This window comes from Urocitellus parryii, chromosome 15 (genome assembly GCF_045843805.1).
Source record: "Urocitellus parryii isolate mUroPar1 chromosome 15, mUroPar1.hap1, whole genome shotgun sequence".
Lineage (NCBI taxonomy): Eukaryota > Metazoa > Chordata > Mammalia > Rodentia > Sciuridae > Urocitellus > Urocitellus parryii.
Genome location: NC_135545.1, coordinates 8477500 through 8549588, shown reverse-complemented (window position 1 = coordinate 8549588; position 72089 = coordinate 8477500). Strand labels below are relative to the sequence as shown.

General features: G+C 41.3%; 1 protein-coding gene and 1 pseudogene across 1 annotated transcript; one reads left to right on the top strand and one right to left on the bottom strand.

Annotated features, from left to right (window-relative positions):
• Positions 1-13783: 13783 nt before the first annotated feature.
• Positions 13784-29472, top strand: LOC113177973 (sulfotransferase 2A1-like; annotated as a pseudogene).
• A 5941-nt stretch (positions 29473-35413) lies between these two features.
• Positions 35414-50661, bottom strand: LOC113177974 (sulfotransferase 2A1-like). The gene is made up of 6 exons (XM_077793343.1): positions 50526-50661; positions 49258-49466; positions 47635-47761; positions 44854-44948; positions 44148-44325; positions 35414-35526 (listed from the first exon to the last, which is right to left on the bottom strand). The coding sequence occupies exons 1-6, from the start codon at positions 50659-50661 to the stop codon at positions 35414-35416; spliced, it is 858 nt and encodes a 285-aa protein (XP_077649469.1).
• Between the last annotated feature and the right edge of the window lie 21428 nt (positions 50662-72089).

Sequence of the window (72089 nt, the reverse complement as noted above, 5' to 3'; positions counted from 1 at the left end):
CGCCAGCCACGGAGGCGGCTGGGCTGGGCCCCGCAGGCCTGAGTCTGTGAACGGCCTCTAGCGGTTTGGCGCTAGGACTTTGGCAGCACTTAGGGCTGAGTTTCAGCTTTGAGACAGAGGAGAGAAGCAGTCCAGTTTGGTTCCAGACACTGGTCGGACCACAGAGGAGGACAGCAGCCGCCATTTCAGAGAGATGATGTAATCATCCCCATGTTCTACTGATCACAGCTCATTCAGCTACGGAAGAGGTGATTTCAGGCTAGTAAATTTCAAAAACACAACAGTTGCACCAAGCAGAAAGAAGTGCGTGCAGTATGAAAAGACAAGGAAATAAAGGATCACAAGCAATGCAGGTCAACTCAACTTTAGAAGAGGTAATAGCTGCAACAGATGGAATATCAGATAAAGAGTTCAGGATATATATGCTTCAGATGATCTGGAGTCTCAAGGAAGACATGAGACAGCAAAATCAGACAATGAAAGATCACATTGACAAACAAATCCAGGAAGTAAAAGATCAATTTCACAGGGAGATAGAGGTAATAAAAAACAAACAAATAGAAATACTAGAAATGCAGGAAACAATAAACCAACTTAAAAACTCAATTGAGAATACTACCAGCAGAGTGGATCACTTAGAAGATAGAACATCAGACAATGAAGACAGAGTATTTCAACTTGAAAAGAACATAGATAGCTCAGCAAGTCTACTAAGAAACCATGAGCAGAACATTCAAGAGCTATGGGATAATATCAAAAGACCAAACTTAAGAGTCATTGGGATACAGGAAGGCACAGAGCTCCAAACCAAAGGATTAAGCAATCTATTCAGTGAAATAATACAAGAAAACTTCCCAGACATGAAGAATGTGACAGAATCCCAAATCCTAGAAGCCTACAGGACGCCGATGGTGCAAAATCATAAGAGATCCACACCTAGACACATTATAATGAAGATGTCCAACATACAGAATAAGGAGAGAATTTTAAAAGCTGCAAGAGAAAGAAAGCAGATTACATTTAGGGGTAAACCAATCAGGATAATAGCTGATCTCTCAACACAGACTCTGAAAGCTAGAAGATCCTGGAATAACATATTTCAAACACTGAAAGAAAATGGGTTCCAACCAAGAATCTTGTATCCGGCGAAATTAAGCTTCAAGATAGAAGATGAAATTAAAACCTTCCATGATAAACAAAAGTTAAAAGAATTCGCAGCTAGAAAACCATCTCTTCAAAAAATCCTTGGCAAAACATTACAGGAAGAGGAAATGGAAAATAACATTGAAAACCAACAATGGGAGGTAGGACAGTAAAGGGGGGAAAGTAGTCAAAGAGGATAACAAATCAGGTTTAGTAACATCAATAAACAAATAGGGCTGGAAGAACAAGTCATATCTCAATAATAACCTTAAATGTTAATGGCTTAAACTCACCAATTAAGAGACACAGGCTAGTAGAATGGATCACAAAACAAGACCCAACAATATGCTGCCTACAGGAGACGCATCTGATAGGAAAAGATATTCATAGACTGAAGGTGAAAGGGTGGGAAAAATCATACCACTCATATGGACTGCGGAAACAAGCAGGAGTGTCCATACTCATATCTAATAAAATAGATTTCAAGCCAAAGCTAATCAAAAGGGATAAAGAAGGACACTTCATACTGCTCAAGGGAACCATACACCAACAAGACATAACAATCATAAATATATATGCCCCAAATAATGGTGCAGCTGTGTTCATCAAGCAAACGCTCCTCAAGTTCAAGAGTCTAATAGACCACCATACAATAATCATGGGAGACTTTAATACACCTCTCTCACCACTGGACAGATCTTCCAAACAAAAGTTAAATAAGGAAACTATAGAACTCAATAACATAATTAATAACCTAGACTTAATTGACATATATAGACTATACCACCCAACATCAAGTAATTACACTTTTTTCTCAGCAGCACATGGAACCTTCTCAAAAATAGACCATATATTATGTCACAGGGCAACTCTTAGACAATATAAAGGGGTAGAGATAATACCATGCATCTTATCTGATCATAATGGAATGAAACTGAAAATCAATGATAAAAGAAGGAAGGAAAAATCAAGCATCACCTGGAGAATGAACAATAGGTTGCTTAATGATCAATGGGTTCTAGAAGACATTAAGGAGGAAATTAAAAACTTCCTAGAGTCAAATGAAAACACAGACACAACATATCGGAATCTATGGGACACTTTGAAAGTAGTTCTAAGAGGAAAATTCATTGCTTGGAGTTCATTCCTCAAAAAAAGAAAAAACCAACAAATAAATGATCTCATACTTCATCTCAAAATCCTAGAAAAAGAAGAGCAAAACAACAGCAAAAGAAGTAGAAGGCAAGAAATAATTAAAATCAGAGCTGAAATTAATGAAATTGAAACAAAAGAAACAATTGAAAAAATTGACAAAACTAAAAGCTGGTTCTTTGAAGAAATAAATAAAAGTTGGTTTTTTGAAAAAATAAATAAAATTGACAGACCCTTAGCCATGCTAACGAAGAGAAGAAGAGAGAGAACCCAAATTACTAGCATACGGGATGAAAAAGGCAATATCACAACAGACACTTCAGAAATACAGATGATAATCAGAAATTATTTTGAATCCTTATACTCCAATAAAATAGAAGATAGTGAAGGCATAGATAAATTCCTTAAGTCTTATGATCTGCCCAGATTGAGTCAGGAGGATATAGACAAACTAAACAGACCAATAACAATAGAGGAAATAGAAGAAACCATCAAAAGATTACCAACTAAGAAAAGCCCAGGACCGGATGGGTATACAGCAGAGTTTTACAAAACCTTTAAAGAGGAACTAACACCAATAATTTTCAAGCTATTTCAGGAAATAGAAAAAGAGGGAGAACTTCCAAATTCGTTCTACGAGGCCAACATCACCCTGATTCCGAAACCAGACAAAGACACTTCAAAGAAAGAAAACTACAGACCAATATCTCTAATGAACCTTGACACAAAAATCCTCAACAAAATTCTGGCGAATCGGATTCAAATACATATCAAAAAAATTATACACCATGATCAAGTAGGATTCATCCATGGGAGGCAAGGCTGGTTCAATATACGGAAATCAATAAATGTTATTCACCACATCAATAGACTTAAAAATAAGAACCATATGATCATCTCGATAGATGCAGAAAAAGCATTCGACAAAGTACAGCATCCCTTTATGTTCAAAACTCTAGAAAAATTAGGGATAACTGGATCATACCTCAACATTGTAAAAGCCATTTATGATAAGCCACAGGCCAGCATCACTCTGAATGGAGAAAAATTGAAGACATTCCCACTAAGATCGGGTACAAGACAGGGATGCCCTCTCTCACCACTTCTGTTCAACATAGTCCTTGAAACACTGGCCAGAGCAATTAGACAGACGAAAGAAATTAAAGGCATAAAAATAGGAAAAGAAGAACTTAAATTATCACTGTTTGCAGATGATATGATTCTATACCTAGCAGACCCAAAAGGGTCTACAAAGAAGCTGTTACAGCTAATAAATGAATTCAGCAAAGTGGCAGGATATAAGATCAACACGCATAAATCAAAGACATTCCTGTATATCAGCGACAAATCCTCTGAAAGGGAAATGAGGACAACTATTCCATTCACAATATCCCCCCAAAAAATAAAATACTTGGGAATCAACCTAACAAAAGAGGTGAAAGATTTATACAATGAAAATTACAGAACCCTAAAGAAAGATATAGAAGAAGACCTTAGAAGATGGAAAAATATACCCTGCTCATGGATAGGCAGAACTAACATCATCAAAATGGCAATATTACCAAAAGTTCTCTATAAGTTCAATGCAATGCCAATCAAAATCCCAACAGCATTTCTTGCAGAAATAGAAAAGAGAATCATGAAATTCATATGGAATAATAAAAGACCCAGAATAGCAAAAACAATGCTAAGCAGGAAGTGTGAATCAGGCGGTATAGCGATACCAGTTTTCAAACTATACTACAGAGCAATAGTAACAAAAACAGCATGGTACTGGTACCAAAACAGGTGGGTGGACCAATGGTACAGAATAGAGGATACAGTAACCAATCCACAAAACTACAACTATCTTATATTTGATAAAGGGGCTAAAAGCATGCAATGGCGGAAGGATAGCATCTTCAACAAATGGTGCTGGGAAAACTGGAAATCCATTTGCATCAAAATGAATCTGAATCCCTATCTCTCACCATCCACAAAAGTTAACTCAAAATGGATCAAGGAGCTTGATATTAAATCAGAGACACGGCATCTGATAGAAGAAAAAGTTGGTTATGATCTACATACTGTGGGATCAGGCTCCAAATTCCTCAATAGGACACCCATAGCGCAAGAGTTAACAACTAGAATCAACAAATGGGACTTACTCAAACTAAAAAGTTTTTTCTCAGCAAAAGAAACAATAAGAGAGATAAACAGGGAGCCTACATCCTGGGAACAAATATTTACTCCGCACACTTCAGATAGAGCCCTAATAACCAGAATATACAAAGAACTCAAAAAATTAGACGATAAGATAACAAATAACCCAATCAATAAATGGGCCAAGGACCTGAACAGACACTTCTCAGAGGAGGACATACAATCAATCAATAAGTACATGAAAAAATGCTCACCATCACTAGCAGTCAGAGAAATGCAAATCAAAACTACCCTAAGATACCATCTCACTCCAGTAAGATTGGCAGCCATTAGGAAGTCAGACAACAATAAATGCTGGAGAGGATGCGGGGAAAAGGGCACTCTTGTTCATTGCTGGTGGGACTGCAAATTTGTGCAGCCAATTTGGAAAGCAGTATGGAGATTTCTTGGAAAGCTGGGAATGGATCCACCATTTGACCCAGCTATTCCCCTTCTCGGTCTATTCCCAAAAGACCTAAAAAGAGCATGCTACAGGGACACTGCTACATCGATGTTCATAGCAGCACAATTCACGATAGCAAGATTGTGGAATCAGCCTAGATGCCCTTCAATAGATGAGTGGATAAAATAAATGTGGCATTTATACACAATGGAGTATTATTCTGCAGTAAAAAATGACAAAATCATAGAATTTGGAGGGAAATGGATGGCATTAGAGCAGATTATGCTAAGTGAAGCCAGTCAATCTTTAAAAAACAAATACCAAATGACTCCTTTGATATAAGGGGAGTAAACAAGGACAGGGTAGGGACAAAGAGCTTGAGTAGAAGATGTACATTAAACAGGGACGAGAGGTGGGTGGGAAAGGGAGTGAGAAGGGAAATCGCATGGAAATAGAAGGCAATCCTCAGGGTTATACAAAATGACATATAAGAGGAAAGGAGGGGTAAGACAAGATAATACAAAGGGAAGAAATGATTTACAGTAGAAGGGGTAGAGAGAGAAAAGGGGAGGGGAGGGGAGGGGAGGGGAGGGGAGGGGAGGGGGGATAGTAGAGAATAGGACAGACAGCAGAATACATCAGACACGAGAAAGGCAATATGTCAATCAATGGAAGGGTAACTGATGTGATACAGCAATCTGTATACGGGGTAAAATTGGGAGTTCATAACCCACCTGAATCAAACTGTGAAATATGATGTATTAAGAACTATGTAATATTTTGAACGACCAATAATAATAAAAATAAATAAATAAATAAATAAATAAATAAATAAATATTGGTAATGAACTTTCAGCTTTGAAATTCAAGGAAAGAGTTAACTGTTGCACTAGCTATAGGTATGTGTGTGTTACTGCTGCCAAATACAATGCTTCCCAATGGATTGGGTAAAGGTTAAAAATCATTTATTGGGTACTCAGAAAAATGATAATAACACCTTGGATTTTTTTGGAGCTCCATCATCATATTCAAGATATACAAAAAAAGTAAGATTGATTTTTCGGATCCTACTTCTTTAGCTGATCAAATACATAAATAATCGAATGACATCAACCCTGGAAACATTCTTAAACATTCTACATGGTATATCCTTGTATTGTTCTCTTTGCTACGAATTCTCTCTTGTAATTGTAGCATGGCGAGCCTTCAAAACAAGGATTCTGGGACTTGAAATAGTGACCCATCACCTGCTTTTCAAAGAAAGAAAAGGGAGTATGTGGGGAGCCACTCTGAATGATTTGTGTTTCCCTCCCAGGGCGGAGAGGCTTTGATGGGCATTACATCTCATAGTGACTTGGACATTGCCCTGGTCCTAGAAGTTTGAGGACACGTCTTCAGATGTAGGTGTCACCCTACAGTCCTTGGGTGGAATTACACTCACATGTCCCTTGTAACTCCACCCCCTTCTTATCTTTTTTGGATGGAATATTCTAAGAATGAGGGTCCTCCCAATAAAAGCCCACTTCTGAACATGCTGACTCTCTCTCTCTCGCCAGCCTCTTGTGACTATCTCTCATTCTCCCATTTGGGGACCTTGAGGCCAAGAGTGGAGGAGCCATCCTGAAGCTTGTTTAAAGGTGAAGTGTGTGTCTATGTTTATTTGGTGTCCCTGGAAATTCACAGGAATGAACTTAAGTTCAGCTGGCCCCTCAGGCTGGGGGCAACAGTAGCCAGTGACTTTACCACTGAATTCAAGCTAGGCTAATCTGTGGAATGGTCCATATCCTTGCACTCATGTGAGGTCTGGCTACATCAACCTTATCTAATGTCTGAGAAACTCAGGTCTCACCCAACCTACCAATGAGCAGATACCCAGCAAGATCTGCAGGGATTATCTAGGCCTATGGAAGGGTAAAATGCATTGATCAAACATTAGGCACCGACCTTGATCTTAGAAGTGAATAAAGACTTGGGGAAGAGATGGAAAGGGAGGTGAGAAGCCAGGAGCTGTGGGCCCTCCCTGTCATTCAAAAATTTGTAAACCATATTTGTCTCTAACATTGGTGAGTGTTCCCAGATGGGCAAAGATCAAATCCACTTGGGATTTGCTTTAGAGTGAATCAGGCAGAGAATTTTAATCAGCCTGTAGTTTCCTAGATAAGGAAGAAAAAGTGATGGTCACTCATTTGAACTTACTTTTGAACAAAAAATTATGACAAAATATATAACACAAGATTTACCATTATACCCCTGTCAGCATACATTTGGGTGTTGCTAAGCTGTGTTGAGCATGTTCATATTTTTGCTCAGTCAATGTCCAGAACTTTTTCCTGTTAAAAAACTGAAATTCTCTGCTTATTAACAATAAATCCTACTGATTCCTTCATTCCGCCCCTGAAACTCTCCATGGAGCTTTCTATTTCTATGATCTTGACTACACTAGGTATTCTGCACCAATGAAATCATATACTATTTAGACTTTTGTCCCCAACAGACTGCATTTGGCATGATGTCCTCAAGATTGATCTATGTTGCAGAAGGTGTCAGACTATTTTCTTTGTTAAGGCTGAATCATACTCCATTGTATCAACATGCCACAGTTTGTTTATGCATCATCAGTCAATGGATTTGAGGTTGCTTCCACTACTTGGCTCTTTGCTGAGATGCTTTTAATATGTTCCCACTTCCCTTGACTCTCCAGTCCTATGCCCCTTCCAATGACATCGGCCTCAAGCTTTGCCCAGTTTGCAATGCTCCTGCCCCAAGTCCCTCTCCTGTAGAGGCATGATGCATGTTCTTTCAGTCCCTTGAATTGTCCAGGCTCCTTTCTGATTCCCAGCCATTGTCGATGCTGACTTTCCTTCTCTACAGTACACCTGTCCACCACGTGAACTCCCATTCAGACTTTTCATTTCCATTGAGCTGGTATTTCCCTAGGAGATCTTCACTCTTCCACCGCTTTCTCCCATGCCACCGTAAAAATGCCTGAATCTGCAAACCCCATTTTTTGGCACTACTGTTTCATGTAGAATATTTTATAATCAGGAGGAAAAACCCTTTTCACTTTTCCTGTTAATTCCTGGAAGTATTAATAGATGAAGCACTTGTTTATTAAACAAGGGACTGTTGACACTGAATGTAAATCTGATATAACCAGAAGCTGTTGTGTGCTTCTTGGGGAGAAAGACCAACAATTGGGGCTTGAGTATTATTCTGGCTGAAAGAAGAGTGGAATTGAATTAGGCAAAGTTTCAGGGGATACCTGTGCTCTGGACAGACAGAATACTATGCATATCAAGACAAAAAAAAACTATCATTTTTTTAAAAGGGGAAACTTTCATGAATTTTGTTTCATTCTCAGTATTGCCAAGTAATTCTAGAGAGTTATGGCAATCACAATGACCCTGTCATGTCCACTAATAATGCAGGGCTGACATGTTTCTACAGCATTCTGAACACTTCATACATGTCAACCATTACATCATCCACAAGTCCTATGAATTGAATGAGGAGGTCATGAACTCCACACACTCAACAGAGTAAAATGGTGAACTTTGTTATAGTTTAATAGTGCACTATGGTTATACATTATAGTTGGGTTCACTTCGACACAATCATACATGCATGGGATATAATTTGCTCCACTTCAGTCCCCAGTAACTGTGATTTTCCTACCCTACTTTTCCCTCCTTAACTGCTAGTATTTATTTATTTAACTGCTAGTATTTATTTATTTATGCTTTATAGATACGCATTAAGGAGGAATCCACTGTGGTCTATTTATATTGCACACAGCATAAATTTGTTAATTTCTTCTGCATTTCCTTACCTTTCCCATCCATCTCCCTACCCCCTGGGTCTCCTTCTAGTCCTCTGAGCTTACCTCTATCTTTATGATATCAGAACCCCCACCTGATTTTCCCTCTTACTTTACTCTAGATTCTGGATATAAGCAACAACATCTACCTGTATGCTTTCTGAGCCTGGTTTGTTTAAGTCAGCATGATGTTCACCAATTCCATAGTTTTACTGCCAAATGCCATAATTTTGTTCTTCCTTATAAATTAGTAACTGTCCACTGTGTATATACACCATGATTTTGAATCCATGCACCTATTGATGGATAGCTGTGCTATTTCCACATCTTTGTTCTTGTGAGTTATGCTATTATATTCATTGATGTGCTGCATCACTATAGTATTTGACTTTAGAGATGTGTAAATACCAAGAAGTGGGATAGCTGGGTCACATGGGGTTTTTATTTGAAGCTTTTGTGGGTACACTCATACCAATTTCCAGAGTGTTTGTACTAATTTGCATGTCCACCATGGATGAGTGTCCCCTTCCCCCCACATCCTCCCCAGCATGTACTATTTGTGTTCTTGATGATTGTCGTTCTGACTGGAGTGAAAGGAAATCTCTATGTAGTTTTGATTTGCATTTCTGTGATAACTACGAATGTTGTTGAACATTTTTTCATGTATTTCTTGGCCATTTGTATTTCTTCTTCTGAGAAGTATGTGTTCAGTTCTCCTGACAAAATTGTCAATTTTCTGGAATAAGTTCATGTGTCAGGATTGTGTTGACCCTTTGATATAAAGTGCCTTTGAAGCACACAATTGCCTAAACTTGTCCCCATTTGTGACCCAAGTTCAAGCTCTCTGCTTGATCACACAGTGTTGCCAGATTCCATAGACTCAACCTTAGTCCATGCCCTGTCCTTGGACAACTGTTACGTCTGAGTGACAGCAGAATCCAGGATCCACTGGACTACAGTGGTCCTGGGTGACTCCACTGGCTACAGTTATCCCTAGTGCCCCTCGAGTGCATGCTGCATACAGTCTGCAGTTATCCTTGGTTGATGTGTTAGATATGAAAATTCTCTCATCTCAGTCCCTAATTCCTAAAAGCATGAAACCCATTCCCATACGTTAATCAGAAGGAAAGGGAGACTGGACGCAGGAATCCAGTGACATTCTACTCCCTTATCTGCAACTCTAAAGCAGAGAGAGAGAGAGAAAATCTATTTTAAAAACACCAATAAACAGAAAATAACAGCTTTCTTCAGTCCCATGAATTGATCAGTGGCATTACTTTGCAGCACTTGCTATGGGGTCCTGCCCGTGAACTCATGCCCAGATCCTGATCCTCTTGTTCTCTGAGTGATTCCAAAATTGCTGAATACAAAGAAACTTTGGGTCACCAGTCACAATCTTCTTTTATAACCAGTTAATTTGTCAACAAAAAGAGTTAATGATTCTTTGAATCATCAATGATTCTTTTGACTTCCTTTACAGTAAGTGTGTTCAGTAACCTACTGGGATAAATGAAGCAGGCAGCTTGGGCAAGAGGCCACTCTGCTCCCTGTCACTCTGCCTCTGCACCTGCTTCTGTCTCCTTTTTATTTTCTTACAGGTATAAACATGGCTGTGCATGTATTGCTATTTATTATGCTGATTTGAATTCTTTTGAATAAGTACCAAGGGGTGTAAGAGTAGGGTCACATGGTGGCTCTGCTCCTAGTCTTTGAAGAACTTTCATTTGACATTTATTAATTGGAGTATTTGGTTATTTGGAAATAAGATTTTTTTAGTTCTTTTTACATTCTGTCAGAAGAGTTTCTGGCAAAGTTTTCTTCCCATTCCTTGCATCTTTCTTCACAGACTTGCTTCCATTGCTCTGCAGAACTGGTTTAATTTGGTGTCTTTCTATTTGTTGATTCATTATTTTATTTCCTAAATTTTAGGAGTCTTATTGAGGAAGTCAGTGCCGGGAACTATAAGTCAGAGAATTGACCCTATGTCTTCTATAACAGTTATAACGTTTCTGGTCTGATTCTAGGTCTTTGACCCATTTTGTGTTGACTTTTATATTAAGGAGAAATACAGGGATCTACTTCATCGATTTCTTGTAAAATCTCCCTGGGTGACATGTTTGGACCACCCTAGCAGAGGGACTAGTCAGGAAGGACAGATTGTAGCAGTACAGTCAGAGCCTCCTGTGCCACCAGGGATAACTGCAGACCGTACACAGCAGGCACTCGAGGGCACTGGGGATAACAGTGACCAGGGCAGCACTGACTCAGGGGTCACCAGCATTTCCATTTAGAGAACATGAACTTGGTTACCACTGGGAACAAGCATAGTGCAGCACAGAGCTGGACTGGTGTCACCCAGGGATCACTGTAGTCCCGTGGATGCTGGACTCTGCTGTCCCTCAGACATAACACTGGTCCACGACAGGACATGGACAGAAGTTCTGTACTGAGCATGGACTCTGGTGACACTGTGGGATCCAGCAGAGAGCATGAACTTGGGTCACATCTGGTGACAAATGTAGGCAGAGGGTGCTTCAGAGAAACTATATGTAAGTATCATCACACTCTTGACACATGGACGCTTTCCAATAAAGTAACCATTTTACCAAAACTGCTAAATGCACACTTCTCAGAAGAAGAAAGGCAAATGGCCAACAAATACATGAAAAAAACTGTTCAACATCCCTAGCAATCAGGGAAATGCAAATCAAAACGACATTGAGATTTCATCTCACTCCATCAGAATTACAATCATCAAGAACACAAATAATGAATGCTGTGGAGGATGGGGGGAAAGGGTACACTCAAACATCGTGGGTGGAACTGCAAATTAGCACAGCCACTCTGGAAAGTCCTATAGAGATTCCTCAAAAGACTAATGGAACCCCAAGGTGACCCAGCAATCCCACGCCTTGCCCTATCTCTAAAGTCAGAATACTAGAGTGACGCTGCTGCATCAGTGTGGATAACAGCATCACTCACAGGAGCCATGTTTTGGAAGTAGCCCAGAACACATCAACAGGGGAATGGATTAAGAAAATATGGCATTATATACACAGAGGAGAATTACTAAGTCATGACAAAAAATGAAATTTTGGACTTTGCTGATAAATGGATATAACTGGAGATTGTCCTGCTAAGTGAAATAAGCCAGACTCAGAAAGTGAAAGGTTAAATGTCTTGCCCATATGCAGAAGATAGAGCAAAGTAAGGGGGAACTCTGGGGTGGGGGCTTTGATATCATAAAGATAGAGGGAAGGTGAGTGGAGAAGAAGAAATAGACTGAGGGGGAAGGGAGAGGTGGAAGGGCAAGCAAGTGCAGAATGAAATGGATAAAATTATGCCATGAGCATGTATAAATACCCCACAGTGGGTTCACCTTCATGCATATTGATAACGCATGAATACATAAATAAATACTCGTAGGTAGAGGAGGAAAAGTGGGGACGGAGGGCAGAGTCACTGGGCACAGAATGGGAGGGAGTTAAATCCCATGTCTAGATGGTTATGTTAGAATGAACCCCACTGCAATGTTGAACCCCAGTGCACTAATAAGAGCATAGGAAAGTCAAGCATTTGACACTGTCGGGGGGTGGGTTCAGGACTCTCATTCGTTTCATAGGCTTGGTGGGATGCTGTAACGGGTCACAAGTATTAAGTGTTCAGAATGCTGCAGAGACGTGTCAGCCCTCCATTACTGTTGGACATTCACAGTGTCACAGGGTCACTGTGAATGTGACATATTTCTCTGAAATTATCTGACAATAGTAAGAATAAAACAAGATTCATGAAACAGTTTCCCCTTTTTAAAAAGGTCGCTCTTGTGGCTGGGCTTGTGACGCCGTGGAGGAGCACTTGTCTAATATGTGTAAGGCCTGGGTCCAATCCTGAGCACCACACAAAATAAATACACAAGTAAAAGAAAAGGTTTAAATATAAATCATTAAATTTTAAAAAGGTAGCTCCTTTTCTTCATGTGCATATTATTCTGTCAGAGAACAGGTCCCCCTCTGCAATGTTGCTTAACTGGATCCACTTTTCCTTCAGCCAGAATACTACTCATGCCCAATTGTTGGTCATTCTCCCCAAGATACACACAGCAGTCTGTGGCCACCTGAGATTTAGGGTCAGTATCACCAGCTCCTGGTATCATACACAGGCGCTCAGTCTATTGATTACCCAAGAATTAAGGGGAAAAGTGGCAATGTTTTTGCTCCTGGTTATCATACATTCTACATGAAACACTGTTGCCTTCAATGTGGGGCTTACATTCATTAGACGGTTTTCATTTTAGCTGACAGAAGACCATGGGGACTGACAAAGATGTAGGTGCATCCTGAAGCATTCCTGGAATCAGTAGGTGGCTATTTATGGGCCCCCTGGATGGGCGTGTTGCTTGAACATGTGGAGCTGTTGGTCCCCGAGTCCCCTGGGCACTGAGAGTGCTTGACCAAGGATGAGGCAGAGCTTCGATAGATCCTTGATGTGGTAGATATGAAGATTCTCTCATCTCAGCCCCTAAACACTGACAGCCTGCAGCCCACTCCCACAGGTTAATCAGAAGGAAAGGGAGGACTGGACCCTGGAGTCAGTGACAGTCCACCCTCCTATCTGCTGACTCTGAAGCATGCTCCTGCCCTTCAGCCTGAGAGTCTTCAGTCCACTGTCCCTCTGTCTGCTTCCAGGCTGTTATTTATACACTCTATCAGTCGGGTGCATGTGAAAAATCTACTTTGAAAACTCTTCAAATGCAAATAATTGAGAAAGAGTGGCTTTCTCAGGTCTCAGGAATTCATCAGTTGGATTATTTTGCAGCACTTGCCACTGCGTTGTGAGATCATGTTGAGGTCACGAGGCTCATGTTCTCTGAATGAGTCCAAAACTGATCAACACAGTGAAACTTTGGACTACCAGTCACTATTTGTATTTATACCAGTTAATTTGACACCAATAATGTTAATGATTCTCTTGAATCTTCAATGATTTTTTAATTTCGTTAAAATAAGACTGGACTCAAAGTCTAGTCTCTCAGTATCTCCCACAAGGTCCAATGCTGTGAACCTCAGCACAGCAGAGAAATCGTCATCATGACAGATGGCTACCTGTGGTTTGAAGGGTTACCTTTCCCCCATGTTGGTTGGAGCTGTGAAGGTCTAAAAGAAGCATGTACTGAATTTGTAATAAGGGAGGAAGATACAGTAATGGTGTCATACCCTAAGTCAGGTAAGGAAACTAGAAAGGAACTGTCCAGGAGAAAGGCAAGGGCTGTGTTCCTCACCTGCTCAGCAGATGGAGTTCATGACCTCTACAGCCAGTGAGCCCTGCTTGGGGGACGAAGGGGCAGTGCCCCAGGCCACCACCATTCAGACTAGGACACAGTGACATAAGTGCTCAGCAGGGATCAGCTAAGCTACTGCAGGAAGATACAGAAGTGAATCCTAATGACATCCAGGCATCTGTGTGGTGGCCTGGGAGAGGGGGTGCCAGAGAGTGACCAGCGAGCACTTAAGGGTGAAATACCAGCTCCATAGAAATGAAAGAGGGAGTGGGAGGCCACAGGGTGAAGAGGGGGATTTTAGAGCAGGAGGGTCAGCATGGACAATGGCTGGGAATCAGACAGGAGCCCGAGAAATTCAAGGGATTGAAAGGACATGCATCATAAATCTATGTGGTGGGCCTGGGGGCAGGGTCATTGCAAACAGAGTAAGGATTGAGGCCAATATCCTTGGAAGGGGCACTGTGCTGGGAAGTCAAGGGAAAGGGGGACATACAAAAAGTTTTTCAGCAAACAGCCAAGAGGTGGAAGAAACCTAAAATCCTTTCATAGATGAATGCATAACAAAATATGGCATGTTAATAAAATGGGATACGATTCAGCCATCACAAGGAAGAATAGTCTCACACCTTCTACAACATAGAGAAATCCTGAGGGAGTCATGCTAAATGCAATATTATGGGCATAAAAGGACAAGTACTAGGATTGCAATGGAGCAAAATACCTAGGGTTCAAACAAAAAGCATGGTGAGTTCCAGGGATGAAATATGGAATAGCTAGGGAAATGTTGTTAATTAGGCAAGAATTTGAGTTTTTGAAGACGAAAAGTATCTGGACATTGGAAGAGCAAAATCAGGAAGGTGTTTAACATGGTTAGCACTACCCCACTGCATGCTTCAAATGGGTATGATGGTAAAGTTTGTGTCATGCATTTTTACCATCATTTTTTTTGTTCACAAGTCATGTTGAAATGAGTGACCATCACTTTTACTTTCTTATCTAGGAACCCACTGGTTGATTGAAATTCTCTGCCTGATTCACTCCAAAGGCGATACCAAATGGATCCGATCTGTGTCCATCTGGGAACGTGCACCCTGGTTAGAGATAGATTCAGGATACAAATTGTTAAAGGAGAGAGAGGGCCCACGGCTTCTGGCCTTTCACCTCCCCTTCCATCTCTTCCCTAAGTCTTTTTTCACTTCCAAGGCCAAGGTCAGTACCAAATTTTGATCAGTGCTTTTTCCCTTCCATGTGCCCAGATAACACCTCCTGCAGATCTTGCTGGGGTGTGTGCTCCCTGGGTGGGTTAGGCGGGACCTGAGAGTCTCAGATACTAGTTTAGGTTGATGTAGCCACAACCAGACCACACTAAGGTGCAGGAATGTGAGCCATTGCACAGATTAGCCCAGGCTGAATTTGGGAGTGAAGTGACTGGCTAATCAACACCAGCCTCTTAATATGTACATATGTACACAGTTAGGCAACTATCCCCCAACCAGACTAGAACATTCCTGCTGTCCAGACAGTTCCCAGGCTCCTTGTACCCATCAGTGCCCACCACCTGAGGGAAACTGCCCCTGCACTTCAGCTGCAGATGGCTTTGGTGTATATCTGTATTTTGTATAAGGAATTCGTGCTGCATGGATGTCCTGTCTGTGAGCTTCCTCCATGGCCTTGAGTGTGAGAATGACTGTGTGTTGCTATGAAGGTGAATATACCATCATTGATCAATTCATTCTGCTGTTAGTGATCATTATGGCAAAGCACACGAGTGCCTCACCAACACCATCTAGAACTTTCCTGAAGGCTCCCATGTTGGGTAACCTAAAGTCCTAGAATGAAGAGGCAAGGTCTTCCTCTTCTATTCCTATAATGGGAAACTAAAATGTGTATTTGATGAACGAATGCTATAAATAATTAATTAAATGAATCCATTGATGTTCAGCAGATATTAAGTAGGAACTGCCTGGGTAAAGAGGAAAATCAAGGTGGGAAAGGACTGATTATTACTGTTTTTTTTTCTTTCTCTCTCTCATTTTCCTTCATTTAAGGTGATATATATCATGAGAAATCCCAAAGATGTCCTTGTGTCAGCTTACTATCATTAGTCCATGACAAAACTTCCTAAGAAACCAGAGTCACTGGATCAATCAGTGGTTCCTCCAAGGCCACGGTGAGTCTCTGACCTACAGATCTGCGTCCACACTGCTCTCCTAATTGTGTGGCATGACTTTTCTGCTCTTTTTCTGTGTACGTCCCATGTATGAGAGAAAACAGACAACCCTTGATGCTGTGAGCCTGGCTTCCTTCAATGAGCATGCTGGTCTCCAGTTCCATCCATTTTCCTGTGAATGACATAATTCAGTTTTTCCTTATGACCGAGGAAAACTCCATCACATGGATGTGCCACATTCTCTTTACCCCTTCCTCAGTCAGTGGACACCTAGTCTGACTCTGTAACTAAGCTGCTGGGAATTGAACTGGCATCAACATGGGTGTCACATATTGCTACAGTGGCTGACTTTAATTCTTTTAGATGAAAACCAAGGAGCCCTGTGACCGGGTTATATGGTGGTCCCACTCCTAGTCTTTTCAGAGGTGCTGAACTGATTTCCATGGAGGTTGTACTAATCTCCAATCTCTGGTGGGTAAGCATTTATTTTCATTCGTATCCTTGTCGCATTATCATTAATTGTGTTCTTGACGTTTGCCGTTCTAACTGGAGTGAGACGCAATCTCAGTGTAGCTTGGATTTGCTTTTCTCTAGTCATTAAAAATGTTGACTTTTATTTTCATTAAATTGTTGGCCATCATATTTTTCCTTTTGAGAAATGATTGTTCATTTACCCATCTATTGATTCGGTTATTTGGGTTTTGGTGTTAAGATTTTTGGGTTCTTTATACATTCTGGATATTAATCCTCTGTCAGAAGAGTAGCTGACAAAGATTTTCTCCCAATTTTTCAGCCCTATCTTGTCTCCTTACCATTGCTGTAAAAAAGCTTTTCAGATGGATGCCATTCCTTTATCAATTCTTGGTTTTCTTTCCTGAACACGAGGAGTCTTGTGGAGGAGGTTGTGCCTGCGCCTGTATGTTGTAGTGTAACCACGATGTTTTCTGCTAGTAGTTACAGTGATTAGGGTCAAATTCCTGTTTGCTGATTCACTTTGAGTGGAATTTGTTGCAGCATTTAGCTTCATTCTTCTACATGTTTTCTTAGTACCATTTATTAAACAGACTGTGTTCTCTCCAATATTAGCTTTTGGTGTCTTTGTTATGAATCAGATGATTGTACCTGGGTGATTTGTCTCTCTCTGTGTTTTCTATTCTAATAAATTGATCTTTACGTCTGTTTTATGCAGCACATTTTTTTTGTTATTGCACCACTTTAATATGATTTGAGACCATGAAGAATTTAAAATGGGATATCTTCAGCACTGTTCATTATGTGTGTGTGTGTGTGTGTGTGTGTGTGTGTGTGTTGGGATTAGACCCAGTGCTTTGCAACACCAGTCAAGTGCTTTACCACTGAGTATCATTCTCGGCCCTTGATCATTATTTTTATTGCTGAAAATGGCTTTGCATTTTTGTTTTTCATGAAAATTGTGGGACTATTTCTTCTATTTCAGTGAAGAATCTCATTGGTATTTGATGGAGATTGCACTGAATTTGTAGATTTCTTTTGGAAATGTGGCATTGTTTAAATTCTGGTTCTCCATGAACATGGAAGGGGTTTTCACATTCTAGTGTCTTCTTCAATTTCTTTCTTCAGTGTTCTATAATTTTCATTCTAAGAGGTGTATCTGCTCTTTGGGTCGAGTAGTATGCCAAGGGTTTGTTTGTTGTTGTTGTTGTTGTTTTTCTGTTTCTTTGAATTGATACCAGGTACTGATCTCAAACCAAATAATTACTGAGCAATATTTCTTTTCCATTTTTATATTTTATATATAAATAAGGTAGTCTCGCTGAGGTCCTTAACTCTGCTAAGTTGCACAGGCTGATTTGAACTTGCCATCCTCCTGCCTCAGCCTCCCTAGCTCCTGAGATTACAGGCGTGCCCCACCACACCTGTTTACCTAAGTATTTTTTGAGACCATTGTGAGTGGAATTGTATTTTTGGTTTCTTCCTCAGCAGATTCATTATTATTATGGATTTTTCTATGATGATCTTGTATCCTCCTACTCTGCTGAATGTGGTTATCAGTTCTACAAGGATTTGGGGGCAGCTTTAGGGGTCCTCAAACACAGCATCCTATCATGTGCAAACACTGATAATTTGGCTTCATTCTTTCCAACTGTATTATCTTGATCTCCTTCTCTTGCCTGACTTGTCTGATTAGAGTTCCCAAACTTCTGTTTAATGAGTGGTGCGAATGCACATCCTTGCCTTGTTCCTGGTTTTAGGAGAAATGCTTCCAGTTTTCCCAGGTTAGCATGATGTTGGCTTTGGGTTTGTCACATGTAGCCTTTAGGATGCTCAGCCATGTTCTTCTCTCAAGGTAAAATCTACTGACGTGGTGAAATACATTTATGAATTTGCATAAGTGTTGGGAGCCATTCTCACACGTGATTGGGTGCCTCCCGTTGAGGGTCTGAGGCACTTTGGCACATGTCGAAGTTTTTCCCGTCCCTCTCCTGATGAGAGAGCCCATCCGTGTGGGGGTGTGCCTGACCACTGACCCCGGGGACCCAATCGCTGACCCTGACCTTGGAGTGCAGCCCCCCCTCAACCTTCATTGGATGGAATTCTCCCCTGAATCTCTGGTTCCCTAATAAAAGGCTACTCCCCGGCGTGCTCGCTCTCTCTCTCCTGCTAGCCCTGAGTAATCCTTGCTGCCCTGCTGGGCGGCTAGAGGAGCGAACCAGAGATGGGAGCCGTCTCGGACCTAGCAATAGAATTAAGGTAACTGAGTCTGTGTGTTTTTATTTCGATCTCGTCTAACTAACTTTATGCCTAGAACCTCATTAATGAAACCACTGCGCAGGCCGCGTGGTAGATTTGGCGCCCAACGTGGGGCATTCTAGATTAGTTAGATTGAGTGGGAGCGCGCTATAAAGATAAGGAAAAAAGATATAAGGCTAAGGAAAAAGGAAATAAAGAAATAAAGGAAAAAGATAAAGATAAAGGAAGAGGTGACATTGGGTCACAAAAGTACCTGGAGTTATTGAAGGAAAGAGACGTTAAATTAATTAAAATGGGAAATTCAACTTCTTCTGATAAGGAAATGTACCTGACTATTTTAGACAGTATAATTAATCAGAAAGGGAAACAGATTAAGAAAACTCAGTTATTAGAATTTTTAAAGATTGTAGGTGAATATTGTCCTTGGTTTTGTGAACAGGAATCTCCAAATTTACTTACTTGGGAGAAATTAGGAAGGAAGTTACAGAGAGTTTGTATTTCTAATGAATTACCTGGAGGCATTGAAAATATACAGAAAACATGGACAGCTCTAGAAGTTTGTCTTTTTGAATATATAGGCCAGAGTTCGTGGCCCCCTGAGGACCTTTTAAAAGACATTCAAGGAGCTGTTAGGTCTATTCAAATGGAGAATGAGCCTGAGGCTAAGTTAATTCCCTTTCCCTTAAGCCATTTAAAAACAAAGGCACTAAGAGCCAAGCCAAAGGTTAGAAATGTGAACTTAAACTTGCAGCCCCATGTGGAGGATTCAGATGGCGCGGATGAGCCCGCCTTCTCGCCGCCATCATTCCCTCCTAGCGGGAGCCAAGCAACAATACGGGGAATTCCGGGGAAGGTCGCACAGTGTGACGTCACTGGCGCCTACCAGAACAGTCCGCGATTTTTACCAGGACAGGGACAGAGATCACAGACAGTTTTCTTAGGACCTTCAAGGACAGTTGAATTAAATCCTGAAACGGGGCCAGAACAAATTCCTACTGGGATTTTCGGGCCGCTTCCTGATAATACTGTAGGTTTAATTTTGGGACGGAATAATTTGAAGGGAGCCATTGAGGTAATACCTGGTGTGATAGATTCAGGATTTAAAGAACAGCTATATGTTACTGTAAAAGCCAATTATCCCCTAAGACTCACCCCAAAGGATACTTTTGCCCAATTAATATTATTGCCTTGTGTCTCTGAAAGGCACCTGCCGGCAGCTTCAGTTTCTAAGCAGCCGGACAGAGTATATTGGTCACAGTTAGTAAGACAAGAACGTCCTTTATTAAAACTTAGAATTAATAATAAAAATTTTCTAGGAATAATCGACACAGGAGCCGATATTTCGGTATTGTCTAGTCGGTTTTGGCCTAGAAACTGGCCTTTGCATGTAGCACCAGCTAACCTAGAGGGAATAGGACAGGTTTCACAGCCTGCTCAAAGTGCCAACTATCTCCATTGGGAAGATTCTGATGGGAACAGTGGAGTATTTAAGCCTTATGTGTTAGAGTCTTTACCAGCTAACCTATGGGGAAGAGATATTTTAACCAAAATGGGATTATTATTAGTTACTCCAAATTCTATAAGGTCAGTTGAGGAAGTTAATCAGAGGTATTTTCCTAGAGATGATAGGGAGACCTTTCAGGAAGAGTATCTGTTTACAAGCCAGTCTCCACGACAAAGATTAGTAAATGCTCCAAACCAAAATTTTTACTAGGGGCCCTGAGCACTTCCCCGATCCCTAAGACAGCTGAAAAAATCACGTGGCTCACAGAGGAGCCTATATGGATTTCTCAGTGGCCCATCTCAGGGGAAAAACTTAAAATAATTCATAGATTAGTTGAGGAACAATTTCAGGCTGGTCATATTGAACCAACGCTTAGTCCTTGGAACACACCTATTTTTGTTATTAGGAAAAAGTCAGGAAATTGGAGATTACTACAGGATTTAAGGGCAATAAATCATGCAATTCAGCCTATGGGATCATTACAGCCAGGACTTCCCTCCCCCACAGCCATTCCCTTAGATTATAGCTTGATGGTAATAGACTTAAAAGACTGCTTTTTCTCTATAAGGTTGCATCCTAAAGATTGTGAAAGGTTTGCTTTCACTGTCCCAGCAATTAATTTTAAGGAACCTGTTAAGAGATATTGCTGGAAGGTTCTTCCTCAGGGAATGCGTAATAGTCCTACACTGTGTCAAAAATACGTTGATCAGGCAATAGATCCCATAAGGAATAGCTTTCCTGATGCATATATTATTCATTTTATGGATGATATATTATTGGCTCATGCTAATCCAGAGACACTTTCAGAAATTTTTACTCAGTTAGAGGCTTCACTTACAGCAATGGGTTTATGTATAGCTCCTCAAAAAATTCAAAAGGTGTCTCCTTTTCAATATTTAGGCCAGATAATTCAAGGACGTACAATCCGTCCTCAAAATCTTCAGATAAGAGTTAAGGAGTTACGTACCCTTAATGATTTTCAAAAGTTATTGGGAGATATTAATTGGCTAAGGCCATCCTTAAAACTAACTACTTCTGAGTTAAGTCCTTTATTTCAGATATTACAAGGAAATCCTTCTCCAACCTCTCCACGTCAGCTAACTTTGGAAGCTAAGGCAGCCTTAAGGAAAGTTGAAGTTGCAATTAAAAATGCACAGCTTACTAGAATAGATCCTAAAGAAATAGTGTATTTATTAATATTTCCAACTGAGCATACCCCAACAGGAGCCATATGGCAAAGATTAGGAGTTATTGAGTGGATTTATTTATCCCACTCTCCTCAAAAAACATTAATTCCTTTTCATGATTCTATAGCTCAATTAGTAATTAAAGGTAGAACTAGGATTTTACAATTAATTGGATCTGAGCCTGATATCATAATTATTCCATTTTCTGCTCAACAAACTAACTGGCTTTTTCAAACTTCTAACTATTGGCAAATAGCTTTTGCTGATTTCCCTGGACAGATAGATAGCCATTATCCTCGTGATAAGATTGTACAATTTGCATCATTAACATCACTCATTTTTCCAAAAATTGTAAGAGCTCACCCAATAGAGGGAGCTTTATCGGTGTTCACAGATGGTTCTAACTCCAGTAAGGCAGGTTTTTTCAGTCGTGTTCACACAGAGGTGATACAAACTTCTTATACTTCTGCCCAAAGAGCAGAGCTTCAAGCTCTGATCTGTGCCTTAGATTACTTTTCAAATGAGCCTATTAATATTTATTCTGACAGCTTATATGCAGTCGGAGTTACCAAAAATATTGAAACTTCAATGATTGGGTTTACTTCATCACAGGAGTTATTTGAATTATTTCATAATTTACAAAAGACAGTGCTAATGCGAAAGTACCCATGTTTCATAGGACACATTCGAGCCCATACTAATCTTCCTGGACCTCTAGTTTCAGGTAATGACAAAATTGATAAGTTAGTAGCTTTTTGTCAACAGATGTCTTCATATGACTGTGCACTAGCTTCCCATTCCTTACACCATCAAAATGCTTCTAGCTTACGTAAAAAATTTAGTATTACCAGAGAACAAGCTCGTCAGATTGTAAGCCAATGCCCAAAGTGTGTTATTCACACTCCATCTCGGCCATCAGGGGTAAATCCCCGTGGATTAAAACCAAATCAGATATGGCAGATGGATGTAACTCATATTCCTCAATTTGGTAAGCAATGTTATGTGCATGTCATAGTGGACACTTATTCTAGATTTATTTTTGCCACAGCACGTACTAAGGAAAATGCTCAACATGTAATTTCTCATTGCTTAGCAGCTTTTTCCGTTTTAGGGTGCCCTATGCAGATTAAAACAGATAATGCTCCAGCTTACGTAAGCTCTTCTTTTCAACAATTCTGTCAAGAGTTTAAAATTAATCATAAAACAGAAATTCCTTATAACCCCCAAGGTCAAGCCATTGTGGAACGAGCTCATTTATCTATTAAGCTTCAATTACAAAAATTAAAAGGGGGGAATAGGATTGTCACTCCCCAAAATAGCCTTAATCATGCCTTGTTTGTTTTAAATTTTTTAAACTGTGATGCAGAAGGTCACACTGCTGCTGAGAGACAAATGTCTCCTTCAGTAACAGGCCCCTTAGGCAGAGTTCTGTGGAAAGACTTACAGACTGGTCAGTGGAAGGGACCAGATCCGGTAATAATGTGGGGAAAAGGCCATGCTTGTATCTTCCCAGAAGGTGCCTTCCGTCCTATTTGGGTGCCTGAACGTGCTATCAGACATGGAGGAGATAGAACCCAGATTCAAGCGACTGAGGATCGACCCAGAGGAGCCACTACCCAGAAGGAGGAGATTTCGGAAAAGGATGAAGAAAGACCAGATTGAACCAGTCGAAAAGCTGATTTCGTGGAAAGACGTAAAGAAACTAACAACCCAGGCTTCCCAAATACTTCGACGCCTAGGAAAGAACAGGACCCCAGTCTTGATGGTAGCGACAGTAATTGCCCTACTGGGCTGTCAGGTAAAAGGGAATCAAGTAGACACTTATTGGACATATTTCCCAGATCCACCCCTGGTACACCCAGCTGTGTGGACTGGAGAATCTATTCCAGTATTTACTAATGACTCATTCATGATGGGAGGATTTACAGATACTCATATTACTCCCAATCATGTGACTAGATTTAATTATTCTGGCTACAGTGCCCAATTACCTTTGTGTTGGTCACATGATAAACATGCTGGCTGTCTGAAAGTATCATTTGAAGAAAAGACAGCGATTGGTAAACCTAGACTGACAAATAATTCTATTTATGGGGACTTAAAACCTAACACTAGATCAGTAATTAAAATGGGACTTTCCCATAACAAGCCAGTCATTTCTGCAAAACCTCCACAGATACCCCACTGTCCAAATAGTTCTATAATTGAGATCGGTGCCTTTCCTAAATGGATGGATTGTGTAAATGCCTTTCCTGTACAACATAAGGTGTCTAAAGATAGTGGGTATATTTTAGACTGGTCTCCAAAAATTGATAAGAGACAATTACGAAAAAATTCTGCTATAACACCTGCAGGATTTTTCAGTAATATTTTGACTTATAGTGAAGGAGGTATTAAAAAAGATATTTGGCGCTTAATTGCTGCCTCAGAGTATTTACATTTTACAGATAAGCCTTTACCAAAATTTGTCGGCAAGAACTGTAAAGAGGGATCTTGCTATGGCTTAAGAGCTTGTGTCCAATCTCCTTATGTTTTAATTATTGGAAATGTAAAAGTTAAATGGATGGGTGACAGATATGTTATTGCTTGTAATAAGTGCAACCTAACCAATTGTATTACTAGGTATAATGGAGGAAAAGGAGTGCTGATACTTCGTCAGCCCTCTTTTGTTTTATTACCTGCTAATATTTCAGAGCCATGGTATGCTGATGCTGGTTTACAAGTCTTGCAGCAAATTCATGCTCAGCTAACAAGACCTAAACGTGCTATGGGAGTCATAATTGTTGGTGTGTTAGCACTGGTCTCATTTATTGCCTCAACTGTCTCTGCGTCTCTGACGTTGTCTCAAAATATTCAACATGCAAAATTTCTTAATAATTTAGCTCAAAATACTTCCAAGGCTCTGCGTAATCAAGTAAATATTGATGAAAGGATTGAAACTAAATTAAATGCCTTAGAGGCAACTGTTATAGACATAGGTAATGAACTTTCAGCCTTAAAATTTAAGGAGAGGCTTAAATGCCATGCTAATTATAAGTATGTATGTGTTACAGCTGCCAAGTACAATGCTTCTCTCTGGGATTGGGAGAAGGTTAAAAACCATTTATTAGGTATTTGGCAAAATAGTAATAATAGCTTGGATATTCTGGAACTTCATCACCATATCCAAGACATTCAAAATAATAAAGCTGATTTTTCAGATCCTTCTTCTTTGGCTAACCAAATATTGAAGGAGTTAAATGGATTCAACCCTGGAAATATTCTTAAACACTCCGCTTGGTACATTATTGGATTATTCTCTTTGCTGTTAATTCTCTTTTGTATTGTAACTATAGGATGGCGAGTCTTTCAATCAAGAATCCAGGAACTCCAGAGAATGAACCGCCGCCTCATTTTTAAGACAAAAAAGGGGGAATATGTTGGGAGCCATTCTCACACGTGATCGGGTGCCTCCCGTTGAGGGTCTGAGGCACTTTGGCACATGTCGAAGTTTTTCCTGTCCCTCTCCTGATGAGAGAGCCCATCCGTGTGGGGGTGTGCCTGACCACTGACCCCGGGGACCCAATCGCTGACCCTGACCTTGGAGTGCAGCCCCCCCTCAACCTTCATTGGATGGAATTCTCCCCTGAATCTCTGGTTCCCTAATAAAAGGCTACTCCCCGGCGTGCTCTCTCTCTCTCTCCTGCTAGCCCTGAGTAATCCTTGCTGCCCTGCTGGGCGGCTAGAGGAGCGAACCAGAGATGGGAGCCGTCTTGGACCTAGCAATAGAATTAAGGTAACTGAGTCTGTGTGTTTTTATTTCGATCTCGTCTAACTAACTTTATGCCTAGAACCTCATTAATGAAACCACTGCGCAGGCCGCGTGGTAGACATAAGGTGAACCAGACTTACATCCCTGGGATGAAATCAACGTGTCTTAAAGTATAATCCTAAAGTGTCAACACACCATGCCCTGTGTATAATCTTAATAGAATGTGCTAAAATTTTAACAAGGTTTTCTATCTGTGTTCAGAGGAATATTGGGCTGTTGTTTACTTACATGATATCTTGTCTGCCTTGGGTAAATATGCTACTGGTTTCATAGAATGAATTCAGAAATGTTCCCCTCTCTATTTCATCACCTTGTTTGAGGAGTATTTGTCAATTATACATGAATCAAGCTGTCAGGGTGTTAGAGTGACATGAATGGCACAGCCCTGTTTCAGCAGTGTGTCACTTGCACCCCTGTGCCTGCCCCACAGTGCCCTATGGATCATGGTTCGAGCACATTCGTGGCTGGATGTCCATGAGAGACAGGGAGAACGTCCTGCTGCTGAGTTATGAAGAGCTGCAGAAGGTGAGCACCTGTCAGATCCAGCGCCCGCCAGCTCCTGACCATCCTTGCTCCCTCTAATGTCCGTGGTCCTCAGTATCTGCTCTCGGACTTTCTGTAAATTGTAGCTCTTAAGGGTCACTAAGAGGAGATGAGCCCTTGGTCTCCATTGCCGTTTCTTCATTGATCTGCCCCCAAATCCAGGCTCTTCTTTCATGTCTTCAAACTTTTCCATCTGGCAACATCTCAAGGGCCCTTCCACACACCCAGGCTGAGGGCAACGGCTTATGCTAGCACCTGTGGCTGCCAAGGTTTCTGTGTGCAGGACCTATGATGCTCACAGAAATCTCATCATCAGAAGGGACTGGGTAGAAAGCATTAATCCCAGAGTTGTGTCCACCTGTCTGGCTTCTCCCCTTGACTGGCCAGGTGAGATGAAGGAGAGATGTCACTTTGTGTAACTCTTGTGAGAGGTCAGGGGCTGGAGTAATCCCAATGGCTTACAGATGAAGCTCGGCACTGGTGGGCTGGGTGCCGCGTACAGCTGGGTAACAGAAATGACTTCTAATGACCTATAGCACAGCGTGGCCACTATAAACAATGATAATCAATAATGCATTTCAAAATAGCAAGTGAAGAGGATTTTGAATGTTTTCAACTAAATCAATGATTTATGTCGGAGTTTGTGGATGTGTTACTTTACAGATTGGATGTCACACATTGAATAGATACTCATTCTAACTTTATTTTTCTGTTATCGTAGAGGAATGGCACACTGACTTGCACATAGATGTCCACTTCTGGATGTGAGTTTAAGAGCACCAAATGTAATTAATGCATTTAAATTACATAATAAATTAATGTAATTTAAAATATCTAGAAATTTTTTCAGAATTGTGAAGCAATGTAAGAAAAAACCCTTTCTGTTTCTCCCTCCTTCTGTCACCCATAGCAGTCTCCTCTCCTCCTGATGTCATTCCTCTCCTCTCCCCCTTCCCCCAGCCCTCCTAACACCATCATTACTATCCTCCCTTCTCCACTGTGATTCCCTCTCATAGACTCGCTCTTTGTTGTTCACCTTTTAGGACCCAAGAAGCACCATAGAGAAGATCTGTCAATTCCTGGGAAAGAAGTTAAATCCAGAAGAACTGGACTCAGTCCTCAAGAATAGCTCCTTCCATGTCATGAAAGAAAACAAGATGTCCAATTTAGAAACGTTGCCTGAAACTCATGTTGATAAGGATTTCAAAATTACAAGAAAAGGTAAAAGCTCTGGTTTCAGAATGTGTGAGAATACTTGGAGGGAATTCTTGTGTTTCCCACCGGACCCTTAGGGTTAGGGTGTTTGAACATATTGACTTGAGTGATTCATAACCAAGGAAACCTCTCATGTGCCTTGTGGAAAGATGTTTCCACGGTTCTGGGAGGGGCTGCCATCCCTGGAGACAGCCGATTCCTCCAGGGGAGGAGAGTGCGTCTTGGAGATGGTCATGTCTGGGCCACACCACTAGTGACTTACCATAGAGAACTGCCCTAAAGAAGAGATACACAGAGAATGAGCCAATAGGTGAAGTAGGGACTGGGTCATTTGTTATGAGACATTGGAAGGCCTCCTTCCTGTGAAGAAAGACGAATTATATCTACACTTCAGTTTCATGTCTATTGAAAATGTCTACTGCATGTACTCACAGAACCAGTTTTTCCAAAATTCACCTAGTTTACATGTATCTGAAATGGCAATCCATGGAGTATTTATACTAAATGCTTCACAAGATATTCAAAAGATCAGAATTCTTGTCACAGAGTGAGGCTGGAGCACAGAGCCATAAAACAGGAGTGGGCTAGGGGTATACCTCAGGGGGAGACCCATGCCTAGCAGAAGAAGTCAAGAAAGCTTCTTCTAATGACTAATGTATCAATGAACATGGGCGTAAGAATCAGTGGTTATAGGATAACAATTACATATTAGACATTCCTCTTTATATTCATATGAGTATAATGTTTACATGCATATACAACAGATATTGTTGTATTTTCTGTTAGTTAATTTGATTGGCCTGGTATGTGAAAATGAATTCCTATGATATATAAAATGGCACTATAATCAGATAAGGAAAGGGTCTGACTTATGCCCGTAACTTTAGCTTCCATTTGGCCCCCAACACATTCCCACAGGGTAACCCTGACAGGGTACTGTTTAAAACCTTTTGTGTGAAACAGGTTATTATGCTAGTATATTACTCATTCTTTTTGTTTTAAATAAATGACACTGAATGCATTACAATTCTTATTACACTTTTACAGCATAAGTTTTCATATCTCTTTATATAAAGTATGTTCACACCAATTTGTGTCTTCATACACATACTTTGAATAATGATATCTGTAAAATTCCATGGTCCTTTTAATCATTTCAAAAATTATTTCTTAACATTTACTGTGTCATTCCTTGAAGTATTAAATCTTATATAATTTATAAATTTTTTAGATGTCCTAATATTTGAGAAATGCATACTATATGAACATTCAAAAAGGAAATACATAGAACATATCATTTTGGTCATTGAAGTCAGCAAGGATGGATTTGTGTGGTTAGAACTGAGAGCCCCACTGAGTCACTGCACTGGAGTCAACAGTTGAGTTAGGCTAACGGACATGGCATAATGTGTCTGCTAGGACAGCACTCTGGTGAGGAGCAGGAAAGGTAAACACCCTGAGGGGGCAGCCTGGCAAGCTTGAGGCTGAATCAGAAGACTGTGTCATGGAGCCGAGAGAGCCAATGGGCAGTCCCAGGATGGAGTCTGAATCAACAAGGACCCTACACCTAGAGCCTCAACATCACCAGGGAACTTGGCTGAAGGAGACTGGAAATCTGGGGAGACATGAGCCAGAAGTGACTGGAGCCACTGGCTCTGCCAATGGATCCACATGGTGCCATGTGCAGAAGAACTTCTCACAGAGAAAAGTTAAAGCACAAAGACTAGTTGTGACCTGCTCTGATCACCAGGTCAGAAATTTTGTTGGTTTGGACCAAAGTGCTCAAACCCAAGTGGTCAGACTTAGTTATAGTCCAGATCTTCTGATTTATACCCAGCCTCACTGCGTATGGATTCTGTACAGATTGCTTTGAAAATGGAGGGAAGTCAGGACACACTTTCCAGGAAGATAGACGTGGAAATGGGTGTGGTGTCCAGGCAGGAGAAGGCCTCACCAATGACCCAGGGGTCACTCTGCTGTCTTGACAGAGCAGGGAGGAGGTCGTCATCTTATGCCCTATCCCTAGATCTGATCTGTGTCTACTTCATGTTTTCCAGGCATCTGTGGGGACTGGAAGAATCACTTCACAGTGGCCCAAGTTGAAGCCTTTGATAAAGTTTACCAGGAGAAGATATTGGGTTTCCCCAAAGAGCTGTTCCCATGGGAGTAGTGTCCAAAAATTCTGGATCTTTTATGGATACTGACATTGTTTCCTGTCTTGGGATATTTACAGGATTGGGAGGTTCTTAATATAAAAACCATTCTATGAGAAAAGGAAGGAAAAGATAGAATAACATAAAGAACCAATGAAATGTAAAACAATAGATGAGCAAAAGAATGTCTAGTCGGTCAGAGGAAGGAGAATGGGTAAGGGGGTGCCCAGCAGAGAAAGAGGGATCGTGACATAAAATTGATTGCATGGATGACTTTTTATGGAAGAACTCAACACTATGTATAACAATACAGCTGTGTCAAAAAAAAACCTAATTAGCCATTCTGCTTATTTGAATTATATGTTTTTCTTCTCTAATCACTTGCCTGTTAAAAATTACTAGAATTTCCCTAGTTACTTCACCACATCCTAGCTTTTGAATAATCTTACTAATATTTCAAACACATAGAGGCCTACAAAAATAAAATGGATATCCCACCATTGTGTCTCATTTTTAAAACAGAAATAAAACATAGAACCAGTTGAGGTTCCTTTCTATTACTTGTGGCTCCTGAATTTATTATGATGATGATCTGGAAGAGTGTAATTTCCAACACAGATTTATTTTCATTCCCAGTGGTTTTTACAGCATAAAAAAACAAGTGCCATGTTTAGAACTTTTAAAACATATGTAAATGGACCTGAAATAAAAGGAGAATTTGACCTCAGTGTACCCAAGTTATCTCATCCTGAGTACAGCAAAATAAATACAGCACAATAAAGTGAAGTAAGACAATGGGCCAAGCAGGCCTCGGGAGCGCCACCTACAGGTCTCCGGTTCTGGTGCCTGCTGCCCACTCCCAGCCCAGTCCTGCTTCCCTCCCTCTCTTCCTTCAGCACCTGGGCTCCCTCTCTTGGCCTTGTGGTGAGAGCCTCCCATCTTCCTTGGCTTCCTAGCTGAAGAACCTCAATCCTTCTCATTCCCCAAGAGCTTGGCCTCAAATTCTGGGCCCATTTGAGAGTGAAGTCAATGAATTGATTCCAGTGACTGTTCTGTTTTCAAGTAGTGATGAGTTTCCTTCTTTAAGAACTTCTAATGTGCTGATTATCTGGGCTTGGTGTAGCTTTTTCCTTTGTCTTGTACCTGTGTGGTCCAGGATGTGATCAGAGGCCTGATGGCAGTCTTCATTGTTAATTCAGGCTCCTCTTACAGCCACTCACTGTATCCAAGCTCTGAATATGGACAACTAAGTGGTAGCACCATGGAGAATGTCTTGCTTTATGCAATTTGCCTACTGTGTCTTCCATGGCATTTATTTTTGGTAAAATTAAACAAGCAGTAAACCCTTTCCTTCGTGATGTTGATAGGTCAGTACTTTGGGCTGACTAAAAGGAATGACCCATGAATTCCTGAATTATCATAGCTACATTCATATTCTCTCTCTCTCTCTCTCTCTCTCTCTCTCTCTCTCTCTCCCTTCCTCCCTACCTCCCTCCCACCATGTCTCCCTCTCTCCCATCTCTAGCCCCTCTCCTCCCTCCCTACCTCCCTCCATCCTCTCTCTCTGTTCCCTCTTCCTCTCTCTCTGGATTTACATAGCCACAATCTGAATAAGTTCCCCCACTGTTGAGAACAAAGGCAAGTATTACCCCAATTACCTCAAACTCTGACCCGTTCAACAGAAGGATATTATGCAGAAACCTATAGAACTAATGTTAGAAACAGGTAAAAGCACTAAAATTCATCATAAATGAAGATGTGATTCAAAGGACTGCCACCATAATCACAATCATCAAATTTAAGAAGGGATATAGACATAGTGATGCAAGAAGAAAAGAAAACTATGTTTAAAAATAAACACCCTTGGGCTGGGGATGTAGCTCAAGCGGTAGCGCGCTCGCCTGGCATGCATGCAGCCCGGGTTCGATCCTCAGCACCACATACCAACAAAGATGTTGTGTCCGCCGAGAACTAAAAAATAAATATTAAAAATTCTCTCTCTCTCTCTAAAAAAAAATAAATAAACACCCTTTTAGAAAATGATTATATATAGAAGATAGACATAGAAATAATTGCAATTTCTAAAAAAAATCCAAATTTTCTCAACAAGAGAAAATTCATATGATAACAAAGATAATGCATTCCACTATTTTCATGTATGAAAGAAGTAAAAAAAAAAAAAAGATCTTATCCTGATATATCCATAGAGCAAACATTAAAGGGAAACATTTACCCTAAATAGTCAATGCTGATTCATATCCAAGTAAAAGTATGTAGCTTGAAGCACCTGAGAACTCTAAGCTTTCCCAAAGGACAAAGTTATAAATAACCCTTACTTCTAACTTCTAACTAATTGGACACATATGGTGCATTATTGTTGACCATATGGCACACTGTGCCATGGAACACCAGGACATATTTCTCCAATCTCCCTGTAAAACCGTACCCACTGACCAAACTTCCTCGTCCTCTGCTCCTTACCATCCCTTACCATCTGCTGTTCCGATGTCATCTTTTCTATATGCCATTACAAGTGTAGTATGGGCTTTTCTGAGACTGATTGATGTCACTTATAATGTCCTGCAAGTCCATTCATGCTGCCATAAGAAATAGCATTGCATGCCTTTCTTAGACTGACCAGATTGCATTACTTATATGTGTCACACTCTATTTTTCCATTCAACACTTAACAGACATTTAGCTACCAATTTTATCAGATTATTGAATATGTCACACCAACATTCATTGGCAGATAAATATGAGGGAAATGCTATGAAACTATTCATATAAGTGTGTGCACCAATAATTTTTTAACATTTATTTTTTAGTTGTAGTTGGACACAATATCTTTATTTTATCTATTGATTTTTATGTGGTGCTGAGGACCGAGCCCAGGGCCTCACACATGCTCCATGAGTGCTCTACCACTGAGCCAACCCTACCTCTGCACCAACAACTCTATACCCAGCCAAGCTGTTCATCCAATATAAAGGGTCCAGACAAAATTATGCACAATATAAATCTCAGTAATTGTTCTCACATGCTTTTATGGAGGAATCCACTAGGCATCAACACTGTTCACTCTCCATAATTAAAATACAGTTTTACCTGGATAGATACCAAGACCTACAAAGAGTGTAGTTGGTTAACAAAATCAGTAAATTCTGTCTACACAACAACAATGTTGTCATAAGACTTAGCTCATGCCAGAATAAGATGACATGAAATTTTGATCCCCAACACATATTTACCAGCAGGAAGAACTTAGAATGTTTGATAAACTTTTAGGGCAAAGTTTCTCCATCAATAAATTGCATTCATACATTTGCATGCTGTATGAAGTTTGGGGGTTTTGTTTTTTAGTAGAAGAATCATTGCACAATGTTCATTTTATTGTTATTGGTTGTAGTAATAGGAGCAAGATTGCCAACAATGCTAAATAAACCATTTTCTTAGCACTCAGTATGAGCTAGATATTGTTTTATTGCTTGCCACATTGTATCATGTATAGTACAACCAATTTATGAGTAAGTTTCTATTTTAATTGCTTTATGTAAAGGAAAGTAGGGCACAAAGCAGTGTTCACTGTACAGTAAATATAGAAGTTAACCGTTGAACCCAGAGAGATGACCACAGAGAGAGCATCTGTAAAATTAGTAATTAAAATTATGATATTACTCAGCGGCAGAATTGACAATCAAATTCTATTTCATTAAAACAGCATCACAGGGATTTCTATCAAACTAAACATAGTATAAACAAAATATGTGTATTTGTTTAAGTATTTCCATGAGCAATTGGAAAACCTTCCCACATCGCGAACATAAAGGCATTGGAAAGAGTTATCCAAGCAGCCCACACGGAGGGATCTATTGTGCATTAGGATTGCACAGAATACTTGGGCTTGTGGTGATGTCTTCATGCATGCGCAGAGCGTAATGAGGTCTGCTTCACTGCTGGACCAAGCTTTCCCCTTCCACCCACTCCTCCCTTCTGTGATTCATTCCCAAGACTCTCCTGTCTCTTTCATTTACCTTTGTACTGTCTCTGCTATTTTCTTTTTTCCTTCAACCTTCTACATATGATATGAAATATATGACCATTGTCTTTCTAAGTCTGTCTTATTATACTTAAAAAATGTTTTCCATTTTTATCCATTTTCCTGCAAATGGCATAACTTTGTTCCTCTTTATGGCTGAACAAAGCTTCCTGATGAATATATACCTCATTTATTATGCACTCATCAGTTGACAAATTTATTCCCTTAACTTGCTTATTGTAACTCTCACTGGTATAAACTTGGGTGTGCATGAACTGTGGTATAGTATAATGACTGGTATTCTTTTGAATAATACCACAGATAGAGCTGGGGAATGTGGTGGTACCCTTCCTAGTGTTTGATGAATCTCCATTCCTATCCTCATACTGGTTGTGCTAACTTCTAATTGCACCAACAGTGCCTAAACTTCCCTTCTCCCATGCCATCACCAGAATTTATTATTATTATTGATACTTAACATTCTAAGTGAAGATAAATTCTTATTGGTTTTTATTTGCATTACATTGATTGATAAGAATATTGAATATTGTTTCATATATTTGTGGGCCATCTGTATTTCTTCTAGTGGAAAATGTTATTTGCCCATGTATTGATTGGCAAAATCATGGTTTTTTAAATAATTAATTGATTATAAGAATTGTAATGCATTCCACTGTCATGTATTTAAAAATAATTCTTTTTTTGGTGTTTTTTTTTTTTGAGTTCTTATTACATTCTGTCAGAAGAATAGCTGACAAAGATCTTCTCCCATTCTTTAGTATCTTACTTCACATACTTGCATTGCTGTGCAGAATCTTTTAATTTGGTATCTTTCGGTTAATCTTTGTTCTATTTTCTAAATTTTAGGTGTATTATTGAGGAAATCAATGCCTGTCACTATATGTCAGAGTCATGACCCCATGCCTTTTTCTAGCAGTTAAAAAGTTTTTGTTCAAATTCAAGGTCTTCAACACCTTGAAATGGGAGACCAATACTATATATCTCAGCTGCATGTCTTCCAAATTTGTGAATTTCACACCAAACTCAAAGCAGGCAGTAGAAAAAGAGTTTATTTAAATATTACATTTATTACAAGATTATTGGAGAAATATTTAGTATCACCCATAACAGGCCAGTAAGTTACCAGTCAGTACTAAAGGTACGTCCTAGGACACCTCCTACCTTTGTTTTTCTCATCCTTCCAGACACTGCTTTAAATGTGGGAGAATTGGTGAGGGACAAACCCAGAGTCATTTATAGCAGAACAGGTGACTCAACTGTGTCCCAAGTCTCAATTTAATTTGGAACGACTCTATACATGTCAGCTCACATAAAACCATTTCTTAAATGCTGAGTAGAAATGAGAGTCTATGAATATATTGCACCATTCACCATTTATGTAAGTATTAAAAGTTTTATTCATTCCACTTTTGATTGATGCTGTAACACACACCAGGAATTAAAACAAATGTACGTTGGAAATTATACTCCTCTACATCATCATCATCATAAATGCTGGTGATACATGTGACAGAAAAGGAACCTTAACTACTCCTGAATTGTATTTCTTCATTTAAATGTAGACACCTTGGTGGGTAATATTCATATTATGTTTGTAAGCATCTGTGTGTTTGAAATACTACAAAGACTATTTTAAGGGCTAGGATGTGATGAAGTGAATATTGAAGTCCCAGTAATTTTTACAAGCAAGTGATCAGAGAAACAAGAATGTATGATTCAAGACTCCAGAATGAAGAAGCACATTTTTAATTTTTTATCACAGCTTTGTGCGTTTACATATGTTGGGTTCATTTGGAAAAACTCCTTGGTGCATGGGAATCCATTTCAGTGCATGATCCCACTTTCCCCGCCAGGACCCTCCCTCTCCCATTGTCCTTTCTCTATAGGACTAGACTTCCTTTTTCTCATCTATCATTTTATATTTCACTGGCTCTTTATGTTACCTAACCTTCCTTCCCCCTTCCTTTTAGAAATGTGTTTTATCTTAAGAACCATCAAGATGTATACATGTCCCAGGACAGGAAAATCATCACAGTGACCATGGAAGATCCTGGATCTGTCAGAGGTTACTCCCATGGGAACAGCTCTTTGGGGAAACCTGCCATCTTCTCCTGGTAAACTTTATCAAAGGCTTCAGCTTGGGCCACTGTGAAGTGATTCTTCCAGTCCCCACAGATGCCTGGAAAACATGAAGTAGATGCAGATCAGATCTAGGGAGAGGTCTTAAGATGGAGACCTCCTCCCTGCTCTGTCAAGACAGCAGAGTGACCCCTGGGTCATTGGTGAGGCCTTCTCCTGCCTGGCCACCATGTGCATTTCCCCTTCTCCCTGTCTGGAAAGTGTGTCCTGACTGCCCTGCTCTCCCAAACCATCCTGCACAGAATCCACAAGCAGCGATGTTGGGTATAAAATCAGAACATCTGGAATATAACTAAGGCTGACCACTTCTCTTTGTAGCACTTTGGCTCAAGCTAAAAGAATTTCTGAGCTGTGTGATGAGAGCAGGTCACACATAGTCTCTCTGCTTTTGGCCAATCCCTGTGAGAAGTTCTTCTGCACGTGGCACCACGTGGATCCATTCCCAGAGCCCGTGGCTCCAGTCCCTTGTGGCTCAGAGTCTCCCAGGACGTCCAGTCTCCATCAGCCAAGTTCCCTGGTGCTTTGAGGCTCTAGGTTTAGGGTCCTTGTTGGTTGGGACTCCATCCCTGGGACTGCCCATTTGCTCTCGGCTCCATGACACAGTCTTCTGATTGAGCTTCAGACATGCCAGGCTGCCCCCTCCTCAGGGTGTTTACCTTTCCTGCTCCTTACCCCAGAGTGCTGTCCTAGCAGACACCTCCACCTCTGTCCATTGGCCTCACTCATATGTTTACTCCAGTGCAGTGACTCAGTGGGGCTCTCAGCTCAGAACCCTACATCTCCATCCTCATTCATAGCAATGATCAAACATGATTCGTTCTGTACTTCCTTTTTAAAATATTTTATTTTTTTAGTTATAAGTGGACATGATATCTTTATTTTATTTTTGTGTGGTGCTGAGGAAGGAACCCAGTGCCTCAGGCATGCTAGAGGAGCACATTCCCTCTGAGCCACCACCCCAGCCCCTGTACTTCCTTTCTCAATGTGCATATGGTATGCATTTCTGAGATATCAGGATATGAAATCATTTTTACAAATTACCTAAGAATTGGTACTTAATGGAATGACATAGTATATACTCAATAACAAATGTTTGAAGGATAAACAAATAAAAAGTAATATACTAGCATAATGTGGGAGGCCAACCTTAGGGGTGACTGAGTTACACTCCCCAGCTGGGTGCTGAGGCGCTCAGCCACAGAAATGGGTGTGTCTTGCTACAGCCCATGGGTGAAGCTATGCTCACCTGTTCCTTTGTAATATAACCCCTTGCCCTGTTTAGGATAGAATCTTCCATGGAAGTGCCTTGTGTGTGTCCTCTTCTCTTACTGTGCCCTTGGGTGTGGCCTACCCAGGTGTCAGTCAGCCTGCTGACAGTGGACATCATGAAGATAGACTCAGCCCCCTGAAACCTGACCCCTTGCCTCATTTGAATAGCTTCTCCTCAATAAAAGGGGTCAGTGCGTGCTCTGGCTCTCTCTCTCTCTCTCTTTCTGTGGACCCTTAAGGTCAGAGGAGCCATCACAGCAACCCCAAAGAAAAAGGTATTTGTGTCTCTTGTGTGGTTATTTCATGCAGCCCAGTCAGCCCAGTTTACCTGGAGTGACTCCTGAGCCTTTTAGTCGTGAGAACAGAAACCCGGCAATTGGCCTCCAATGTGGGCTGAAAGGTCTGTGTCTTTAAGCCACCAGGACAAAGGTGACAAATGCTGGCTCCTAAGAGGACTCCAATTTAAATATTAAAGAAAGTTAGTGAAGTTGAAAGTTCTCTGCAGAAGTTAAGCATGCTTAGGACTGCAGAGTATTGTGGGCAGAATTGTAGAAAGTAATTGAATTAGACAAAAGGAAAATCTGTGACGTTAAAATTTTTAATATTGGGGTATAATTGTAGAGACTCTAAATAAATATAGTTATTAAGAGATTGATGGGCTATGTTGTTGAGTCCTCTCCATCGAAAGCGCGCTTTTGTGGATTTTTAAAAATTTTTTTTTATAAATCTTTATAAAAGATTTTTTGGGGGGCTAGGATTGTTGCTCAGTGGTAGTGTGCTTGCCTAGCATGGGCGGAACCTGAGTTAGATCCTCAGCATCACATAAAAAAAAAAGCTTTAAAAAAAAGAGAGATTTTTTTGGCCTTTATGTTCTAGAAGTTTGCTCTAGGAGAGTGAGAAAAAGGGAGAGAAAATGTGATGTTTACCTGGAGAAAAATAAGTTTCAATTTTCTATTGTTTTTGGTCAATACTCAGAAAGTATGTAGGGACCTTTTTACTTCATGATTGTCCTGTGAATCAGAATGTCTGTAACTCAGCCACTGGGGACAAGAGACTTTAGCAGTTGCTTGCTGCTTGCTATGGGGTCCTAGCCCCTGCGGCCAGCAGTGCTTTTAACCCTTGAATTACTTGACCTAAATGCCAAACACAGACTAACTTAAGATCTGATGGTAATGCTAGCATTTGCTGCTGAAAAACCTTTGGAACACCCACATGCCACAGAAAAAAGTGCAGGATGTACAGGAGCTGCAACCGCAGGTCTCAGAGACAGAACAAGCTGCTACCACAGTAAGATCTTGGCCAAGCGGGGGAAAATGCAGACAATATCAAACAAAATGCAATCGGCTAGGAAAACTTGGGGAACTTTTGCCCCGAAAATGGGCAGTGGACTCCATGTTGTTTGCATCACCATGGTAACCAGGAGGTGCCTGGCCGGAAGAGTGGGCTTCCTGGTCCCACCTCCCACACTTTCGCAGGCTTCCGATTGGTTCTTCCACAGTCACTCAGGACATCTAGTCCCGCCTTCCAGCCACTAACCTGTACTACTGTGTTTCAGATTTCTACCGGAGCTGTTCAGAGCCTGTATTTTTAAGAATGCCTACCTGTAAATGCTAACAAAATATATCTTTTTCAGACAAAATTTAATTTCACAGGTTTCTATGTTGCAGCCCTAAATTTAAGTTAGTTCTGAGTTAAATAACCTGACTTTTCTCTATAGTTGTGTTACTAAATAATGTTCTATTGATGAGAGATATCAAACATGCTTCTTTATATTTTCCTTTTAATTTTGGAGGTTATGAGGATGCATTTGCTTGCCACAGGAACAAAGCTGGCAATGTTCCTGTGATGACCAAAAAATCCTTATTCTCATTCCTAACTATAAAAAACAAATATGTATACTCAAGGATCTTATTTCAGTTACATCAAGTGACGTCACATAGAAGAGTGCACTCCTAGTTAAAAATAAATTAAAATGGATCCAAATATTTTAAGACCACGTGGTTACACAAAGTTAATACAATTATAAGTTATGTTCTTATTCTTAATATATATTTTTTAGATATCTAGATAACCTATATTTGTTAATCTATAAAATAATTAGCACATGCCTAATTGATTAGTTAATATATATTTGCCTAATTGTTTTTCTTCAACAGAAAACCCATAATTTATGTTTTATATTTACATTTATCAGATACTCTGCCTTTTCAGTTACAGATATTTGAGATAAATGTGTTTACTATAAATTTGCTTTTAAGTGAAATACAATCTTCAAGTAGTTTCTAATTCTCAAAGTTACTGTTCAAACTCATAAGATGATAAATAATTATAATCATGTCTACAAAATATCTAAGGATTTTAAATATATTTTCATTGATATTTCTTATCAAAGTATAATAATTTGTTTATAGATTCTAAGGTTTTCAGAAATTGTTCCAAAGTATAACCAAAAAAATTTTCTAAAAGAAAAAGATGCTCCAACAAAGAAAAAGCACACATGGATCCTAAACAGAAAAAAGAAATCATCTTTGGGTAAAACAAGGTCTTTATATTCATATTTCAATGATAAAAGTATTTTCCTAAGTAAAAAAGATTTGTATATTGTTATCTAAACAGATGATGTAAAAAGTTAGAACGAATAAAAAAGAGATTTATATATACTAAACTGACTATAATTAATTTAAGGGTATTTCAGGCTATTTTCCTAATTTAACTATACTAATGTGAGCTAAGATTTTGTCCATATTTTGACATGATAAGCACCTATTAAAATGTAAGTTTATTTCTTTTAAGAAAGATCCTTATTGCCTAATAATTCTTACTGTTTAAGACAAAGATTAATTTTGGTAAATAAATTCACATTGTTGATTAAACATTAAGTATATTGAACTACTAACTTAAATCCTGATTTTAACAACTGTCCTTAGAGACTAAAATTGATTGATTCTAAGACACTGAGATACTAATTTTTACATATTTTGTTTGTTAGATAATTATAAAATTAAAAAAAAAACATTTTATTAAGACTAAGGTTCTCCAAATTAAAGTTATATATTAATTTTAAACAATAAAGTTTACAAACTTAAAAAAAATTCATTGATATAAGTTCTCTGACTAGATCTATTGTCCATAAAAAATACAGTAAGATTTATACACTGCTCCCTTCACAAAAATAACCTTAATCATATTTTTAAAGGCAATTAAGAGATACCTATTTAAAGTATAATCTAAAACATAGAGATTTTGAGACCTTCTCTCAAAAAGATTGAGGATTCTTTCTAAATTGTTAGGATGGATCGACTAGTCTATATTATATTAAAAAATTTTAATAATCAATAAAAGGTAAATCTGTTCTTAATCATTTAAATACTTGTACTATTATCTATAACTTAAACTAATAATACTATGAATTATGTCAAGCCTTTACTCAATTTTATTAAATAAGGAAAAGGGGGAATACAGGTTCCCAGAGAGACACTAGATTTTACAAAACACTTTAAAAGCTTTTTCTTAAATTGTAATATTGAGAGACTTAATGTTACTGAACATGATTCAGTAAATTAAATCAGATATCAAAGGAGAGTTTAAACCAGTCATCATGATACTGACTGAGAAACCTGGCCCAGGAAGGTCAATTTCCAGCTATAGAGCTTATAGCCATGCAGCTTCACGAGCTTGTCAGGTAAATAAAAATTATGAAAAGACTTGCATGGACCCATTTCCCAGGTCCACCTTTAATATGTCTTGCAGTGAGGACTGGAAAGTCCACCCATGAAACTAAATCAATTGTCCTGACTGTAATGGTCAGTTATTGACTCTATGGTAAAGAGACTGTCTGGAAGTATCTTTTGAGAAAAAGACAGTGTTGAAATAACGGATTGTTCCGCATCCATATGGAGAGCAGCTATGGACCAGATGTGAGTAACACCAATTAAGGGCCAGTTCTGTATGAGGGATCTCTCTTCAACTGTGTCTCTCAGCTTTGTCACTATATTACTGTTTGTCTGTCTATGGCCTGTCTCCTTCCTTCCTGAACGCAGCCCCACCAGCCCAGTGCTGTGAGCTGGGTCCTCCATGGAGAAGAAACCTGAGTTTGCTGATCCCAGGGTAAATGCTGGCGTGGAGGCCACAGGGCATTATCTATCTAGGTGACAGAGAGCCATCTTGGGGATGATGCCATGCACACTCCACATCACCCTGTTTGGCCCCGGAGGATGGCTGGTTAGCCAGTGACGGGTAAGATTCCTCAAGGGAGGGACAACCTAAGACAGGCACAGTCGCAGAGGGGCCATCAGGAGAAAATTTGGGGGCCAACAGAGGTGAGGCAAAGAACCTCACCCCCCACCTGTGCAAAGGCCTAATTCTTCTCCCCTTCTGAGAGAGGTCTCCTGCCCCATGGCTGCTTTGCTCCCCACATCCAGCTCAGATCAGAACCCTAGTGACAGAGACTAGTCAACAGTGACTGCCTGCTCAGCACAGCAGGAGACAACTGCAGCTACAGGAATGGGCCATGTCTGGATGCTTTTCTCTTTCTTGGTTCCCAATTTTTTCTATGCTTTTCCTTTTCCTTTCTTTTCTCATCAGGGTTCTTCTTTGACAATAAATTTAATAGAAGAGAAGAAAATGTTAGAATAGCCTTCAGTTGCAACTAACAGCTGAGCATATAGAGTTTCCTCACAGTATGGTTACACTAGGCAGAAGATGATTGGCCTATGGATATTATCTTGCTATGTAGATTGACAGGCACGCCCCACTCAAACCCTGTAACAGTTGTGTACATTCCAAAAAGAAACTGAGCTACTGGACATTGACTTGAGGTTTGTCACCAGCCAGTTATCACCAGCTCCCGTAGCCAAATAGCTGAGCAGCAAATTGACCACACCAGTGACAGAAACTTATGCTAGACAGCAGATAAAAAACCCAAGCCAGCCAATTATGCTGGACTTTAGTGACTAAGACTACATTTACCTTTATGGAAAATTGTGGGAAAGATTATTAAAATAGGTTTTTCCAAGGGTATTTGTATTACTGACAGACCTAATTAACTCCTTAAATATGAGAGTGAAGAGAAAAAATGATAAATATCCTGTAGCCTATAAGAATACAACTTATTGCCTCATTAATTATTACCAGGTAATATTTCAGAACTATAATATGCTGAAGTTAATATTCAGGCTTTGAAACAGTTGTATGTCAATTAACCAGACCTAGACAAACTGCTGGTCTCATAATCCCTAAAGTGACTACTTTAATTATTATTCCTTGCTTATTCAATTTCGGCCTTTGTGGCTATGTCTTAACACTTACAATGTATGGATTTTCTTAATGTTTGACTTAAATTACATCCAACTTCCTTCATGGTCAGATAAGTGCTGATGGAAGGATGAGAACTAAGTAATGATGTTCTAGAAGACAGTATAATGAATAATGTGAGTGAGCCCTTTGCTCTATGGTTTATGGAGAGGCCTAAATGCCATGGCAATGAAAATGTCTGTTACTATGGCCAAAAACAATGTGTCCCAATAAAATTGGAAAAAGATTAAGAATCTTCTGATGAGTGTTTGGCAAGGTAATAATAATCCAGATTATTGTGTTGACTGTTAGGAAGATAATATGTTTTCTGCTAATTCTTTTTGTGTTTCAATAGCAGATTGTGATGACCTTGGACCAAGAGCCAAGTGACAGAAAGAAAATTTCCCAGTTACATTCTTTTTTTTATATATTAAGAAAGAGGGAATATGTGTGAGGCCAACCTTACGGGTGACTGAGTTATACTTCCCAGCTGGGTGCTGAGGCACTCAGTCACAGAAATGGGTGTGTCTTGCTAGAGCCCCATGGGTGCAGCCCAGTTAGCCCAGTTTAACTAGAGTGACCCCTGAGCCTTTTAGTCGAGAGAACAGAAACCCGGCAGCATAATACCCTATTTTCCAGACAAGGGGTTTTTGAGTGGTGGGTGGATGGAAAGCTAAAGATATGGACGTAAGCCATACCCTTTACTTATGTGGTCACAGTATTATATATGACATAAGTTAAATTTGACCTACCAGCCCAAACTAATTAATTAATGAAATAAATATGACATCTAAACTAACATACACCTATAAACAATACACCCAAATGTGGGAGACCAACCTTGCACATATTAAGTCACACTCCCCAGCTGGGTGCTGAGGCGCTCAGTCACAGAAATGTGGCAGAGCTTTCCCCACCCTTCTTGGGTTCGAGGGTCAGTGTCTGGTGCATGGGTGTGTCTTGCTACAGCCCCATGGGTGAAGCTACGCTCACCTGTTCCTTTGTGATATTACCCCTTGACCTGTTTAAGATAGAATCTTCCATGGAAGTGCCTTGTGTGTGTCCCCTTATCCTACTGTGCCCTTGGGTGAGGCCTACCCAGGTGTCAGTCCACCTGCTGACAGTGGACATCATGAAGATACTCAGCCCCTGAAACCAGACCCCTTGCCTCACTTGAATAGCTTTTCCTCAATAAGAGGAACAGTGTGTGCTCTCACTCTCTCTCTTCCTGTGGACCCTTAGGGTCAGAGGAGCCGTCACAGCGACCCCAGTGAAAAAGGTATTTGTGACTCTTGTGTGGTTATTTCGTGCAGCCCAGTTAGCCCTGTTCAACAGAAGTGACCCTTGAGACTTTTAATTGTGAGAACAGAAACCCTGTACCCAAATGAATATCAAGTAGCAGAATTTCTAATATGTAATGGCTCTCCTATAGCCACTCATTCTTACTCCCACTTTCATTGGTATCTTCATTAGTAGAAGCATCTTTATTGATTTCTTCTGCTAGGCATGGGCTCTCGCCTACCTCCCTGGCCCAGTCCTCTGTTTTATGGCTCTCTGCTCCAGGCACTCTGTGGCAGGAATCCTGACCTATTGAATATCCTTTGAAGGATTTGCTATATTGATTCCAAGGTTTACCATTCCAGGTGCACGTTAATTTGGGAAAAACAGGTTCTGCCACTACTCGGAGCAGATATTTTCAATAGGCCTGATTCCAAATGTGTAGATATGATTCATCTTTCCTCATAGAAAAGAGGCCTTACAATGTCTCAGAGCAAATGACCCACTCCCCATTTTCTCCAATTTGGTCTTTTTTTGTTATCTCTCTCTTTAGGGCAGTTCTCTATGGTAAGTCACCAGTGGAGTGGCCCAGACACCCCCATCTCCAGAACCCCCCTCCTTCCCAAGACTGAGTCAACCTTCTCCAGGTACCTGCAGCCCACCCCAGTCCCATGAACACAGCTTTCCCACAAGGGCACGAGAGGCTCTGGGCCATGAATGGTTAAAGTTGAAAAGGTCCCACTCCTTCACCTTTAGTGTCAGGCGGTGAACACAGAATGCCCTCCGAGTGTTCTCATACTTTGTGAAACCACAGCATTTTACCTTTTCTAGTAATTTTGAAATTCTTAGTAGTGAAAGTTTCAGACAGTATTTCAAAGTTGGACATCTTGTTTTGATTCATGACTTGGAAGGAGCTGTTCTTGAGGACGGAGTCCAGTTCTTCTGGATCTAACTTCTTTCCCAGGAACTGACAGATCCTCTCTATGGCGCTTCTTGGGTCCTACAATGTGAACAATCAAGAGTGATGCTCTGAATGGGAAGGACAGCAGAGACGGGAAATGGGAACAGATTTGTTAGGAGGGGTGTGGGGGAGGAAGAGGAGAGGATGACATCTCAAAATGGGAAAAGACTGAAATGGGTGCCAGATGGAGGAAGAAAGAGCAAGGGGCCAGCAGAGGGAGTGAAGTATGTGGTGACGTGAAGATCAACAGGGTCTTCCCAGGGAGGCTGAGCTCAGGACACCCCAAAGGCAGGTGTTGGACGTCTAGAGAATGTCCTTGCAACACGAGCAAGGAGAAAAATCCCCCAAAGACTAATCCTTAACTGACATTGAATAACCATCGGGCTTTAAAATAGCTTGGGGAGGGTCAGGCAAAAGCAGAGCCATGGAGATCAAAGTTCACTACTCTTCTTGACCTCTGGGAGGCGACACTGTAACAGGAAAGGTGGAGTGGAGACCCTGAGGACCAGGGATGTCAGGGGTAGCAATCAGGGCTACGAGGTGCTGACCCTTGAGAAGGGGGCTCACCTTCTGCAGCTCTTCATAACTCAGCAGCAGGACATTCTCCCTGTCTCTCATGGACATCCAGCCACGAATGTGCTCGAACCATGATCCATAGGACACTGCCGGGTAGGCACATGGGTGCAGGTTATACACTGCCAAAACAGAAGCTGGACTGTCCATGTCACTCTTCACACCCTGACACCTTGATTCATGTATAATTGACAAATGCTGCTCAAATTAGGTAATGACCTAGAGAGGGAAAGATTCCTGAATTCGTTCTATGAAGCCACTATCATACTGATACCCAAATCAGACAAAGACATATAAAGTAAGAAATCAACAAACCAATATTCCTCATGAACACAGATACTGAAAACCTTATTGAAATATTAGAAAATCCTATTCAACATTAAGATTAAACTCAAGACATGTTGTATTAACACTGTAAGATCATACATCACAACGTGCTGATTTCATTGTGGGGATGTAAGGTGGGTACACCGTATGTAAACTCAGAAATGTATTTTACCACATCAAAAGATTTTGGCTGAGCATCCTAAAGGCTATCTGTGACAAGCCCAAAGCCAACATCATGCTAACCTGGGAAAACTGGAAGCTTTTGCTCCTGAATCCAGAACAAGGCAAGGATGTCCACTGTCACCTCTCCCATTCAATAAACTTCTTAAAACTCTAGTCAGAGAAAGCAGGCAAGAGAAGGAAAAAAGAAAAGGACAAGAAAATACAAGTAGGAAAGAATGAAGCCAAATTATCAGTGTTTGCAGATGATGGGGTACCATGCTTTGAATGCCCAAAAAGCTCTCCCCAAACACTTGTAGAATTGATGACCAACTCCGCAGAGTAGAAGGATACAAAATCACCACATCGAAATCCAGAACTATTCTTCTTAATAATGAATCTGCTAAGGAAGAAATCAGGAATGCTTTTCATTTAAAATGGTCTCAAAAAATATCTAGGTAGCCAGGTGCAGTGGTGCACACCTATAAACCCAGGAGTTTGGGAGCCTGAGGCAGGAGGTTGGCAAGTTCAAAATCAGCCTGAGCAACTTAGTGAGGTTCTAAGGAACTCAGCAAGACCCCGTCTCTATATAAAATATCAGAAAAGGGGGGAGTATGTCTCAATGGTCGATCGACCCTGACTTCAATCCCTGGCTAGTACCAAAAGAAACAGACAACAACACAAAAGTCCTAAGCAAAATCTTCCCAAAGAGGAGGAAGACCTCCTGCAGAAACCTGAGAAACTAGAGTCTGAAGAAGACACTAGAAGGTGAAAAGCCCTTCCATATTCTTAAATGACCAGAATCAAAAATGCCATATTACCCAAAGAATTCTACAGATTCAATGAAATCCGCATCAAATACCAAAGACATTCTTCACAGAAATAGAAGAAACAATCCCCAAATTAAATGACAAACAAAAATCCAAAGCCTTTCTCAGCAGTATGACCTATGGTGAAGTGCTGGTGTGTGGCTCAGTGGTAGGGCACTTGACTGGCGTAGGCAAGGCCCTGGGTCTAATCCCCAACACACACACACACACACGAATAGTGCTGAAGTTAATCACGTTTTAAATTCTTCTCAGTCTCAAATCATACTAAGGAGAAATAGTAACAAAAAATTGTAACTGTAAAGACAGACACATAGACCATATGGGTGAGAATGGAAGATACAGAGACAATCCACACAGATGGGATCATCTGACTCTTAACAAAGACACCAGAAGCCAATACTGAGAAAACATAGCCAGTCTAATAATTGCTGCTTGGATCTAAATAGCTACATGCAGAAGAATGAAGTGAAATCCTGCAGAACTCAACTCAAAGCGGATGAAAAAACACAGGATTGGACCATAAACACTACAAGGACTAGCAGAAAACAGCACGTGCATTCCAACATATAGGTGCAGGCTCGGCTACTCCAGAGACTTCTATGCTCAGGAAGGAAAACCAAGAATTGCTGAATGGCATCAAGTTAAGAAGCTTCTGAACAGCAAAGGAATCAAGACAGAGGAGAGAGGACTTTGGGATGGGGGAATATCTGTGCCAGCTACTTTTCTGAAAGAGGATTAACATTCAGAATATATAAAGAACTCAAAAGTCTTAACACCAAAACCAAATAATCCAATGAGTAGGTGGGCAAATGAACGATCATTTTCAAAAGGAGAAAGAAAATGGCCAAAAATTTTATGAAAAAAAAAATTCCAACATTTTTAACAACTTCACTCCAGTTAGAATGGCAATCACCAAGAACACTATAACAAAGTAATAATGAATTCTGGCAGGCATGGGAGTGAAAGGGAGCACTTACACACTGTTGGGATTGGAAATTAGCACAACCACATGGAAATCCGTGTGGAGTTTCCTCAAAAGACTAGGAATGGAGCCACCATTGTGATCTGGTCACAGAGCTCCATAGTATTTACCCAAAGGAATGAAAGTCAGCGCACTACAGTGACAGGCACACCCATGTTGGTAGCAGTTCAACTCCCAGCAGCTACGGTATGGAACCACCCTGGGTGTCCCCTGACTGAAGGACAGACATATAACTATGTCACATCACATGATAGGTCTTACTCAGTCGTCAAGAAGAACGAAATTATGTCATCTGCAGGAAAATGGGTGGATTGGAGAACAGCATGATAACTGAAACAAGCCAGACTCACAAAGTCAAGGGTTGTCTGTTTTCCTAACATGTGGAAAGGATACAGAAAGAGAATTCAAAAGGGATTTCACAAAAGTCGGAGAAAGGCCAGGAGACTAGAGGAAGCAAATCTGTCACAGAACACTCACCGTTTCCTTCCAAGAACCATTGAAAATATTGTTCCAGTGACTCTGGGTTCTTACTCAGTTTTGTCACAGTCCGATGATAATAACCTGACACAAGAACATCTTTGGGATTTCTCATAACATATATCACCTTGAATTAAGGAAAAATGAGGAATGAAAAATCAGCCTCAATTGGTCATTTCCCGCCTCGATCTGTATCCAGGCAGTTATTACTTAAGCTCTACTAATAAACATCAATGGGTTCCTTTAATGAATTAATTATAACATTCATTAATGAAATACCTTAACGTCCCTATTACATATTCATGTGCAGGAATAGAAGAGGAAGACCTTGTCTCTTCTTTCTGGGATATTAGTCGACTCCACATGGGAAGCAGCTGGATAGGTTTAAATGGTAAGTGGGGAGGGGTGTGTGTGCTATCCCAGGATGATCACTAACAGCAGAATGGGTTAATCAATTCTGGTATATTCCGATTCATAGCAACACACAGTCATTCTCACACTCAAGACCATCCAGGAATGTCACAGATGTGACATCTAAATTGCATGAATGCCTTTATACAAAATTCAAGAATAAGCAAAAGTCATCTGTAGCTGAAGTGCAGGGAGTGGTTTCCTCAGGTGTGGGGCACTGACTGGTAGGAAGAGCATGGGAAGACTTTCTGGATACTAGAAAAGTCTAATCAGGTCTGGGTGATAGTTTCCCAACTGTGTACGTATGTGCATAGGAAGAGGCTGGTGTTCAAGATTAGTGAACACACACACAAACGCACACACTCACCATTTTGTACTTGAACATCAGAAATTGACTTTTTATTTGCACCAACTTCCCTGGTGTTGTTATTGGAGGTCTTGTGTCTCCTTAGATCTCAGTTTAATCAGGAAGGGGTTAAAGAAACCAACAGGAGACATGGAAGTGGGTCTATTGAGGCAGCCTCACTGTTAGACACTTTTTGACATTTCCAAGACAGGAGATTATTTTTCTAGATTTCTTGGTGTTGTTTAAACAAAACCATGAAAAACTTCAGAAGTCAACAAACACTTTTAAAAGGTGTGTTTCTAAAGAGAGTCTGTGGCATGTCAGATCCCTGGTCTGTGCTGATCCTCTGTCAGCCAGAGGGAGGCTGCAGTGGCTGCTAATCACAAAACACAGTGGCGTGCCCTGGGCTGCCATGGAGACATAGCTGGCCACCAGTCCAGAGCCACCCCTGGATTCATGCTTTATCAATGTGTGCGTGTTCTGCTCCCCATGTGGACAACACTGACCTCTCTGCTTCCACCTACCTGGCAGGAGGCTTTTATTAATTTAATACAGGCTGACGTCTTAAAGAGCTGCAAGGCTGGGATAATCCAGTGTAGATTATAAATTCTGCTTGCACAGGAGAGTGTTTTTCTAAGATTCTGGCATTAGCCTGTGACTTTCCTGAATCTGACAATGTAATCTGTGTAATGGTCCACATCCTGGCCCTCAGTGTGGTCTTGTTGTGGCCATGTCAACCACACCTCATATCTGAGAATGTTATTTCTCACCCAATTTACCAATTAGCAGACTCCCAGCAAGATCTGCAGGGGTTATCTAGGCACATAGAAGGGAAAAGAGGCATTGATCAAACATTAGGCACTGACCTTGGCCTTGGAAGTGAATAAAGACTTGGGGAAGAGATGGAAGGGGAGGTGAGAGGCCAGGAGCCGTGGACCCTCTCTCTCATTTAACATTTTATAGCCCACATCTGTCTCTAACCAGGGTGCGCGTTCCCAGATGGGCACAGATTGAATCCACTTGGTATCCCCTTTGGAGTGAATCAGACAGAGAATTTCAATCACCCAGTGGGATCCTAGATAAGGAAAGAAAAGTGATAGTCACTCATATCAACCTGGCTTGTGAACAAAAAAATATGATAAAATGATATGATAGGATGAAATGCAAAACATAAACTTTACCATCTTACCCATTTTAAGTGCAGCAAAATAGTGCTAAGCAATGGTAAGCACATTCCTCATTTTGCTCAGTTAATGTCCAGAAACCATTCATCTGTGGTCATTAACAACATTTCCCTATTTAAAAACCCCTGGAACCCACCATTGTCTTTTTGTTTCTATAAACTTGAATACACTAGGTATTTTGCACCAATGGAATCCTATAGAATTTGTCATGTTGTGCCCAACATACTGCATTTAGCATAAGACCCTTTAGATTGATCTGTGTTATAGAGGATGTCAGACATTCCTTGTGATGGCTGAATTGTATTCCATTGTATCAACATGCAACATTTTGTTTATACAATCATCTATGAAAGGATTTTAGGTTGCTCCACCTTTTCTTGGCTGTTTGCTGAGATCAGTTTTATATGTTCCCCTTTCCCGGGACTTCCCAGCACAGTGCCCCTTCCAAGGACACTGGCCTCAATCCTCGCCCTGTTTGCAATGCTCCTGCCCCCAGGCCCACCACATAGATTTATGATGCATGTCCTTTCAGTCCCTTGAATTTCTCAGGCTCCTGTCTGATTCCCAGCCATTGTCCATGCTGACCCTCCTGCTCTAAAATCCCCCTCTTCACCCTGTGGCCTCCCACTCCCTCTTTCATTTCTATGGAGCTGGTATTTCACCCTTAAGTGCTCGCTGGTCATTCTCTGCCACCCCCTCTCCCAGGCCACCACACAGATGCCTGGATGTCATTAGGATTCACTTCTGTATCTTCCTGCAGTAGCTTAGCTGATCCCTGCTGAGCACTTATGTCACTGTGTCCTAGTCTGAATGGTGGTGGCCTGGGGCACTGCCCCTTCGTCCCCCAAGCAGGGCTCACTGGCTGTAGAGGTCATGAACTCCATCTGCTGAGCAGGTGAGGAACACAGCCCTTGCCTTTCTCCTGGACAGTTCCTTTCTAGTTTCCTTACCTGACTTAGGGTATGACACCATTACTGTATCTTCCTCCTTTATCACAAATTTAGTACATGCTTCTTTTAGACCTTCACAGCTCCAACCAACATGGGGGAAAGGTAACCCTTCAAACCACAGGTAGCCATCTGTCATGATGATGATTCCTCTGTGCTGTGCTGAGGTTCACAGCATTGGACCTTGTGGGAGATACTGAGATTGGACTTTAAATCCAGTCATACTTTAAAAAGTTAAAAAAACAAAACAAAAAAAAATCAGTAATGATTCAAAAGAATCATTAACTTTTTTTGTCAAATTAACTGGTATAAAAACAAATAGTGACTGGTAGTCCAAAGTTTCACTGTGTTGATCAGTTTTGGACTCATTCAGAGAACATGAGCCTCATGACCTCCACATGATCGCACGACAGGACGCCTTGGCAAGTGCTGCAAAATAACCCCACTGATGAATCCCTGAGACCTGAGAAAGCCACTCTTTCTCATTTATTTGCATTTGAAGAGTTTTCAGAGCAGATTTTTCACATGCACCCGACTGATAGAGTGTATAAATAACAGCCTGGAAGCAGACAGAGGGACAGTGGACTGAAGACTCTCAGGCTGAAGGGCAGGAACATGCTTCAGAGTCAGCAGATAGGAGGGTGGACTGTCACTGACTCCAGGGTCCAGTCCTCCCTTTCCTTCTGATTAACCTGTGGGAGTGGGCTGCAGGCTGTCAGTGTTTAGGGGCTGAGATGAGAGAATCTTCATATCTACCACATCAAGGATCTATCGAAGCTCTGCCTCATCCTTGGTCAAGCACTCTCAGTGCCCAGGGGACTCGGGGACCAACAGCTCCACATGTTCAAGCAACACGCCCATCCAGGGGGCCCATAAATAGCCACCTACTGATTCCAGGAATGCTTCAGGATGCACCTACATCTTTGTCAGTCCCCATGGTCTTCTGTCAGCTAAAATGAAAACCGTCTAATGAATGTAAGCCCCACATTGAAGGCAACAGTGTTTCATGTAGAATGTATGATAACCAGGAGCAAAAACATTGCCACTTTTCCCCTTAATTCTTGGGTAATCAATAGACTGAGCGCCTGTGTATGACACCAGGAGCTGTTGATACTGACCCTAAATCTCAGGTGGCCACAGACTGCTGTGTCTTGGGGAGAATATCCAACAATTGGGCATGAGTAGTATTCTGGCTGAAGGAAAAGTGGATCCAATTAGGCAACATTGCAGAGGGGGACCTGTTCTCTGACAGAATAATATGCACATGAAGAAAAGGAGCTACCTTTTTAAAATTTAATGATTTATATTTAAACCTTTTCTTTTACTTGTGTATTTATTTTGTGTGGTGCTCAGGATTGGACCCAGGCCTTACACATATTAGACAAGTGCTCCTCCATGGCGTCAAAAGCCCAGCCACAAGAGCGACCTTTTTAAAAAGGGGAAACCGTTTCATGAATCTTGTTTTATTCTTACTATTGTCAGATAATTTTAGAGAAATGTGTCACATTCACAGTGACCCTGTGACACTGTGAATGTCCAACAGTAATGGAGGGCTGACACGTCTCTGTAGCATCTGAACACTTAATACCTGTGACCCGTTACAGCATCCCACCAAGCCTATGAAACGAATGAGGGTCCTGAACCCACCCCCCAACAGTGTCAAATGCTTGACTTTCCTATGCTCTTATTAGTGCACTGGGGTTCAACATTGCAGTGGGGTTCATTCTAACATAACCATTCAGACATGGAGTTTAACTCCCTCCCATTCTGTGCCCAGTGACTCTGCCCTCCGTCCCCACTTTTCCTCCTCTACCTACGAGTATTTATTTATGTATTCATGCGTTATCAATATGCATGAAGGTGAACTCACTGTGGGGTATTTATACATGCTCATGGCATAATATTATCCATTTCATTCTGCACTTGCTTGCCCTTCCCCCTCTCCCTTCCCCTCAGTCTATTTCTTCTTCTCCACTCACCTTCCCTCTATCTTTATGATATCAAAGCCCCCACCCCAGAGTTCCCCCTTACTTTGCTCTATCTTCTGCATATGGGCAAGACATTTAACCTTTCACTTTCTGAGTCTGGCTTATTTCACTTAGCAGGGCAATCTCCTGTTTCATCCATTTATCAGCAAAGTCCACAGTTTCATTCTTTGTCATGACTTAGTAATTCTCCTCTGTGTATATAATGCCATATTTTCTTAATCCATTCGCCTGTTGATGTGTTCCTGGGCTACTTCCAAAACATGGCTCCTGTGAGTGATGCTGTTATCCACACTGATGCAGCAGCGTCACTCTAGTATTCTGACTTTAGAGATAGGGCAAGGCGTGGGATTGCTGGGTCACCTTGGGGTTCCATTAGTCTTTTGGGGAATCTCCATAGGACTTTCCAGAGTGGCTGTGCTAATTTGCAGTTCCACCCACGATGTTTGAGTGTACCCTTTCCCCCCATCCTCCACAGCATTCATTATTTGTGTTCTTGATGATTGTAATTCTGATGGAGTGAGATGAAATCTCAATGTCGTTTTGATTTGCATTTCCCTGATTGCTAGGGATGTTGAACAGTTTTTTTCATGTATTTGTTGGCCATTTGCCTTTCTTCTTCTGAGAAGTGTGCATTTAGCAGTTTTGGTAAAATGGTTACTTTATTGGAAAGCGTCCATGTGTCAAGAGTGTGATGATACTTACATATAGTTTCTCTGAAGCACCCTCTGCCTACATTTGTCACCAGATGTGACCCAAGTTCATGCTCTCTGCTGGATCCCACAGTGTCACCAGAGTCCATGCTCAGTACAGAACTTCTGTCCATGTCCTGTCGTGGACCAGTGTTATGTCTGAGGGACAGCAGAGTCCAGCATCCACGGGACTACAGTGATCCCTGGGTGACACCAGTCCAGCTCTGTGCTGCACTATGCTTGTTCCCAGTGGTAACCAAGTTCATGTTCTCTAAATGGAAATGCTGGTGACCCCTGAGTCAGTGCTGCCCTGGTCACTGTTATCCCCAGTGCCCTCGAGTGCCTGCTGTGTACGGTCTGCAGTTATCCCTGGTGGCACAGGAGGCTCTGACTGTACTGCTACAATCTGTCCTTCCTGACTAGTCCCTCTGCTAGGGTGGTCCAAACATGTCACCCAGGGAGATTTTACAAGAAATCGATGAAGTAGATCCCTGTATTTCTCCTTAATATAAAAGTCAACACAAAATGGGTCAAAGACCTAGAATCAGACCAGAAACGTTATAACTGTTATAGAAGACATAGGGTCAATTCTCTGACTTATAGTTCCCGGCACTGACTTCCTCAATAAGACTCCTAAAATTTAGGAAATAAAATAATGAATCAACAAATAGAAAGACACCAAATTAAACCAGTTCTGCAGAGCAATGGAAGCAAGTCTGTGAAGAAAGATGCAAGGAATGGGAAGAAAACTTTGCCAGAAACTCTTCTGACAGAATGTAAAAAGAACTAAAAAAATCTTATTTCCAAATAACCAAATACTCCAATTAATAAATGTCAAATGAAAGTTCTTCAAAGACTAGGAGCAGAGCCACCATGTGACCCAACTCTCACACCCCTTGGTACTTATTCAAAAGAATTCAAATCAGCATAATAAATAGCAATACATGCACAGCCATGTTTATACCTGTAAGAAAATAAAAAGGAGACAGAAGCAGGTGCAGAGGCAGAGTGACAGGGAGCAGAGTGGCCTCTTGCCCAAGCTGCCTGCTTCATTTATCCCAGTAGGTTACTGAACACACTTACTGTAAAGGAAGTCAAAAGAATCATTGATGATTCAAAGAATCATTAACTCTTTTTGTTGACAAATTAACTGGTTATAAAAGAAGATTGTGACTGGTGACCCAAAGTTTCTTTGTATTCAGCAATTTTGGAATCACTCAGAGAACAAGAGGATCAGGATCTGAGCATGAGTTCATGGGCAGGACCCCATAGCAAGTGCTGCAAAGTAATGCCACTGATCAATTCATGGGACTGAAGAAAGCCGTTATTTTCTGTTTATTTGCATTTTTAAATAGATTCTTTCTTTATCTATCTATCTATCTATCTATCTATCTATCTATCTATCTTTTTGTGGTGCTGGGGTTTGAACCCAGGGTTTTGTGCATTCAAGGCGAGCACTCTACCAACTGCGCTATATCCCCAGCTCTATTTGCACTTTGAACCATTTTCAAAATACAACTTTTAAATTGTTACCAATAGATACAGTGTAAAAATAATAGCTTGTTAGGGACTTTGAGAAACCATGGACTAAATGCTCTTTGACTCTAAGGGACAAGAATCTGCTTTGGTGTCGCAGATATGGGGGTGGACTGTCACTGACTCCAGGGTCCACTCCTCCTTTTCCTCCTGATTAACATGTGGGAGTGGGTTGCATGGTGTCAGGATTTAGGGACTGAGATGAGAGAATCTTCATATCTACCACATCAAATATCCATCGAAGGTCTGTTTCATCCTTGGTTGAGCACTCTCAGTGCCCAGGGGACTCAGGGACCAACAGTTTCTCATAGTCAAGCAACACGCCCATCCAGGGGGCCCATATATATTGACCTACTGATTCCAGGAATGCTTCAGGATGCACCTACATTTTGTCAGTTCTCATGGGCTTTTGTCAGCTACAAGGAAAACCAGCTGATCAATGACATAAACCCCATTTTCAGGGAAAGGATGAAAGAAGGGAAGGGGAATGTGAGGGGGGGTGTCCAGCAGTAAAATACACCTAATTATGCTGTGTGCATGTGTGAATATAACACCATGAACCCAGCTCTTCTGTGTGATCATCATGCACCAACAACACGTTAATGTAAAAAGGAGACAGAATCTTACTGAAGGTCATCACCCCACCTAATGGCAGAACTGCACTTGGGTTCCCAATCTTCCATATGGAACCACCAATCACAGGTCAAGTTCAATGAAAAATTCCATTTATTCTGGTAGAAATGGGAGTGTGCAGTGGGTCAGTTTTTAACTTCTACAAAAGTGAAGATATTTCTGCTGTTTGCATTTAGAACATCTTGCAATGTAGCTCTCAACCTAGAGGAGAATATGTGCGTATCATCATCAGGTAGACTGACCTCAAATCCTGGGGTTCCCCATATTAGTGGGCACCTTAGCTAAATGCCTCGCTCTGTATCTGTGACAGGGTTGTTGAATTCTGTGTTTCATAGATGTGCAGCTTTAATGTTCTACCTCCAGCCAGATAAGACACTGCCTGAAAATGGGCACATGACCAACCGCCATTGGCTGAATTCACAGGCCAGGACTTCCTCAGAGATTTGGTGTGAGGACTCTATGTGGAGAGAGCATTCAGGCCCAAACAGGGCAGCTGTGAAGCTGTGAAGAAGAATGACTGTTGCTTCCCATGAGCCTAGTGCCCGTGACCTGCTCTGTGATCCTCATAAGGAATTTCTCATGCTCATGTCTGCCAGAAAGTAGGCGAAAATTATTTCCAACTCTTATCTATTGCTGACCTTCTTGACTGTGTGTTTTCACCAGTGAGTACTTCCAATTAGTACTCTGGTTCTGAAAACCTGTGAGCTAAATTTAGGTCTTGCTGGCAATGATGCCTGAGATGTCCAGTTAACCATCTCTGGTACTTGGAACAGGGTAAAAAGCCTTGTGTGTGGGCTGCCTGGATAACTGTTCCCAATGCCTTTATAGTCACTGATGGGGGAAGATTTACTAATTGTTGATGGAAAAGCATAAGTAAAATACCCATGTTATGTTTAGAGGATGTTTAGTTTGATAGAGAACTCTATGTTTCTATTTCAATAAAACAGAATTTGATTGTCATTTTTGCCACTGAGTAAAATCATCATCATACGTAATTAGTAATTTTACAAATGCTATCTCTTTTGTTAATGTTTCTGGATTCAACTGCTGGCTTTTACATTCACTGTGTGGTGTACACTGCTTTCTGTCCCACTTTCCTTTTGTGTAAATGCAGGTACCGATAGCATCTTACTCATAAGTTTGTTGTACTATACATGATATAATGTGTCAAGCATTTAAATTCATTAATAAATCCAATTAGTAAATTCAGTTGAGATAATTGGATAATTGGATAAATCCAGTTAAATTGAGCCCATGGTAAGTGCTTAGGAAATGTTTTATTTAAGCATTCTCGCTACACTTGCTCCTAGTACTACCACTAATAACAATAAAACGTCCATTTTAAAATGATTTTTCTACTATAAAACAAAAACCCCCAAACTCCATATGGCATGCAAAGGTATGAACATAATTTACTGATGGAGAAACCATGCCCTATAAAATTAAGCAAACTTAATTTTAATTTAATACAATATTATCTGGGGACCCAGATATCATGTCATCTGATTGTGGCAGGAGCTAAGTCACCAGGCCATTTTACCTTTGTGGACAGAATTTACTAAGTTCATTAACTTACTACCCTCCAAGTTCATGGGCCTTGGTGTCCGTCCAGGTAGAACTGTATTTTATATGTGGAGTGAAGAGTGCTGATGCCTACTGGTTCCTCCAGATTAGCAGGTGAGAACAGTCACTGAGCTCTTCATTTGCATCATTTTTTCTGGACACTATACTTAATGGACAGTTTGGTTGCATATAAAATTGTTGGTGCACATACTTATATGAGTAGTTTTATAGCATTTCCCTCACTCTTTCTGCCACTGAATGTTGGTGTTGTGACATATTCCACTCACCTGATAACATTCTCTGGTAGCTAAATATCAGTGAACTGATGAATGGAAAAATTCGGTGTGGTACATATAAGCAACAGAATCTGTTCAGTTAAAAAAAATACAGTCCTATTATTTGTGACCACATGATGGACCTGCAGGACATTATAAGTGAAATAAGCTAGCCACAGGAAAGCAATACTACACTTATAATGGAATATAGAAAAGATGACATCAGAACAGCAGAATAGTGCTGACCAGAGACCAGAGATGGTTGGGAGGACAGAAGGAGGGAATTGGGTCAATGGGTCTAGTTTTACAGGCAGGTTGTGAGAAATTAATGTGACTCCATTTTTGAGAAACCAGCCTCTACCTCAGAGCAAAGCCTGTCCAAGGAAGGGGGCGTGACCCTTGTCCTTGGAAAGACCCACAGAGCACTCCTAGGCACATACCCACCCTGCTGAGTTGTTTGTCTGTAAATAACAGGAGAGATATGCTGTGCCAGGTGTCCCTGACTCAGTTAGGCTAGATGAGGACCCATGGCACCCCCCCTAGCAACTTCCAATCAGCATGAGACAGGGAAAATACCTGGGATGCCAGATGACCCCCCAGTAGTTTATGATGGTTGATAATATGTTGGGAAACCATGTAGTTTAGCATGTACACCCCTCATGGCCTAAACCAGTCAGTTCAAAGGAATCCCCCTCTTGTACTAACCAATCACCCCTACCAACTTGTTCCCACAGTGAATGTGCTAATCAATGTTAAGAGTTGTTGTTTGATTTTCCCACGGTATGGAATGATTTGCTGTGTGATGTTGTGACACATAGAGTATCCCCCCAAAACTATAAAATCTCACTGAACAAAGGATGGGGGCTCACTCCCTGGGACCGCTGCATCGGGAATGGTTGTGAGACCATGCTCGAGCTTGCAGAAAAGACTCTTGTGTGATTGCATCGGATTTGGCTCCTGGAGGTCTATTGGGGTCCCACGAATCTGGCATAATAGTTGGGGGAATGTATGCTGTTGTTCCATGGTTCCTGTATCCCTATGGTTAACAGTAATGCACCATACATCTCAAATTAGTTAGAAGTTCAAAGTAAGGTTCTTTTAAATAACTTTGTGCTTTGTAAACACTTGAAGTTGTCAGGATGCTTTAAGCTACATAGTTTTCCTTGTAGCATTGACTATCCACTTAGTTGCTTCCCCTATAGATATGTCAGTTTAAGATTTTTCTATTTTATGAATGTTCTCTTAATTAAAAACATCTGATCCTTCCCTAGAAACTGCAGTTTTTCCAAGTCTGATCTTCTTTGCCTGTCTTCTGAAACTAACCATTTTCTGAAATGTTCTTCATCTTTTCAATCTTGTTTTTCTTTTCTTCCACCATTATGTTTATATTCCTTCTTGAATTTGATGATTGTGATTTTGGTGTCACTCATTTGAATTTCATCTTCATTTATGATGATTTTTTAATTGTTCTCACCTGTTTCTAATTTTACTTCTAAGGTTTCTGAATAATATCCTTCTCTTTTTTTTTTATTGTTGGTCGTTCAAAACATTACATAGTTCCTCATACATCATATTTCACAGTTTGATTCAAATGAGTTATGAACTCCCAATTTTATCCCGTATACAGATTGCTGTATCACATCAGTTACCCTTCCATTGATTGACATATTGCCTTTCTAGTGTCTGATGTATTCTGCTGTCTATATTATTCTCTACTATCCCCCCTCCCCTCCCCTCCCCTCCCCTTTTCTCTCTCTACCCCTTCTACTGTAAATCACTTCTTCCATTTGAATTATCTTGTCTTACCCCTCCTTTCCTCTTATATGTCATTTTGTATAACCCTGAGGATCGCCTTCCATTTCCATGCGATTCCCCTTCTCGTTTCCTTTCCCTCCCACCTCTCAACCCTGTTAATGAAAATCTTCGTCTCAAGCTCTTCGTCCCTACCCTGTCCTTGTTTCCTCCCCTTATATCAGAGGAGTCATTTGGTATTTGTTTTTTAAAGATTGACTAGCTTCACTTAGCATAATCTGCTCTAATGCCATCCATTTCCCTCCAAATTCTATGATTTTGTCATTTTTAAATGCAGAGTAATACTCCATTGTGTATAAATGCCACATTTTTTTAATCCATTCATCTATTGAAGGGCATCTAGGCTGATTCCACAATCTTGCTATCGTGAATTGTGCTGCTATGAACATCGATGTAGCAGTGTCCCTGTAGCATGCTCTTATTAGGTCTTTAGGGAATAGACCGAGAAGGGGAATAGCTGGGTCAAATGGTGGTTCCATTCCCAGCTTTCCAAGAAATCTCCATACTGCTTTCCAAATTGGCTGCACCAATTTGCAGTCCCACCAGCAATGAACAAGAGTGCCCTTTTCCCCACATCCTCTCCAGCGCTTATTGTTGTTTGACTTCCTAATGGCTGCCAATCTTACTGGAGTGAGATGGTATCTTAGGGTAGTTTTGATTTGCATTTCTCTGACTGCTAGCGATGGTGAGCATTTTTTCATGTACTTATTGATTGATTGTATGTCCTCTTCTGAGAAGTGTCTGTTCAGGTCCTTTGCCCATTTATTGATTGGGTTACTTGTTGTCTTATTGTCTAATTTTTTGAGTTCTTTATATATTCTGGTTATTAGGGCTCTATCTGAAGTGTGTGGAGTAAAGATTTGTTCCTAGGATGTAGGCTCCCTGTTTATCTCTCTTATTGTTTCTTTTGCTGAGAAAAAACTTTTTAGTTTGAGTAAGTCCCATTTGTTGATTCTAGTTGTTAACTCTTGCGCTATGGGTGTCCTATTGAGGAATTTGGAGCCTGCTCCCACAGTATGTAGATCATAACCAACTTTTTCTTCTATCAGATGCCGTGTCTCTGATTTAATATCAAGCTCCTTGATCCATTTTGAGTTAACTTTTGTGCAAGGCGAGAGATAGGGATTCAGATTCATTTTGATGCAAATGTATTTCCAGTTTTCCCAGCACCATTTGTTGAAGATGCTATCCTTCCTCCATTGCATGCTTTTAGCCCCTTTATCAAATATAAGATAGTTGTAGTTTTGTGGATTGGTTACTGTGTCCTCTATTCTGTACCATTGGTCCACCCGCCTGTTTTGGTACCAGTACCATGCTGTTTTCCTTACTATTGCTCTGTAGTATAGTTTGAAGTCTGGTATCGCTATACCGCCTGATTCACACTTCCTGCTTAGTATTGTTTTTGCTATTCTGGGTCTTTTATTATTCCATATGAATTTCATGATTCTTTTATCTATTTCTACAAGAAATGCAGCTCGGATTTTGATTGGCATTGCATTGAACTTATAGAGAACTTTTGGTAATATCGCCATTTTGATGATGTTGGATCTGCCTATCCATGAGCAGGGTATATTTTTCCATCTTCTAAGGTCTTCTTCTATGTCTTTCTTTAGGGTTTTGTAATTTTCATTGTATAAATCTTTCACCTCTTTTGTTAGGTTGATTCCCAAGTATTTTATTTTTTGGGGGGATATTGTGAATGGAGTAGTTGTCCTCATTTCCGTTTCAGAGGATTTGTCGCTGATATACAGGAATGCCTTTGATTTATGCGTGTTGATCTTATATCCTGCCACTTTGCTGAATTCATTTATTAGCTCTAATAGCTTCTCTGTAGACCCTTTTGGGTCTGCTAGGTATAGAATCATATCATCTGCAAATAGTGATAATTTAAGTTCTTCTTTTCCAATTTTTATCCCTTTAATTTCCTTCGTCTGTCTAATTGCTCTTGCCAGTGTTTCGAGGACTATGTTGAACAGAAGTGGTGAGAGAGGGCATCCCTGTCTTGTACCAGATCTTAGAGGGAATGCCTTCAATTTTTCTCCATTCAGAATGATGCTGGCCTGTGGCTTATCATATATTGCTTTTACAATGTTGAGGTATGATCCTGTTATCCCTAATTTTTCTAGAGTTTTGAACATAAAGGGATGCTGTACTTTGTCGAATGCTTTTTCTGCGTCTATCGAGACTATCATATGGTTCTTATTTTTTAGTCTATTGATGTGGTGGATAACATTTATTGATTTCCGTATATTGAACCAGCCTTGCATCCCATGGATGAATCCTACTTGATCATGGTGTATAATTTTTTTGATATGTATTTGAATCCGGTTCGCCAGAATTTTATTGAGAATTTTTGCGTCAAGGTTCATTAGAGATATTGGTCTGTAGTTTTCTTTCTTTGAAGTGTCTTTGTCTGGTTTCGGAATCAGGGTGATGTTGGCCTCGTAGAATGAATTTGGAAGTTCTCCCTCTTTTTCTATTTCCTGAAATAGCTTGAAAAGTATTGGTGTTAGTTCCTCTTTAAAGGTTTTGTAAAACTCTGCTGTATACCCATCCGGTCCTGGGCTTTTCTTAGTTGGTAGTCTTTTGATGGTTTCTTCTATTTCTTCTATTGTTATTGGTCTGTTTAGGTTGTCTATATCCTCCTGGTTCAATCTGGGCAGATCGTAAGACTTAAGGAATTTATCTATGCCTTCACTATCTTCTATTTTATTGGAGTATAAGGCTTCAAAATAGTCTCTGATTATCTTCTGTATTTCTGAAGTGTCTGTTGTGATATTGCCTTTTTCATCCCGTATGCTAGTAATCTGGGTTCTCTCTCTTCTTCTCTTCGTTAGCATGGCTAAGGGTCTGTCAATTTTATTTATTTTTTCAAAGAACCAGCTTTTAGTTTTGTCAATTTTTTCAATTGTTTCTTTTGTTTCAATTTCATTAATTTCAGCTCTGATTTTGATTATTTCTTGCCTTCTACTTCTTTTGCTGTTGTTTTGCTCCTCTTTTTCTAGGATTTTGAGATGAAGTATGAGATCATTTATTTGTTGGTTTTTTCTTTTTTTGAGGAATGAACTCCAAGCAATGAATTTTCCTCTTAGGACTGCTTTCAATGTGTCCCATAGATTCCGATATGTTGTGTCCGTGTTTTCATTTAACTCTAGGAATTTTTTAATTTCCTCCTTGATGTCTTCAATAACCCATATGTCACTCAGCAACCTGTTGTTCATTCTCCAAGTGATGCTTGATTTTTCCTTTCTTCTTTTATCATTGATTTTCAGTTTCATTCCATTATGATCAGATAAGATGCATGGTATTATCTCTACCCCTTTATATTGTCTAAGAGTTGCCCTGTGACATAATATATGGTCTATTTTTGAGAAGGTTCCATGTGCTGCTGAAAAAAAAGTGTAACTACTTGATGTTGGGTGGTAAAGTCTATATATGTCAATTAAGTCTAGGTTATTAATTGTGTTGTTGAGTTCTATAGTTTCCTTGTTTAACTTTTGTTTGGAAGATCTGTCCAGTGGTGAGAGAGGTGTGTTGAAGTCTCCCATGATGATTGTATGGTGGTCTATCAGACTCTTGAACTTGAGAAGAGTTTGCTTGATGAACACCGCTGCACCATTATTTGGGGCATATATATTTATGATTGTTATGTCTTGTTGGTTTATGGTTCCCTTGAGCAGTATGAAGTGTCCTTCTTTATCCCTTTTGATTAGCTTTGGCTTGAAATCTATTTTATTAGATATGAGTATGGACACGCCTGCTTGTTTCCGCTGTCCATATGAGTGGTATGATTTTTCCCAACCTTTCACCCTCAGTCTATGGATATCTTTTTCTATCAGATGCGTCTCCTGTAGACAGCATATTGTTGGGTCTTGTTTTGTGATCCATTCTACTAGCCTGTGTCTCTTAATTGGTGAGTTTAAGCCATTGACATTTAGGGTTATTATTGAGATATGGTTTGTACTTCTATCCATATTTGTTTGTTGATGTTACTAAACCTGATTTGTTATCCTCTTTGACTACTTTCCCCCCTTTACTGTCCTATCTCCCATTGTTGGTTTTCAATGTTATTTTCCATTTCCTCTTCCTGCAATGTTTTGCCAAGGATTTTTTGAAGAGATGGTTTTCTAGCTGCGAATTCTTTTAACTTTTGTTTATCATGGAAGGTTTTAATTTCATCTTCTAACCTGAAGCTTAATTTTGCCGGATACACGATTCTTGATTGGAACCCATTTTCTTTCAGTGTTTGAAATATGTTATTCCAGGATCTTCTAGCTTTCAGAGTCTGTGTTGAGAGATCAGCTGTTATCCTGATTGGTTTACCCCTAAATGTAATCTGCTTCCTTTCCCTTGTAGCTTTTAAAATTCTTTCCTTATTCTGTATGTTGGACATCTTCACTATAATGTGTCTAGGTGTGGATCTCTTATGGTTTTGTACATTCGGCGTCCTGTAGGCTTCTAGGATTTGGGATTCTGTCTCATTCTTCAAGTCTGGGAAGTTTTCTCGTATTATTTCATTGAATAGGCTGTGTATTCCTCTGGTTTGGAGCTCTGTGCCTTCCTGTATCCCAATGACTCTTAAATTTGGTCTTTTGATATTGTCCCATATTTCTTGGATGTTCTGTTCATGGTTTCTTAGCAGACTTGCTGAGCTGTCTATGTTCTTTTCCAGTTGAAATACTTTGTCTTCATTGTCTGATGTTCTCTCTTCTAAGTGATCTACTCTGCTGGTAGTATTCTCAATTGAGTTTTTAAGTTGGTTTATTTTTTCCTGCATTTCTAGTATTTCTATTCGTTTGTTTTTTATTTCCTCTATCTCCCTGTGAAATTGATCTTTTACTTCCTGGATTTGTTTGTCAATGTGATCTTTCATTATCTGATTTTGCTGTCTCATGTCTTCCTTGAGACTCCAGATCATCTGAAGCATGTATATCCTGATCTCTCTATCTGACATTCCATCTGTTGCACCTATTACCTCTTCTAAAGTTGAGTTGACCTGCATTGCCTGTGGTCCTTTCTTTCCTTGTCTTTTCATACTGCTGGCGTTTCTTTCTGCTTGGTGAAACTGTTGTGTTTTGAAATTTTCCCTCTATTTATTTATATTGCTCTTGTATAGTTGAATAATCACCCTTGCAGGGCATGTAGTGGCTGTGATTCTCCTCCAATTGGTGTGATCCGTCTACCACGCTGGCAGGCCCTAGGTCTGCTCTGCTGGTCAGTCAAAGGTCCGCCTACCCAGCAGGCACGAGGGGCACCTCTATCACTCCGCAGGTTGCTGGGCCTAACCTCCCGATGGGTCGAAGGTTCGCCTAGCTTGCAGGGGGCTGCTCCCGGAGCGAGAGCTAGGCCTCCCGGGGGAGCCCGGATGGTGGAGGCTGACTGCCGGTTCAGGCGGGGCGGGCCAAGCCGCACTGGGTGCTGGCGGCTTGCAAACGCGGCTGGTATCAGCAGGACTTAACTCCTGCACCCGCTGCGGGGGCACCTTTATCGCCGAGTAGCTGCGGTCGCGTGGTTGGGACCCGGGCGGGTGGGGCCGCTTCTCCCAGGGCGAGAGCTGGGCCTCCCGGGGGAGCCCGGATGGCGGAGGACTGCCGGTTCAGGCGGGGCGGGCCAAGCCGCTCCGGTATCCCGAGGGTTGCAAAGGTGGCTGGCGTCTGCAGGACTTAACTTCTGCACCCGCCACGTGGGCACCTTTATTGTCGAGTAGCTGTGGCTGCCTGGTTAGGAACCGGGCGGGTGGGGCCGCTTTTCCCTGGGCGAGAGCTAGGCCTCCCGGGGGAGCCCGTATGGTGGAGGACTGCCGGTTCAGGCGGGGCGGGCCAAGCCGCTCAGGGATCCCGCGGGTTGCAAAGGCGGTTGGCGTCTGCAGGACTTAACTTCTGCACCCGCCGCCGGTTCAGGCAGGGCGGGCCAAGACGCTCAGGGTTCCCGCGGGTTGCAAAGGCGGCTGGCGTCTGCAGGACTTAACTTCTGCACCCGCCACGTGGGCACCTTTATTGCCTAGTAGCTGTGGCTGCCTGGTTAGGAACCGGGCGGGTGGGGCCGCTTTTCCCAGGGCGAGGGCTAGGCCTCCCGGGGGAGCCTGTATGTCGGAGGACTGCCGGTTCGGGCGGGGCGGGCCAAGCCGCCCAGGGATCCCGCGGGTTGCAAAGGTGGTTGGCGTCTGCAGGACTTAACTTCTGCACCCGCTGCCGGTTCGGGCGGGGCGGGCTAAGCCGCTCAGGGTTCCCGCGGGTTGCAAAGGCGGCTGGCGTCTGCAGGATTTAACTTCTGCACCCGCCACGTGGGCACCTTTATTGCCGAGTAGCTGTGGCTGCCTGGTTAGGAACCGGGCGGGTGGGGCCGCTTTTCCCAGGGCGAGAGCTAGGCCTCCCGGGGGAGCCCGTATGGCGGAGGACTGCCGGTTCGGGTGGGGCGGGCCAAGCCGCTCAGGGATCCCGCGGGTTGCAAAGGTGGCTGGCGTCTGCAGGACTTAACTTCTGCACCCGCCACGGGGGCACCTTTATCTCCAGGTAGCTGAGGCCACCTGGTTAGAAACCGGGCGGGTGGGGCCGCTTCTCCCAGGGGGAGAGCTAGGCCTCCCGGGGGAGCCCGTATGGCGGAGGACTGCCGGTTCGGGCGGGGCGGGCCAAGCCACTCAGGGTTCCCGGGGGTTGCAAAGGTGGCTGGCGTCTGCAGGACTTAACTTCTGCACCCGCCACGTGGGCACCTTTATCGCTGAGTAGCTGTGGCCGCCTGGTTAGGAAGCGGGCGGGTGGGGCCGCTTCTCCCAGGGCGAGAGCTAGGCCTCCAGGGGGAGCCGCCTGCTGGAGCGGCTGATGGTTGGGGGACTAGACCTCTGTGCCCGCGTGGCCTTCCAAGATCCACTTCTCTGGGGCAACCTGTCACTTCGAGTAAACCTACCAGTTCACGGCAGCTCTCCTCTTAAGGAAGTTATGCTAGAAGTTCCTCCGTAGCTAGGCTGCAGCTGTTTAGATGAGTCTTTCATATCCCGTTAAAGTGGAGACGTTGGAGTCACTGCTTCCTCGCCGGCCGCCATGTTGGATCCCCCAATATCCTTCTCTTAAAAAGTCAGAGTTTGAGGTAATTGGGATAATGTTTGTTGTTTTTCTCAACACTACAGTGCAAATAATTCAGGTTGGGGATAAGTAAAGACAGAGAGAGGAGCAGAGGAAAGGAGGGAGGGTGGGAGGGAGGGAGAGAGAGAGAGAGAGAGAGAGAGAGAGAGAGAGAGAGAGAGAATATGAATATGATGATGATCATACTTGAATTCATGGGCCACTTTTGTTTTAGGCAACTCAAAGTACTGACCTTTCCATGCCCCCAAGGAAAAAGTTTTGCTGCTTGTTTACTTTTAGCTAAAATAAATGGCATGGGAGATACCTGTGCAGACAAGTTGCGTAAACAAGACAGTCTGCATGGTGCCATCTCTTAGTTCTCTATACTGGGACCTGGATACAATAAATGGGTGTGTGTGGAGCCAGGGTTAACAGTGACGCTGCAATGAGAATCTCTGCTCACACCCTTGACAACACAGGCACAAAGAAAACCTGCACAGAGCCCAGATAATAATTAAGAAGGCTACAAAGTTCTTAAAGAAGGAAAGTCATGTCATCACTAATGAAAAACAGAACTGTCACTGAACCCAATTCACTTAGTTTGCACTGAAAAATAAGGCAAGATTTTGAGGCCAAGCTCTTTGGGTGTGAGAAACATTTATTTGGACATCTAGCAAGCCAGAGAAGATGGGAGCTACTCACCAGCAAAGCCAGGACAGGGAGCCTAGTGTGCTAAAGGGCCACACAGGCGGGGAGGCAGGAACAGGTCGGGGAGTGGCCAGGAAGGACTGATGACTGGAGACTTCTGGGGCCACTCCCAAGGCCAGTTGGGAACCTTGTGTTGGTTCACTTTATTTTGCTGTATTCAGCCTTCATGGGAGGAGAGAAGGTAGGTAAATTTAGGTCAAATCAACCTTGCATTTTAGTTCCAGATGAGCGACTTGAGAAACAATGACTCTGTTTTCGTGCAGAGTTGCACAGAAACCTGACCCAAAGTTTTAGGGCAGCAAAGAAGAGAGATACTGCACAAAGGCTGAGATGGCAAGCATCTTGATTGGGGGGGGGTCTCACTGAAGGACTGGCATTCTCCTTCCCGTGATTACAAGAGGCTCTATTGGTCACTTTCTTAGTGACCTGGATACTTCCCTGAACCTCAAAGTAGCAGAATGTGTCTTCAGGCGTAGGCGTGCCTTCCTGCAGCCCCAGGGGTTGAATTACTCTCACCTGTCCTAGTAACCCTGCGCCTCCTGACCTTTTTTGGATGGAACTTTCTAAGAATGAGAGTCTCCCCAATAAAAGCTCACTTCCATACGTGCTGCTTTCTCTCGACAGCCTCTTGTGACTTTCCTGGCTCTCCTATTTGGGGAGCTTTGGCTGAGAGTGGAGGAGCCATCCTGAAGCTTGATTTAAAGGCAAAGTGTGTGCCTGTGTTTTATTTGGTGTCCCTGGAGATTCACACGAGCGACCTGAAGTTCAGCTGCCTGTGCTGATCAGGGGGCAGCAGGTGGCGCCCAGAACGAGGGACCACTCAGAAGTGAATTTCCAGGTTGACTGAGAGAGTGCGCTATGGAAATTTATTGGACCATGAATTTTTTGAAGGGTCACAGAGGAAGCAGACAGTTTTAGAGCCAAAGATGTTAAAGAATTATCATGGGCAGTTCCATGTCTTCAGATAAAGAGATGTATATAACAATTTTGGAAACGACTATCAACCTGATAGGAAAGCAAGTGAAAAGGAGCCAGCTAGCCCAGTTCCTGAAAAGGTTAGCGAGGTGTGCCCATGGTTTTGTCTGTAAGATTTATTGGATTTACATCCTTGGGAGAGACGAGGTAGGAAACTACATAAAGGCTGCCTTTCTGCCAAGCTGTCTAGAAGTACAATAGAGAGTGTTCAGAAGGTCTGGACTGCGATAGCAATGTGTCTTTTTGATGACCTAGATCAGGACCAATGGTCCCCGAGGACCTATTAAAAGGACTTCAGAGGACAATTAGGAGCAGGGAGCAAGAGAAACGGCCTGAGGCTACTTCTTCAAAATGGTTTTCTCTTTCCCTACCGGAATTGAGGGTGGAATCAAATGGAACCGAGGGTGGAATCAAATTTCACTCCGTTTCTGCAGCCCCAGAGTCCCAGACAAGCTTCCTGGGGCAAGACCTAAGATCAAAAGCTCAGTCTCTGCTTTGCCAGACCCACTCAGTAGCTCAGAGGAGCCACGAGGGGCATGTTCCAGAGAGGAGACTCCTCCCAACTGGATTTCTGTGAGGCAAATTCAAAATGGAGAGGAACAAAATGGACAAGAAACAGACCAAAAAAGAGAGTCACAATCTGAGGGGACTCAGTCCGAAGGTGAGGAAGAAATAGAGGAGGGTTTTGCTAGATTACATTTAGCTGGGCCGGCACCCACCATCTGAATTCCACCGCTCTCCTCCAGGAGAACTGTTCAGTCATCACTCTGAACTGGCGGTCGCCATTACAATGTGGCCTTAGAAGAGCTCAGGAAGTGGGGGAAGACATTACAGGTTTTCAGCTTTTTCCAGTTTTTGTTACTAGGACAGGTGAGAGTAATTCAACCCCCCAGCATGTCCTCATGCATGCGGCAGTTCCTTTTAAGACTCTGAAAGAGCTAAAAACCGCTTGCGGTACCTGGGGCCTACCCCGCCATTTGTACAAAGCTTGCTGGATTCGCTTTCAGGAGCCTCTCCCCCCAAACGACCGGGTCTCCATGGTGAAGGTTTGTCTCTGGGGGTCACTGTCTCCTCTGGTGGTCCCACTGGACCGATTTCTGTACTAACAGGCTGAGAGAAACAGAAGACACAATCTTGAAGCTCCCTTAGAAATATTAAAGGGAACTGGAGAATTTGCAGACTTAGAGAGACAATTAGACTATGATTTAGCAGTTTAAGATTAGATTACTGCATGGGCCAAAAAAGCTCAGCTGCAAATTTCTTCCCGAGATCAAACTAGTCTAGCTTTCAATAAGATAAGTAGGGCCCAGAAGAGCTATTCTCCAATTTCAAAGTGCGCCTCTCCTAGGCAGCTAACAGATCAATTGGGATTCAAACGCTTCTGAACTCCTAGTTAAACAGCTAGCATTTGAGAACACCAGTGAAGTTTGCCAGGACATCCTCCGACCTCATCGGAAAAAAGGAGCATCTCAGAATTGATTCACCTTCAGGCAGACATTGGCCCCACAATTACAAGGTTTTATGATTGCCATGGCTTTAAAGCATGTTCTTCAGCCCCAGTCCCAGAGATGCCATTCTCGAGTGGTGTTTTAATTGTGGAAGGACCAGACAAATGGCCTTATGTTTTAGACACGATACTGGTAAGCCTATGGGGAAGAGATGTCCTAAGCAGCTTAGGATTATTATTAGTAACTCCAAATTCTATCAGGTCATTTGAGGAACTTAATCAAGGATCTACTCCTAGGGAAATTGAGAAAAATTTACAGGATGAGTACCTACTTATGACCCAGTCTCCTCAACAGAGATTAATTAATGCACTCAGCCAAAATTTTTGGTAGGGGCACTGACCTTTTCCCCAACCCAAAAGACAGCAGAAAAGATCACTTGGCTCACAGAAGAGCCAATCTGGGTTAGTCAGTGGCCCCTAACAGGGGAAAAACTTAAAATAATCCACGTGTTAGTTGAGGAACAGCTTCAAGCTGGTCATTTAGAGACTATGCTCAGCCCTTGGAACACACCCATCTTTATAATTAAGAAAAAATCTGGTAATTAGAGATTATCACAAGACCTTAGAGCTATTAACCGTGTTATAGAACCTATGGGAGCATTACAATCTGGGCTTCCTTCTCCTACAGCTATGACTTTAAATTATAACTTGATAGTAGTAGATCTAAAAGATTGTTTTTTCTCTACACCTTTGCACCCAGATGACTGGAAAAGGTTTGCCTCTAGTTTCCCAGCAATTAATTTTAAAGAACTAGTCAAAAGACATTGCTGGAAAGTGCTGCCTCAGGGAATGCGTAACAGTCCTACTCTATGTCAGAATTTGTGGCACAGGCTATGACGCCTGTGTGGGAAAAATTCCCTGATGCATATATTATTCATTTTATGGATGACATACTTTTAGCTCATGCTAATTCTGATGTACTCTTAAATTTTTTTGCTCAATTAGAAACTTCGCTTACAGCAATAAGTGCATTGGTTTGTGCATTGCACCTCACAAGGTGCAAAAGACATCTCCTTTTCAATATCCAGGTCATGTGATTGAAGAACACACAATCCATCCTCAAAACTTACAAATAAGAGTCAAGGAGCTGCACACCCTTAGTGACTTTCAAAAGTTATTAGGAGATATCAATTGGCTGAGGCCATCTTTAAAGCTAACTACTTCAGATTTGAGTCCTTTATTCCAGATATTACAGGGAGACCCTACTCCAACTTCTCGTCAGCTCACAACAGAAGCAAGAACAGCTTTGAGGAAAGTTGAAATTGCTATTAAAAATGCTCAACTTACTACAATTAACCCACAAGAGCCTATATATTTATTGATATTTCCAATTGCTCACGCTCCTACAGGGGTGATATGGTAAGCATTGGGAGTTATTGAGTGAATTCATTTAGCCCACTCTGCTCAAAAGTCATTAACTCCTTTTCATGATTTTGTTGCTCAATTAGTGATAAAGGGCAGAACAAGAGTTTTACAACTAGTTGTGACAGAACCTAATATTATAATCATTCCATTTTCTGCTCAACAGAATTATTGGCTCTTTCAAACTTCTAATTTATGACAAGCAGCTTTTGCTGATTTTCCTGATCAGATAGAAAGTCATTATCCTCGTGATAAAATTATTTAATTTGCATTAATAACACCATTCATATTCTCCCAAGGATTGTACGTGCACAACCAATAGATGGCGCACTAACGGTATTCACTGATGACTCAAGGTCAGGAAAAGCAGGTTTTTATATTTAATGCTCATATAGAGGTAATACAAACCTCATATGCTTCTGCCCAATGCAGAACTTCAAGTTCTCATTTGTGATTTATGCTATTTTACAAATGAGCCTATTGATATTTATTCTGACAGCTTATATGCAGTCCGAGTTACAAAAAATATTGAAACTTCAGTTATTGGATATACATCATCACAAGAGTTATTCAGTTTGCTTCATACCCTACAAAGGATGGTGCAAATGAGAAAGCACCCATGTTTTATAGGCCACAAACGGGCCCACACTCATCTTCCAGGGCCCCTGACATCAGGTAATGATAAGATTGATAAATGATGAGAGCAGGTCACAACTGGTCTCTCTGCTTTTGGCCTTTCTCATGGGATTTGCACTGGGGCAGCTCATTTGGCACCTTGACTGCATATCAGAGTGGATGGCATCATGGTCACAGATGCTGTTTTTCAACAAATGTCTTTGTATGACTGTGCACAAGCTTCGCATTCTTTACATCATCAAAATGCTTCTAGCTTACATAAAAAATTTAATATGACTAGAGAGCAAGCTTGTCAAATTGTCACTGCCCCCCGTGTGTTAGACACACTCCATCTTTACCATCTGGGGTAAATCCCTATGGATTAAAACCAAATCAATTATGGCAAATGGATGTAACTCACATTCCTCAATTCGGTAAGCAATGTTATGTACATGTAATTGTAGATACTTATTCTAGGTTTATCTTTGCTCAAAAGAAGATGCTCAGCATGTTATTTCTCATTGTCTAGCTGCCTTTGCAGCATTAGGATGTCCTTTACAGATTAATACTGATAATGCACTGGCTTATGTTAGTTCTTCTTTTCACCAATTTTTGCCAGGAGTTTCGTATTGACCATAAAACAGGTATTCCTTATTACCCCCAAGGTCAAGCCATGGTGGAACGAGCTTATTTATCTATTAAGCTATAATTACAAAAACTAAAAGGGGGAGATAGAACTAGGATTCCCCCAAATAACCTCAATCATGCTCTGTTTATTTTAAATTTTTTAAATTGTGACTCGAAAGGTCACACTACAGCCGAGCGACACACGTCTTCCACAGCAAC

Coding starts and splice junctions, on each gene's coding strand:
- LOC113177974 (XM_077793343.1), bottom strand. CDS start 50,661: ATGACAGATGGCTACCTGTGGTTTGAAGGGTTACCTTTCCCCCATGTT. Junction 44,949..47,634: donor ATGGTTCTTGGAAGGAAACG/GTGAGTGTTCTG, acceptor CCTACCCGGCAG/TGTCCTATGGATCATGGTTC. Junction 35,527..44,147: donor TTTCAAAATTACTAGAAAAG/GTAAAATGCTGT, acceptor CATGTTTTCCAG/GCATCTGTGGGGACTGGAAG.